This window comes from Myxine glutinosa, chromosome 2 (genome assembly GCF_964187855.1).
Source record: "Myxine glutinosa chromosome 2, kmMyxGlut1.1, whole genome shotgun sequence".
NCBI lineage: Eukaryota > Metazoa > Chordata > Myxini > Myxiniformes > Myxinidae > Myxine > Myxine glutinosa.
Genome location: NC_136262.1, coordinates 123,661,240 through 123,733,328, shown reverse-complemented (window position 1 = coordinate 123,733,328; position 72,089 = coordinate 123,661,240). Strand labels below are relative to the sequence as shown.

At 46.1% G+C, this 72,089-nt stretch overlaps 2 protein-coding genes and 1 pseudogene across 7 annotated transcripts in view; 2 read left to right on the top strand and 1 right to left on the bottom strand.

The window, feature by feature from the left end:
- LOC137421302 (DNA topoisomerase 1) overlaps positions 1-5,390 on the top strand; it is a 111,313-nt gene extending 105,923 nt beyond the window's left edge. For all 3 annotated transcript variants that reach the window (XM_078771614.1, XM_078771616.1, XM_078771615.1), the window contains 2 exons: positions 1,881-2,030; positions 4,124-5,390. In XM_078771614.1, coding sequence (XP_078627740.1) covers positions 1,881-2,030; positions 4,124-4,226 — 253 coding nt within the window. In that variant the 3' untranslated portion in view covers positions 4,227-5,390. The remainder of the gene's footprint in view (positions 1-1,880; positions 2,031-4,123) is intronic.
- A 24,922-nt stretch (positions 5,391-30,312) lies between these two features.
- LOC137421301 (charged multivesicular body protein 4c-like) lies at positions 30,313-31,904 on the top strand (annotated as a pseudogene). Its single transcript, XR_013622353.1, has 5 exons — positions 30,313-30,613; positions 30,916-31,076; positions 31,157-31,265; positions 31,453-31,570; positions 31,756-31,904. The product of XR_013622353.1 is annotated as a charged multivesicular body protein 4c-like (transcript).
- Positions 31,905-42,976: 11,072 nt separating this feature from the next.
- Positions 42,977-67,108, bottom strand: YDJC (YdjC chitooligosaccharide deacetylase homolog). Of its 3 annotated transcripts, none has more exons than XM_068107201.2 (7): positions 66,949-67,108; positions 64,754-64,992; positions 58,603-58,777; positions 56,915-57,014; positions 46,611-46,788; positions 45,631-45,758; positions 42,977-44,142 (listed from the first exon to the last, which is right to left on the bottom strand). In XM_068107201.2, the coding sequence occupies exons 2-7, from the start codon at positions 64,918-64,920 to the stop codon at positions 43,730-43,732; spliced, it is 1,161 nt and encodes a 386-aa protein (XP_067963302.2). In that variant the 5' UTR covers positions 64,921-64,992; positions 66,949-67,108; the 3' UTR covers positions 42,977-43,729. The 3 variants fall into 3 exon arrangements, with proteins under 3 accessions (XP_067963302.2, XP_078627710.1, XP_067963303.2); XM_078771584.1 differs by having other exon boundaries at positions 58,603-58,772; positions 66,949-67,093; XM_068107202.2 differs by having other exon boundaries at positions 58,603-58,772; positions 64,754-64,883; positions 66,949-67,082.
- Positions 67,109-72,089: the final 4,981 nt, after the last annotated feature.

Here is a 72,089-nt window from a genome sequence, read left to right as displayed (position 1 = left end):
GAAATATCTCGAAAAATAAGCGAAGTACCAGCTTCTAATCTGGTGTGTGGCTGTATCTAGGCACAAGGAAGAACGCTGTTTAAAATTGGGTCGCCACGTCAAATTCCAAGATGGCCGCCGCCATGTTTGTCTGAACCTTGTGAGTGAAATATCTTGGAAAATAAGCAAAGTACCAACTTATAATCTGGTGTTTGGGGTGTATCTAGGTACAAGGAAGAACGCTATTGAAAATTGGGTCGCCACGTCAAAATCCAAGATGGCCGCCGCCATGTATGTCTGAACCTTGTGAGCGGAATATCTTGAAAAATAAGCGAAGTACCAACTTCTAATCTGGTGTGTGGGTGTATCTCGGCATAAGGAAGAACGCTATTGAAAATTGGGTCGCCACGTCAAAATCCAAGATGGCCGCCTCCATGTATGTCTGAACCTGGTGAGCGAAATATCATATCATAGCATGTTTTCTGCGTCTTCCACTTTGTCAACTCACATCACTTAACCGACGGGGGACCTAGGCGTAACGCTTGTTTAAGTGATTCTTCACCATTGAGAGATATGGCCAAAAATTATATATCGCACGATATCTAAAAAAGGTTATGGACAGATTCGGATGAAACTTGGTGGACAGGTTGGGTGTGTGACAAGGAAGGATTTATTCGATTTTGGTGAAGATCCGGATCTGGATGTGACCTCCCAGACTCAGAGCGGACGTTCCAACCACAATATCAATGAGTCTGGTCAATGCCTTGTCCTCCATAAAACCATCACGCCATTTATTGTAATTCTGAGAAACAAATATGATGTTTATTCTACACCGATTTACTTATACAAGGCATCCGCCGAATTCTGGGACCGCTCCTGTCATATGATTGGACCGCTTCCATGGAATGCTGAGACAGCTCCCATGGAATGCTAAACAGCTCCCATCAAATTCTGGGACCGCTTCCATGGAATGCTGAGACCGCTCCTGCTGAATTATGGGACTGCTCCTGTCAAATTATTGGACCGCTTCCATGAAATGCTGAGACCGCTCGCGTGGAATGCTGGGGACTGCTCCTGTGAAATACTGTCTGCTCCCGTCAAATGCTGGGACTACTCCTGCCAAATATTTCCTCTTTCTTCGACTGATTTATCCCTTCCCATTTGCGGCTATGCTATTCATCATCACAGCTCTGGTACGTTGAATGCTGTGTAGAGGCAGTTGCAGTCAAGCAGCTCGCTTTCTTGTCATGGAAAGCTAACATGATTGAGGGAAGCTTTAGGGTCACACTGTAATGCTCACAAGTTTGTGTCCATCTTGAGGCCAGTCAGAAAACATCATTTTGCTAATCTCAAGATAGAACTTTATAAGAAGTCTTTTTCCTCAAAGTCCTGTTGGCACCTTTTTGAGTCTGTCTCTGCTATGTAATGCTCTCCCTCCATCTCAGACTCAGCTCAAGATAAGGCAGAAAGTCTCGAAATGATATTTCTCTCCAAATCTTCTTAACCCAGCCCGTCCTGCTCCGTCCCTCAGACGCACCGCCTTATTGTCTGTCTTTCACACCCAAGAAGGTAAGGTTCTGTCCATCCCTCAACTCTTCATCAGTGACCATTTGTTAATGCTGTTTTAGTTCCACTAAATAATTTACGCACCACCTCGATATTTATCAGTCGATTTTAAGGAATCTATGTACAAGAGAAAGTTGTTTCTCTGTGAAGTCTTTTCTTAGAACTTTTTTTTATACAATTCCTTACCCCTGGGACAATTTCCTTGAAATTTGCTGTACCACATTATTGTAACGGAAGGTGAACATCACAATAAAAAATTGCATTTATTAATCAAGTCGATGTTAAAAAAAAATCAATTTGTTTCCATTTGTTGAGATGCCGTGTGGTGCTCATAGGATAGTGGAGAACAAGCGGAAAACCTTGGAGCGACTGGAAGAACAACTGATGAAGTTGGAAGTGCAAGCGACCGACAAAGAAGAAAACAAACAGATCGCTCTTGGCACTTCCAAGCTCAACTACCTGGATCCACGCATCAGTGTCGCTTGGTGTGTACACTATATAATTTCTTGTTTTGTAGGGAGGACTTTATTCACATTTCCAACCAAGATGGTGGCGGTGTGGGCAACATGTCAATGGTTAATTGTATGCATCTCAAGCTTGCCAAAAACTAACATAAAGACCCTCTTAGCTCTTTGTAATTCAATTATGAGGAATGTAATGGAAGAATTGCAGTGACTCGCATGGAAAGATTAAAAGAAAGATGGAAATCTGGCTTCCCATAGTGCAGCATTTATCCAGAGAGGATATTTTTAGATTTTTCTTGTTTTTTTTTTCAGATTTTTATCTTACTAGCAAAGAACCGTTCTTATGGATGGGTTTGATGCCCCCATTTTAATGATGTAATACCAGCTGCCGCCATGCGGTGCAATACGATTCACATTCACATCGAGAGAATTGGTGTCCTCCCCAAGCCCCGGGGACTATGATTTGGAGGGAATATATTTTATTTTATTTTTTCACGGCAAGTCGATCTTCACGATATTAGTGATGCTCAGCATCTCTTAATATTAAATGTTAATAGTGATGGTATTAAAACATGTTTGACATGGCAGTTCCTATTTCCGGCACTATCAAAAATTTATTTAACCCCGTAAACCTTCGTGTTCATCCCGCGATTCCAACTAACATTCCAACTCATTCCGCCTTACGTTTCAAGAGTGCAACAAGTCAAACAAACAATGATGCTTCTCAAATTATATATAATATGATTGTCAAAGAAACTGACAATACATTATTTTGACTTTTATGATCCAATCAGCTGATGTTTGGTTTGATATACAGCACCTATAGAAAGACTACACCCCCTTTCAAAATGTTCACCTTTTGTTTCCTTATAAACTGGAATTAAATTGCATTAATGCAGACTTTTTCCACCTTTATTTACACATCGTAACCCACAACTTCCAAGTGAAAAACAAATTCTACAAATTTCAGAAAATTAATTGAAAATACAAAACTAGAATATCTTGGTTGGATAAGTGTCCACCCTCTTATAATAGCAATTGTAAATGAGCTCAGGTATAAACCAATCACCTTCAAAATCACACACCAAGTTATTGGTCCTCGACCTGTGTTAAATTGTAGTGATTCTGATTATTTGAGAATAAAATCGGCTGTTCCTGTAGATTTCCTCCGCTGAGTAATGCATTTCACAGGAAAGACTCGACCATGAGCACCAATGAGCTTTCAAAAGATCTCCGGGATAAAGTTGTAGAAAGGCACAGATCAGAGGATGGGTATAAAAATATTTCATAGGCCTTGAATATCCCTTGGAGCACAGTCAAGATGATCATTAACAAGTGGAAGGCCTATAAACCCAACCCAACACAGCACATCACCCAAAGAACACCATCCCTACTGTGAAGCATGGTGGTGGCAGCATCATGCTATGGGGATGTTTCTAATCAGCAGGGACTGGGGCACTTGCCGGGATAGAAGGGAAAATGGATGGAGCAAAATGCAGAAAGAAATTCCTAGAGGAAAACCTGCCCTCTACAAGAAAGCTGAAATTAGGACGGAAGTTCAACAGACTCGCAGCTGTCAAACCCATGACTTTGCTGTCAAAGGTGCTTCCACCAGGTATTAACTCAGGGGGGTGGACACTTATCCAACCAATATATTGTAGTTTTGTATTTTTAGTTAATTTTCTGAAATTTGTTGGATTTGTTTAACACTTGGAAGTTGTGGGTTATGATGTGTAAATAATTGTGGAAAAAGTCTGATTTAATGCATTTTAATTCCAGGCTACAAGGCAACAAAAGATGAATATTTTGAAAGGGGGTGTAGACTTTCTATAGGCACTGAAACTAACTCGTGGGATTTCATGTCCAGATTCAGGCTAACTGTTCCCACATCAGAACAGGAATTCAACCCTTGTCGCTCAAAATCAGCCGGACATGATGAGGGTAGTGATATTGCTGCTAAGATTTTCATCGATTGTGCATCCATTATCTCGCTTACATTCATCCCTAATAACTGATTTAGAATATCAAGCGCTTGTTCTCTCTCTTTTTTCACTCACCCTCGGAATCCACTCGCCCATTCTTCTTGCCCTCTCCCACTCCCTGACTTCTTACAGGTGCAAGAAATGGATTGTTCCAATGGAGAAGGTTTACAACAAGACTCAGAGGGACAAATTTGCCTGGGCCATTGATATGGCTGATGATGACTATGAATTTTAAATTAGCCATGAAATGGCTTTTGAAAAATGGTCCTTTTAACTTTGTCTGTGAAATTCCAGTGTTCGAGCATCGGCTGCCCCACTCCCACTTTAAAATTAACTAGCATCTTCACCTTTTACTTTGGCTACTTATTTGAAGATACTTCAGAATTCCTGTTTAACATTTGTATTTTAAGGAACAAAGTATATATTATATATATTCTGTGTTTATTTACAAGCGGAAGTTTTAAATCAGAGTGGAGAACCTTTGGACGTGACGGTGGGTGGAAACGCCCTCCAGTGGCGGTCACGAGCATGCTATCAATGGTTCAAGAATTGTAAAGGTGCGGTTTTAAGCTTGTATTTATTATTTTGTTTCTCCTCTCAGCAAGCAGAGTTGCGTCTGTAGCATAAATTAGGTTTGTGAATGAAATGGGGACATTTTTTTTTTTACGTACTGCGCATCATTTTTTCCTCTGCAATCGGTTGTCGACGGCCAGATTTTAAAACTTCAACATGTGAACTGCCAGGTTAGAGTAGGAATGATTTTGCTTGATGAAGTTATTTTTTAAAGAGAAACTTCTTTTCTTTCAGGTCTTATCATGCCAATTTTCCAGCTTTCCTGTCTCTGTACAAAGGCTTGTTGTTTAATTTATCGATCACCATCACCAGGAGGAATACGGAGTCATCTGAACACTGTTTGCGCTTTGTACGAGTCATTTTTTGTAAGTCGGAGGCCTTTTAAATGATGCTGGTGTATAGCTGCTGCAGCCACAGTGTAAAATACTTTCTATTTATACAAACTTTACAAGCTGGGCTCTCGAGGGACTATGTTGCTGTGATTATGTTCCCTGGCAGCAATGCAGAAATCCGTTCTCCAGTTTGCTCGTGTCGCAGAGCGCGGGCGGAGTGCGGCTGTCCGTTTGTTTATTAATAAAAATGCTAGCTTTGCCTGTAACGTGTACGTCGGTGCATTGCTCTTTTACTTACTTTGCAGAAATTTTAAGCATTTTTAATTGGAGCTAAGGCACCATAACCAATGCATTTCCTTTCTAGATTAGAGGTACGACTTAATAGGGTGAATACATACAGCTACAATGAGTTAATTAAATACTGTATCCTATAGTTTTTCCTTTCAAATAAACGCACTATGCTGTAAAATGAATAAACTGTTTCTTGGTTTCAAGTTTTATACTTATGTACGTACGTAGGGTCGCAACGAGGTTCCTCCATCTTGTTCTGTCTTGAGCAATTCTATCTGCACACTTTAGGGCAATTCCCCCTTTCTAATGGAACTTCATCTTCAGCAATTCTCCTCTTTCCTGCATGCTTTCTCATTATGTCTTACTCTTCACAATCTATGTTCTTTAGCCTATGCCACAATGTCTCGATTTGACCAGAAAAAATCTTTAGAATCCTTCTCAAACATCAATGTGGCAGATCTTTAGTTTGCATTCCATTTCCTTGCTCGTTTCCCATGTCTTTGTACCGTATAATAACACTGATTTGACATTGGAACAAGTTGCGACACCACTGGCATTTGTAAAGGTTACAGTGCATTCAGAAAGTATTCAGACCCCTTCACTTTTTTCACATTTTGTAATGTTGACAGCCTTATGCTGAAATCGTTTAAATTCATTTTTTCCCTCATCAATCTACACTCAATACCCCATAATGACAAAGAGAAAACAGGATTTTAGAAAGTTTTGCAAATTTATTAAAAAGAAAAAACTGAAATATCACATTGACATAAGTATTCAGACCCTTTAGGTGCTTTTTTTCAAACTCCAAGCGGGCTTTCATGTGTCTTTCACTGAGGAGAGGCTTCCGTCTGGCCACTCTGCCATAAAGCCCAGATCGGTGGAGTGTTGCAGTGATGGTTGTCCTTCTGGAAGTTTCTCCCATCTCCACACAGGATCTCTGGAGCTCAGCCAGTGACCATCGGGTTCTTGTTCACCTCTATTACCAAGGCCCTTTTCCCCCGATTGCTCAGTTTGGCGGGGCGGCCAGCTCGAGGAAGAGTCCTGGTTGTTCCAAACTTCTTCCATTTAAGAATTATGGAGGCCACTGTGCTCTTGGGAAGCTTCAATGCAGCAGAAGTTTTTTTGTAGGCTTCCACAGATCTGTGCCTCGACACAATCCTGTCTCTGAGCTCTTCAGGCAGTTCCTTCGACCTCATGGCTTGGTTTTTGCTCTGATATGCATTATCAGCTGTGAGACCTTATATAGACAGGTGTGTGCCTTTCCAAATCATGTCCAATCAATTGAATTTACCACAGGTGGACTCCAATCAAGGTGTAGAAACATCTCAAAGATGATAAAGAGAAATGGGAGGCACCTGAGCAAAATTTCAAGTGTCATAGCAAAGGGTATGAATACTTATGTCAATGTGATATTTCAGTTTTTCTTTTTAATAAATTTGCAAAACTTTCTAAAATCCTGTTTTCTCTTTGTCATTATGGGGTATTGAGTGTAGATTGGTGAGGGAAAAAATGAATTTAAACGATTTCAGCATGAGGCTGCAACATAACAAAATGTGAAAAAAGTGAAGGGGTCTGAATACTTTCTGAATTGATGAGGGATTCCCTCATCAATAAGTACTACTGCGTTTATTGCTTTAAAATGTTGGCAGTGATGTGATGATGCCCTCTTTATGCTCCTTTAAAAGCAACCTTGGTAACAGTTGAGATAACTCCTTTCTTCCGAAGCTTCATCCACACACGATGCTTGAGACCATTGAGAACCGACCGAGCTTCCTTCTTTGGCTCCAGTAAACCTCTTGTCAGCTCTTCTTCAATTGAGCCAGTTTAGTCTTGCCGATTCTTCTTCACCCCTATCAGCTTTGTGCTTGCTGAGCACGACGACAAATCTCCATCCACTACAGCTCCATAGTAGTGGGGGGGCCAATGTTTTCCCGTTGAATTCAAATGTTAATTTGTGGACACTGGTTGGGTTGTCTTTAGGGATGATAGAAGTTGTAGAAAAAATATGTCTCCATTTTTTTCAAGTTCTTTATAGCGGCCATTTTGGATTATCAAAATGGCGTTTGTTGAAAACCGAAATTGTCATTATCTTGGCTTCTAAATGACCTAGAGTGTTAATTTTGGTGTCCAAATGTACATATTTGCGGATACTTAATCCAATAAACACACATTTATACACCTACATATGATCAAAAGGGTTCTTATGGCAGCCATCTTGGATTTTCACGCACTTATGCCAACACATATATATATTTTTTTCCATCATTTTCACTTCTAAATCACATAAAGGCTGGACTTTAGTGTTCAAATGTACACTTATAATGTCTTTGTGCAATATTTTTAGTTGGCATTGTTCATTGTTACATTGAAGGATCTCCATCCTCCTCATCATCAGTGTTATCGATTCCCATGGGGCGCTCCTGACCCGTGTTACCACACACCTCTTCATCTGCCCCACACATACACATCTCAGAACAGTTGAGATGCTGAGACCTGCATGAGCAGTGAGACATGCATTGGGTCTTCTTGCAGTTACATTTGATTAGATGTGTGATGGCAGCTGGGGCTGGAGGGTCCTTGGTTGTGATGGGCACCAGCTGATCTCCTTCTGCTCTCCATCCATGTTCTGTTGGTTGTGGAAGCTGGGGGTCCGGTACATCAGCCTGATGCCACACCATGGCCTGGAAATGTGCACGAGCAATGGCTTCATGTAAAGCTCCCCGTGTTGGTGGCAGCTTCTGTGCCTCTAGCTGTTTCTTGGTAAACAGTCTCCACCTCAGCTTGCCCACATCCACAACTGTAGTACGAGGCTCATACAGCTGGCATACAAATGCCTCAATGTCACTTTCTGTGTCAGCTCTCAGCTCCTCAGAGGCCCCAAGGTCATGGAACGCAGATACCACCTCAACAGAGCACCTATTGAGGGCTTGCCAACATGTGAGCTTTCCCTTGCCGGCAAACCGACCAGTCTGGTCTGCTCCCGTGAATGCATGGAATCCTGGTAGGGCTGCAGCCTTCCTGACACCAAGTTCATGTACTATTGGTTCCAGTGAGATTTGCCTCTTCTTGTTCCCCACACCCGTGATGAAGTATGTGTCTTTGCATAGTTCATGGTACCGGTGGAGTGCTAGGATGAATACATCAGTATCAGGTGACTGAATGTACAGCTGTGTTGCACCTCTTCGGACGGCATCTAGACTGTGAAGAAAGATCCTCGTATCAGCCTCCTCCTGGGAGCTACGGAGATGCTGTACATCCATGCAGTTGGAGAAGACATCCTGCCTTGAAGTGACGATGAAGACCTTGGTAGTCCCCTCAAAGTGACACAGAGCTTTCTTTGCCAGATAGACAGTTAGCTCATCTTTGGTGTTGGTGTGCGACAGGAACTGTTTTGCTGTCAGTTTCCCAATCGGGGTGCTGTCTTGAACGTGGTTAGCAGTGGGCGGCTCGCCACCTTGGCGCCTCTCCCGTGTGGCCTCTTTCAGTGAATTTGGCAGATCATATCGGTCAAACACGAGGTGGACTTCATCATACCCGTTGGTCTTGCAGTCCAGTGTTGCATTGAAATGGCCAGCCCACTGGGCACATGTTTTGACCCATTGTGGCTTACCCATTGCTTGCACTAATGCCATGCCGTCTATGACAGTCACCTTCTTGGGAGGGGGTGGAGTATGTTCAGGATTGTCGTCGTCTGGCTGCTGACCAGTGCCAGTTGACTTCTTGGGTAGATCTTCTAGGATGGCCATGAGCTTGCTTTTGTCTGTGCATGGTAGTAGTGTCCCAGCCATTGCAAAGAGGGTTCGTGGAAGCGCGGTGAATTCATATTGACCTATGGCATCCTTCAAGTTGATCTCTGGTCGTGAGCGGGCCACGATCAGCATGCGCGCAAACAGTGACCTGTCGTCTTTCAGCTCTACAACCTTGTCTGCCAGTTTGTGCTTCACAGCTTTCCTGGCACTCTTCCACATCTTCAGTTTGACCTTTCCCATTCTGGCCCAAAGGTTGATTTCATTTGTGTTGATGCGCTCTGCAACAAACGTGTTATACGCTTTCTGACCAATCTCATCTTGGTTGCAGACATCCTTCTGTACTTCAGCTGGCATCACCACCTTGGTGATGATAGTCGTCAGGTCTTCACCCTCATGCGTCATGGGATTCATGGACTCTCTGATCACATTCTTCAGTCGACGAATGCTGTCTTCCTGCCGAGCCCAGACTGTGGTTGATAGGTCGTGGTGCTCCTTGCGTGTAGCTGATTGTGAGCCAGCCATCTGACGGGCTTCTTCAGCAAGCCTACTCAGCTCTGGTGCTGTCAGAAAGAACCTTTCGCGGGCACTGGCATTCTGGGTAATGCCCACAATACCCCCCGTCACCTTCATGATCCTGTTGATGTGCTCCAGTGCATGGTCCACACCTACAGCACAGAAGGGGATTTCATTCTTATGGACACTGAAGTTCCCATCCATGAACTCTTGGTAGATCCCTGGATCTGTCATCTTCAGGGCCTTCATCTCTGCAAGGTACCGGGGAGTCAGCCTGGCATATTTCTGTTTGTCATGTGCAAAGAAGTATATGCACATCTCATCCAGTGAAGACAGGTGAAGCTCAAATTGTCCATCACGGGTGGCACGGATGAATGTGTATATCAGCATTATCATCCGCATGTAGCGTCGCACAAACTTGAACAGTGGACTCTTGGCTTCTTTCCTCTCATCAAACTTTGCCATGGCCTCCAGGACTTCGTTTGACTCGAGGACAGCTAGCATGTTGTTCTGCGCGCTTGTCATCTCCTCTCGGTTGTGTAGATGACAGCTCTGGGCAACCTGTTGTGCTGACTGGGTACATGGGCCCCTCAGATGGGGATGCTCTTGGAAGAATTCGTCCACATAGAGGTCGAAGAGGGCTTGGACAGTGGTGATGTGGGCCTCCAAAGCCCTCTTCATGTGCTTGGCTTCCAGTATTTGTCTGGTCGTTGTTGGGCCATAGATATCAGCCTCAGACCAAGCCTCGTCAAGACCACTGTCCTCTATGGCATTCCCAGCAGCCCTCAGTGCAGCCATCACAGTGTGCATCTCCCCTAGTCGCAGTACCCACTTGCCTTTGCAGTCATCTCTGGTCATCTCCAGCTGTTTGGCTCGCTCATACAGGGCCATGTCTAAGGTGATCACTGTCTTCCTATCGGGACCCATGACCATGCAGTTGATTTGCTGTGTCTGTTTCAAGACTGTTATCAGTGTTTGCCATTCATGGGCTGGTGCTGCTACCAATGGCAGGGCGTTGACCTCTGTCAGAGGCTTCGAAGAGGAGAGCAGTGAGTTGTAGGCTGTCCAAGTTGGGATATCGTGATGCTTGATCCTACTGCCAGGTGGTTGTTTTGGATCGTGGACGAGTGACCCAACAGGGTCAGCATGCTGGGGTTCTGCAGCTTGCAGCTGGTCATCTGGTGGGATGATGTCGTCTTGTACGTCCTCAGCTTCAGCTGTTCGCATGATTGTGCGTGAAAGTAGCCACACTGTGTCCGTCGCAGAGTACGGCTTGGTGACATCTGGGTTTGACCGTGTCTTGAAGCTATACGTGGTACCTGTGGCAGATTGTTTGTTTGGTGCTTGGCAAGGAACAAAGTCTGGAGCAGTCAGAACCTTGAGTGAGCGGTGTCTGGCCTTTCGGTCATGTAGTGTCAGTGTTCTATGTTCATCTGTGGAGGTTGCATGTTCCCGTCGTTGGTAGAGTGCCCAGGCTGTAGCATGGAGTGTCCGCTTCCCATCAGGTGTGTCTTCATTGAAGTCACTGTTGTCCACTGCAAAGAAGACAAACGTCCCTATGCGCATGGTTCTTGGAAAGTATACACCCTGTTCTGTCGTAGACTCTATGACTGAGTTGGCCAGCTGTGTCTCCAACCGCAAGATCCGACTATAATCAACAGACAGACCGAACCCATGCAGGAAATCCAGAAGCTTCTTGTTTCTGGTGGACTGATGGACTACAATGGCAACGGCAAGCTGCTGTGGCCATTCTAAGCGATGGCGGAATGGTGCATCTGGCTCTTTGGGCTTGTACGTGACTTGGCGTTTTGACTTGTAGCCGTACATGATGTTCTGACTGATGGTTATAACATCTCGATGAATAGTGGCTGAGCGCATAGTCTCTGGCTCAATGCTCGTGGCTGGTCCTTCCAGTAGCCAGCGGAGGAAAGCATAGAGTACTTTGGGTACATGCTTTTCAGCATCATCAGTGTTCATTTCTCCTTCAAATTGCCATGGGTGCTTGTTCTGACAAGCAATGGCACTGCGGAGAACAGAGGCACTCTCAAACAGTTGTTCGATGTTTTTTTCATTTGTCTTCGTCATTGCATCTTCGACAGCTGCATCACGCACGGCAGTGGAGAATACACAGTCTGACTCGTTTCGACGTTTTGGTTTCATGAAGTGAACGTCATCAATGTGAGAGTTGATTTTCTCCTTCATGCCTTGGGTAGTAGGTGATGGGACATTGTGCACACCATTATTGTCAAGAATCCTGGAGTAAACCGACTTCAGGTCAGACATGTTGAGAATTTCACCAGCTTGGAGTAGAGAGCGAACAAGGCTGACAAACTCAATGTCTGCGGCTATTTTGATAACATTAGTTTCTTGCAGTATGTGTTCTTTGTCATCACTTGATGTCCCACTCTTGGGAGCACGTTGGACATTCTGCACCCAGCATGGGAGATGATACTTGACGTCGATCGCATGAGCATCATGTGCACTGATGGCAGCACTCAGCTGAACTTTCCACTTGTGGTTGCTGCCTTCTTCAACAGCTTTCTTCAGCTGTTTACCTGCGTTGAACGTGCATACAACATGTACACTTTCCTTAGTGACCTCTTGACAGAAGAAACAAAGGTCTCTGTTGAATGGAGTTGATGATGAACGTGTGAAGCGAAGAGTCTCGTCTTGCGTAGAACCTGAGGTACTTGCAGCGGCAGGTGCAGAAGAAGGACGTCCACACCTCTTATGAAGATGCTGGGTGTCGCCATGTTCGCAGGCTTTCTGGTGGCGAACTCTAGCACGCTCCAGGTGAGCAGTGTTGCATGTAGATCCATAACATGCCCGGTGCCACTTTGCTTTATTGTTCCTCAAGTCAGTGGCAGTGAAACAGCTTAATCGTTCGCTGATCTGTTTGAAGTCGGCATCACCATATCGTGCCCTCTCCTGGATGAACTGGAGAAACTTTGCATATGAGCCCAGTGCTGGCTCAGTCACTAGTGCACCTTGGGGATCCTGGCACTGAATGCAAAGTGTGAAATCAGTTTCTTTCTTGGTTTTCTTGCTTTTTGGCTCCATCATAGCTCAGGGTCACGAATCTGGAACATACAAATAACAAATAACAATTAAGATAGATGTGCATTAAGTTAGATTTTGGACACTGGTTCGGCTGTGCCATAAAAACCTATTTTTATCCCTTGTAGGTTATTAAAGAAGGTTTCATTCAATTCTCTATCCCCAAAAATGTACAACTGGACACCAGAATCGAAACTCTAGGTCATTTAGAAGCCAAGATAATGGAATTTTACGTTTTCGACATCCGCCATTTTGAAAATCCAAAATGGCCGCCATAAAGAACTTGAAACAATTGGAGACATATTTTTTCTAGAACTTATATCATCCCTAAAGACAGCCCAACCAGTGTCCAAAAATTAACAAGCAATTTCACCGGGCATTTCAATCTGCTACATTGGCCCCCCCACTATAGAGCTTCTTTTTTTAAACCTCTGCCACCTAAGGTGGATGGATGTAGGTTATGTTTCCACCCCTGTCTGTCTATCTGAACAAAATATCTTAATGTTGTGGACGGATTCGGACGAAATTTGGTAGAGAGGTTGTGTACGTGACTCGGATGAAATAGATTTTGGTGATGTTCCATATCCGGATCAGATAATTTTCTCAAGTGATTCTTCGCCATTGAGTGATGGGGCTAAAACCGATATCTCCCAATAGTGGGGCGGCTTAGCCCAAATATTCAAAAGAATTGTGCATTTTGTGATACAAGCACCACATTTGGCACAAATGTACATTAATATGTTGCGAACATTTTCAGATATTGGGCCACGAAATTCTCTCTTTATGTCCGCCATATTGGATTTCAAAATGGCCGCCACTTGAAATCTACATTTGCTATTATCTCTGGACGTAATGCAGCTATTGACTTGATTCTGGTATCTAAATGTATGTTTTTGGGGGCAAGGAATCCAATGGTACCAATTTCAACTTAATATTATCTATCACAGTCTGTTATATAATTTTATTTGGAAATTATCTAGGCAAATATTGGATTCAACACAATACTTTGAAAAGAATGTCTTAGTTCTGTAAATATAAATAAATAAAAAAAACTATACTAAATCACTAGTAACAACTCAGACAAGCTCATATATACTGGCAGTCTAAAATATAAATTCATATCCCATTAGGAAACAAAGTGACCCATTCATTTGTGTTTTTCATATGCATATTTTATGTAACATTACATTCATATTGTCAATAAATACCAAACATGCATAATCCCCTTTTCCTAGACCCTTTAAGCCATCTTTTGTGTTTCTAGAGTACAGAAATTTCTTGTATAGGCTTCCATCTGTCTTGTTTCCTTAACAATGCACTGTAGCATGTCTTTAACAATGTTTACAAACATGACTCCACTACATGTCTTTAATCACAGCCCTGACCCAAATAAAAGAGTAGAGAGGCTGCATGTGTGTTGACCCACATCAACTGTGTTCTTTGTGTGTGGCTGTGTTTAAATCACCTTGTGACTCCACATAAATGAGTTAATTACATACAATCTGGGCTCAGCTAGACAACATTGTGTGGTCAGCAATGAAGACGAGAGTCTGAATTACATGTATGCAAAAGACCTTGTGAACCAGTGAAGCAAATACACGGGTAAGCATGAATTAAATCTAGGGCATGATATAATTTCCATGATGTTTACCTCTACACTAAATGGTGGAAGGAGGTAATGTTTTGATCCCAGCTTGTCTGTATGTCTGTTTGTCTGTTAGTCCACAAAATTCCAGACAAAGCTTGTAGTAGTGGTAGTTGTAGTGGTAGTGGTGATAACAGAAATTGTTATATAGAACTGAACTTATATTATTATTATATGCAGAAAATAACTTCATTTCTATATGCCCTGCAGTGGACAGGTTAATTGGTTTATGCACTGAAGGGGTCACCCTGGTGTGCACTGCTGTGTTCTGCCTCACTGAGTTGTTCAGGTATGATGTACTCAGCACAAGCTTACCTGATACACATGTGTGCTGGCTAAAACCACTTGTCTGGTGGGCACGACAGAGGCAGGTTGTCTAATAGCCAACCTGGTCTTACTTTTTTGGGGTTTATCTGAAATTCTTACTACTAGGGCATGCCCGTACGTGGGTGCAATGCCCGTACGTGGGTACGTGGGTACGTGGGTGCGAGTACGGTGACAATCCCCCCCCCTCTATTTACATGAAATGGTTTGGTCCATGAAATGGTTTGGTCCATTCGCAACGCCAAAGCGAACGGCGAACGGCTTGCGAGTACGGTGACAATCCCCCCCCTCTATTTACATGAAATGGTTTGGTCCATTCGCAACGACCACAGAACCCCCCCCTCTATTTACATGAAATGGTTTGGTCCATTCGCAACGCCAAAGCGAACGGCGAACGGCTAAATCGCCATAGCTCGGTAACTACTTGTCCGATTAATATGAAACCTTGAAAAGGCACATCCTCGGGTCCCCAGCAATATACCTGGCAAGTTGCAAGTATATCGGACCCGTGGTTGTCGAGAAACAGCGGTCACAGACAAACAAACAAACACACACACAGACACACACACACACACACACACACACACACACAGAGATTACTGGAATTATAGATAGACTAGGGCATGCCCGTACTATATATAAGCTAGGACGTGCCCGTACGTGGGTGCCCGTTCCTTGCCAAAAAAAAAAAAAAATTTGTGTAGGGGTGTGTGTGTGTAAACATCCTAGGGCGTGCCCGTACGTGGGTGCAAAAAAACATGCGTGCAAACAACAACAACAAAAAAAAACTTTGAAACCACGTGGCAGTAACGACCACAGAACCCCCCCCCCCCTCTATTTACATGAATGGTTTGGTCCATTCGCAACGACCACAGAACCCCCCCCTCTATTTACATGCAATGGTTTGGTCCAAAGCGAACGGTTTGGTCCATTCGATGTGATTCGATGATTCGATGTGAATGGTTTGGTCCATTCGCAACGACCACAGAACCCCCCCCTCTATTTACATGAATGGTTTGGTCCATTCGCAAAGCCAAAGCGAACGACCACAGAACCCCCCCCTCTATTTACATGAATGGTTTGGTCCATTCGCAAAGCCAAAGCGAACGACCACAGAACCCCCCCCCCCCCCCCCTCTATTTACATGAATGGTTTGGTCCATTTGCAACGCCAAAGCGAACGGCGAACGGCTAAATCGCCATAGCTCGGTAAGTACTTGTCCGATTAATTTAAAACCTTGAAAAGGCACATCCTCGGGTCCCCAGCAATATACCTGGCAAGTTTCAAGTATATCGGACCGGTAGTTGTCGAGAAACAGCGGTCACAGACAAACGTACAAACGTACAGAGATTACTGGAATTATAGATAGATAAGGCTTTAAATTAGAAATGTTTTATATAAAGTAGTATTTTGAGTGAAGTGTGTATTCCACACTGACAGTTTTGACATGTTCTGAATTTAACACGAAGGCTGTAATTAACAGAACGGGGTATGTCTGGAAAATGTACTGTCCAACCTAATAAGAGTTTAGACTGATTTATATTTAAATCTTGGCTGTGTAAATATTGTAAGAATTTATGAATTCAAATGTTTTGTAAATATTCAATAAATTTGGGAATATTTTTTAACTAAAGAATCTCATGTGATTTTATTTCTCTTCTTGCCTCCGGTATGGGTGAAAATTTAATTCCGGCATAATCTCACAAAACTAATTCCCTAAGTGTGCCAAGCTAAATGCTCTACGATATAGAGGAATTATCCTCATCTCCATTAGTATGGCGGAGGAAACCCCTCTATTATATATATAACAAAATGTTAACATTATATCATTGTATCGTTGCAGATTCAGAAGACAGTTCCACCATGTCCAAGAGCTTCAGACTAGCTGATGTTGAGCGAACTTCACCATCAACATCACAGCACCTCACCACAACTGACTGGAAGTTATGCCTTATATGTCAAGAGGACAAGACGGAGACACTGACCAAACCTGACCAATCAAAGAGAAAAGACATTGGGAGTGGGTACAGTTCACTCGCAGAGAACTTGGTCAAATTCAGTGAACTTGGAGAGCTTCCAGGATCATTTCACCTGGAAAGACTCGATGATGGTCATGGCATTGAAGCTGCGATGGTTGCACATGGTGCAAAATATCATCAGACATGCAGGCTCCAGTACAACAACACCAAACTGCAGAGAGCACAAAAGAGAGCACTCAAGAAAGAATGTGAGAGCGATGAGGAACAAGCTGCATGCAAACGCACCAGGTTACATTCACGCTCATCGAGTACAGAGAAGAAGGTCCCAGAAAATTGTTTCTTCTGTGAACAACCTGCTGGGGCTGACAGTCTTCGGAAAGCTGCAACATTCCAAATGGACAAACGGGTGCGTGCCTGTGCAACCCTTCTTGGTGATACAGAACTGCTGGGCCGTCTCAGTGGTAGGGACATGATAGCGTTGGACGCCCAGTATCACCCACGGTGCTTGATAGGACTTTACAATCGCACAAGAAAGGCCCAGTCAACAGGATCACAGGACACAAAACAAGAGCGAGCAATGTCGGCAGTTGTCTTCGCTGAACTTGTCCTCTACATTGAAGAAACCAGACAAGATGAGGAGACGGCACCAGTATTCAGATTGGCTGACCTTGTTCAGCTCTATCAGTCCAGAATGGAACAGCTAGGAGTCCAGCTCGACACGAGAGTCCACTCCACACGACTGAAACAGAGACTGTTGGCTCAGTTTCCTGACATGCGGGCACACACCAAGGGGAGAGACATCCTGATGGCATTTGAAGAAGATGTCGGTGCTGCTCTTGCCAAAGCCTGCGAGCTGGACAGTGATAGTGATGCAGTCCATCTTGCCCATGCTGCACAGATTGTTCGCCGTCACATGTTTGGAGAAGCCAAGCCCTTCACAGGATTCCCTGAAGTATGTCAAGAAGAATCTGTGCCACCGTTGCTGCTTGCCCTAGTCAGTATGATCCTAGAGGGACCCAGCATCAAGGAACAGATGGCAGACACTAACCCTGCAGCAATTGCCACAGCTCAGATACTGAAGTTCAACAGCATCAAACACAAGCGAACACGTGGCACCACATCATCCACCATCATCCACCAGATGTAGCCAGGAAATTCAGGGAAAGCCACTTCACCGTTCAGAAAACACAGAGGGTGTTCTCTTCAATCCCGATTGACCAGGCACATGAGCAGAATAATGCCTGCATCAAAGGAGACGGTGGAGCAGTTGGGCTCACTGACAACCCTAGTGCCCTACGTCGCTGGATGGTTGCGGGACCAGAAGTTGCCAGGGTGATCGAAGAATTCCAGGATGGGAACCAACACTGGAGACGGCAAACAGCAGACACACGTCATCATGATCAGACGCCAAGTGTACAGGCCTCATTTGTGAAAGATGTTCGCTCTCTCGTCGGTGTCATAGAGGAGATGGGCAACCCATTCGAGGAGGAGAGTCAGGATGTAGTCAAACTGGACACAAAGGAGATCGCAGATCCTGCTGCTGTGGAGACCGTGATGAATGCCAAGAGGATTGGCCAAGAGCAGTTCGAGGCTTTCACCAGAGAGTGTCTGTTGGACAGAACAAAGGCAGTGGACGCACCCATTCCTCGTAACAAGCTGAAGGTGTTCAGCACTTCCACTCCAAGAAGCCAGAGCAAAGGTCAGCAACACCTCGCCTCCATCAAGAATGACCGTGAACTCTTCGCACGCCTGTACATTGGCTGCCAGACGAGGGATGGAAACCTTGAGGAGTTCTTTTGTCACGAGAATCAGGCATGTCCTCCTGCATTGTCTGATGGTGGAAGCCTCTGCACTGGTACCAAGAGTGATCTCCTCACATGCTTGGAAGAAGTCTCCGACGCAAAGACAGAGACTCCTGTCACGACCTGTATTGTGCTTGATGGAGCAGCCATCGTCCAGATGCTGAAGCCGGCTGCATCAAAGACCTTTGAAGAGTATGCACAACAGATCTTCATCCCATATATGTCCACGAAGCTGCAAACAGTGTCACGCCTGGATCTGGTCTGGGATACTTACCTTGCTGATTCACTGAAAGGTAGTACACGTGCAAAGCGGGGACAAGGTGTGCGGAGACGTGTGGTGGCTGCCGCAGCCATACCAGGAAACTGGCAGAACTTCCTACGAGTGGACAGCAACAAGACCGAGCTGTTCAGGTTCCTCTCAGCAGCTCTCATGGAATGGTTTGACCAGGAGGACAAGCAACTCGTCATTACTGATGGAGAGGCAGTGCTCAGCAAGCCACTACTGCCAGATCTGACCTCACTCGCCCCATGTAACCATGAAGAGGCTGACAGTCGGATGTTGCTGCATGCATCTCACGCAGTCCAGCATGGACACCATGCAATACTCATCCGGACTGTAGACACCGATGTTGTGGTGCTGGCAGTGTCCCTGGCACAGGAGTTGCAACCAGAAGACAAACTGTGGCTGGCATTCGGAACAGGCCAGAGTTTCCGATACCTAGCAGCACACGAAATAGCAGCTGGATTGGGACGAGAGAAGGCTCGTGCACTGCCAATGTTCCACGCTCTAACTGGATGCGACACTGTGTCTAGTTTTCATAGACATGGCAAGAACACTGCGTGGGCAGTCTGGACGGTACTGCCAGAACTCACTGAGGCGCTGCTGCTGCTGTCCTCTGCACCTCGTGACATACCAGACGATGCAATGCGCATCATCGAGAGGTTCGTGATCCTGTTGTATGATCGAACCAGCAAATGCACAGACATTGACAAGGCCAGGAGGAAACTCTTCGCAAGGAAGAACAATGTGCAGCTCATCCCTCCAACGAAGGCAGCTCTGGAGGAACATGTCAAGAGGGCAGTGTATCAAGGTGGACATGTGTGGGGTCAGATACTGCTGCCAGCACCAGAGCTCCCTCCACCAACCAACTGGGGTTGGTCAAGGACTGGAGAAGGACAGTACACACCTTACTGGACCAGGCTAACTGAGGCAGCTCACAGCTGCATTGAGCTGGTTTCTTGCAAGTGCAAGAAAGGGTGTGTGAGGCGCTGCAAGTGCAAAAAGGCTGCCCTTCAGTGCACAGCCCTCTGTGTGTGTGAAGGGGACTGCACATGACGATGAGTCAACAACATACATGTACTTGTGGCAATGCTGAACTTGTTAACATGACACTGTTTATGTACACGTATCTTCAGTACCGGTATATACCTAGCCTCAGATACCAGTACACCTAGCCTCAAATACTAGACCATGTAGCATGTCAGTATTATACCTAAGACATTTACAGAACTAAGACATTCTTTTCAAAGTATTGTGTTGAATCCAATATTTGCCTAGATAATTTCCAAATAAAATTATATAACAGACTGTGATAGATAATATTAAGTTGAAATTGGTACCATTGGATTCCTTGCCCCCAAAAACATACATTTAGATACCAGAATCAAGTCAATAGCTGCATTACGTCCAGAGATAATAGCAAATGTAGATTTCAAGTGGCGGCCATTTTGAAATCCAATATGGCGGACATAAAGAGAGAATTTCAAGTAGCCCAATATCTGAAAATGTTCGCAACATATTAATGTACATTTGTGCCAAATTTGGTGCTTGTATCACAAAATGCACAACAGGTTTGCTCTGCTGCTACACTACAATACAAAGTTATGGACGAATTCGTACGAGGTGAAATAGTCAGGAGTGGGCTGACAGTCATATCTTGAGGTTGTATGTAGTTCAGAAGATTTTGGGGACCATCACCTTTCACCCTCTTTAAATGGGCACATCCAGATGGGGAGAACAACACCATGAGACCTGCTGTCGTGATGCATTGTGCCAAATTTGCTTCGTATCGCCCAGTAGTTGTGGAGACTGGTTTAGTGAAAATGAGGGATTTGGGGATCTTTTCAGGGACACTTTCCAGGGCAGATATGACCATGAGGAACAAACAATGTTCGGGCACATTTTCGAAGCCTCATCCCGAGTTTGGTCTGTACCTGTATGGTAGTTTAGTTTGGTCTTTACCTGTATGGTAGTTTATAAAAAGAAGATTTTGAATAAAATACCTTCTTTCTGAGAAGAAGTCCTCACTCTTATTCTCCCAACCCCAAAGCATCCATCCCTTCCTTTTATTGTAGTATAGATAGGTTTGTGGTGTTCCTCAGATGCATGTTGGCATACATCATTGTAGAAGATTTTGATGTCGGGAGTAATTTTAAAATAGACTTAGAAAAAGAAACGTTCACGTCATGGAGAAGTTACATTTATATTTCTTCCCATGGTCACAATCAATCAACAGTGACACAAAACAGCTTCTGTGTGTTTAATCCTTCGTTATACCCATGGACAAGGGAAAGAATACACGAGACCAAAAATGCATTCCATGTGCAATGTTTTCATCAATTACCTCACCCAGTGTTCAAATACAGTTAAAAACTCCCAAATCTGAACTTCCAAAATCCGAACAAAATTCTAACTTCAAAATAAATTATTTAAAAATAAAAAAAGCGTCGTCTGCTCAATTCCGATTAATCTGCTGGCGTGATGGCCACATAAAATAAGTTCACCATCAAGAACTGTATTTGAGTAGTTGCACGTGCATGGAACTCAGTGATGCAACCAACATTCAAAAATGCATGGCTTGACATATGGCCACTTACCATGCTCGATGACACAGCAACCTGAAGACTGAGGTTTTTTTTTTTGGTTTTTTTTTTGCATACAAGATCGAGGCTCGTGAAAGAGCTAACATTAATCACACAAAGTCAAACCGACACAAAAAAAACACAAAATAAGGGGAGCGGTTGACAAGATGGGGAGAGACGGGGAAGGACAAAAACACAACATTTGAGAGCAGGGACATCGAGGGAACTGTGGGAGGGAGAAGGCTTGGGGGGAGGTGGGAGAGGTATAAAACATATGGACACTGCAAGGACTTCCAGGAAAGAAGTTGGAATTTCGAAAAAGAGTATCTGGGGTGAATTAGCGGGGGTAGAAAAGATCAAGGTTTTGGATGGGGGAAGATAAGAGATGGTAGTGAACAGCTGTTTTAAAGACCTGGAGGGAGGAGTGGGATTGAAGGGAGTGGGTGAGTTTGTTCCAGAGGTGGGAGAAAAGGGGAATGAAAGAGTGAAGGTGAGCAGAGAGCCAAGATTTTGGGCAGTTTAACCATAAGAGGGTTGCTAGCAGATCTTGTGCGACCTGTAGGAATATTTGGGGGACAGGGCACAGATAGAGCTGGGGGAGCAAGGCCGGAGAGGAGTCGGTAGAAGACAGAAAGACCACCAACCTGCCTGCGGTGAGTGAGTGAAAGGCCCTCGGAGTTAGCTTCATCGCAAGAGATTCCAATGATTCTGAAAGCTTTGGCTTCAACAGCGTGAAGCCGAGCTAGGTGTGAGGCAGGAGCACCGGCCCAGAGGGGGGAACAGTATTCCATTGAGCTGTGGATGAAAGACTTGTATGTGGTGAGGAGCTCAGGTGTGCCAAGGAAGGACTTCGCACGACGGAGGATGCCCAGTCGGCGACTGGCTTTGGAGGCCAGATTTGAAATGTGGTTTTCCCAGGAAAGATCATGGCAGATAGTGAGACCCAAAAGCTTGAGTGACATAACTTCTTGGAGAGGATTATTCAGAAAGTGGATGGGAGGGTTGTCCAGTCGGTCTTTTCGGAGAGACATCGTAAGAGTGTGAGATTTGTCAGGATTGAAAGACATGTTCCACTTGTTTGCCCAGTCTGTGATTTTGTCCAGGTCTGCAGAGAATGAGGAGGCTGCAGACTGCCGATCTGAGGGATGAGGAATGGAGCGGCAGAGAGTGGAGTCATCAGCAAAGAGATAGAGAGGATTTTCAAGAGAGTCAGAGAGATCGTTGATGAAGACCAGAAAAAGCACAGGGCACAGAACACTGCCTTGGGGAACTCCAGCCTGAACAGGAAGATGAGATTAGAGAAGCCCATTCAGGGCCACACGTTGACTACGACTAGAGAGGAAGTCCACCAGCCATGCGTGGAGATTTCCATGGATACCAAAGGAGGACAGTTTGGTGAGCAGAGCGGGGTGCCAGACCGTATCGAAGGCACGTGATATGTCAAGGGAGACAGCTCTAATTTCCTGTTTGGCATTGAGGACCTCCATCCATTGTTGAGAAAGCAGAAGCAGCATGTCCAGAGTAGAGTGACCTGGTCTGAAACCAAATTGATGATCAGAGATCAAGCCATTGGAGAAGAGGAAAGATTTCATATCCGAAGCAATGATGGATTCCATGACTTTGCTGATAATTGGGAGAAGACCGATTGGTCTGTAGTTGCTAGGATCTGTTTTTGCACATTTTTTGTGCAAAGCGGTGATGTTGGCTGATTTCCAAGCAGATGGCAGATGACCTTGAGCAAAAGAGAGGGTGAAGAAAACAGAGAGAGGGAGTGAAAGAGTGGAAGAACAAGATTTTAGGACCCGTGGGCTGATGCCGTCAGGTCCAGTTGCAGAATCAGAGTCGAGGGTTGACAGAAACTTTTCCACCTTGTCAGGAGGAAAGGACACAGAGTCCAGGAGCAGCTGGGTACGATTGGGTACGGTGGGTACAGAGAGGGATGGGTTTGGGACACAAGATTTAGAGGCAAACACAGAGTTGAGGCATTCAGCTTTTTCACGTGCGGAGTCAGCTGTGTAGCCGTTTGAGGTGAGGGAGGGGATGGAGGGGGAACAAACACCAGAAACAGATTTGACCAGACGTCACCAGGATTTGGAAGACGGAGACAGATAAGAGAGTTCAGTCTTGAGAACGGAGAGATATTGTTTCCTGGCTCTCCTGAGGGTGGACACACACTTGTTTCGGGCTTTGTGAAAGGAAATGAGATTTCCTTCCGTTGGATTTGCTTTCCAGGAGACGAAGGCAAGTTGTTTCTGGGCAACAGCCTCACCACATGATTCCGTGTACCATGGACGGGAGGAAGGGTATGACAACTGAAGACGAGATGCGATAAATCTGTGCATGAGAGAGAGCAATTTACTTTGGAATAATTCCCAGGATGAGTTGATGTCAGAGGCGGTAGAGATGGGAGACCAGTCCAGATGATTGATGGCTGCTTGAAGACCGTGCCAGTTGGCCTGAGTGAAATGCCAGACTCGTCGACGCTGAGGAGGCTCTCTGAGAATGGTCAGAGAGATGTCCACTTTAACAAGCACATGATCAGATGAGCCGATTGGAGCAGAAGAAGAGCAGCAGACATTTTCAGGGAAGTTAGTCATAACCAAGTCCAGAAGAGAAGATGCTCCGTTGACTGAGATCCGGGTCAGGAAATTGACAGATTGTGTCAGTCCCAGTGAGTCGCAGAAGTCCTTTGCTGAGGAGCCATGGCTGGTGAGAGAGGTACCCACACCCAGCCAACTGGCATGGTGACAATTGAAATCACCACATATGAGGAAGAGAGAGTTGGGATGGGTAGATAGAAGTTGGTCCATATTATCAGACAGCGAGATGTAGATGGAGTCATCACTGTTTGGTGGACGGTACAACACACATATGAACAAAAGGTGGGAGCGAAGGGGAAGCCGCAGCCAGAGGTATTCCCTGGGGGTTAGGTGGAGAGAGGGCAGTGCAGGGCGAGTGAGGAAGAGAGTTTTTGATAAAGATAGCAACCCCACCTCTAGGACGAGGCTCAGGTCTATCATACCGGAGGAGGGAGTAACCTGGGAGAGATACCAAGGAATCAGAGACATCTTGAAGGAGGAAAGTTTTTGTTAAGCAGATCACGTCTGGTTTGTCAGAAGCAACCTGTATGGAGAGATCAGTCAAGTTTGAGCGAAGGCCCCAGATGTTTGAGGTCCATACCGTTAATGAAGAGGAAGGGGGAGCATCGGATACAGAACAGGGGGGGGGGGGGGGGGAGAAGGGTAAGAAGTGTAAGAGGAGGAAGAGGTAGGGAGAGCTGTTGAAGGTGTGTCAGAGAATTCAGAATAGCTTGGAGAAAGGGAAGGATGGGTCGGACAAAAGGTTTGATGGTGATTGGGTGAGGCACAGTCAGGTGTTATTTGAGGAGGGGGAAGAGCGAGGAAGAAGGTTGGGGGAGATGAAGGTGAGAGTTGAAAGGGGGAAGAAGCGGGGAGGACGTTTTGAGGAGGAGGGGTGAGAGGGGAGGGGTGAGGGAGAGTCTAGGAGGGGAGGGGTGTGGGGGGAGATTTGAAAGGGATGGGTGATGGGAAGGATTTGGAGGGGAGGGGGAAGATTTGAAAGGGTTGGGTGATGGGGAAGATTTGGAGGGGAGGGGCAAGGGGGAAGATTTGAAAGAGATGGGTGATGGGGAAGAATTGGAGGGGAGGGGCAAGGGGGTAGATTTGGAGGGGAGGGGTGATGGGGTAGTTTTAGAGGGGAGGGGTGATGGGGAAGATTTGGAGAGGAGGGGTGAGATTGGATTTTAGAAAGTGTACGATTGATGGAAAACGAACATTTATTGCAAAATGAGTTTCTTGTGACCTTCGAGTCAAAAATACGTTTGAGGACGCCGGAGGAGGGGTGGAGTGCAGGAGAGTTTCGGGAATGTAGAAAAGAGGAACTGTAAGAGATGGAATTTTTTTTTGGAATGAATAGATTTGCTGAGCAAGTAGAAAGCATCCTTTTATAGAAGAAGAAGAAGAAAAAGGTGTTTTAAAATACGACAGAATACAGTACTTCAGGGGATAGTTTAAACATTTTTAAATTGAGCAGTGAAAACTATCTTCGGAAATGGAAATGGGGTTGAAACACGTGATCGAGGAACGAACGAACAAAGAAGAACAACGAATACACGAATAAGGTCAATGAATAAGAACAGAGAAGGAAATGTTTTTTTTGGTTTTTTTTTTTTTTGAGTTGAGATTTTAAACAAGGAAGTATGGGGTGAAAGACTGGGACAAAAACAGAGAACGAAAGTAATTGCAGCACAATCGACGGACCGCGGATAGAAAAACAAAGCCTCAAGGTAGGACACGGTAGCCAACAAGGCCTCAAAAGACACGACACTAATTAACCGACGATTTTGCATACAGGTATGAAAAATTAACACCGATAAATCTTCCTAAGGACACACTATAGGTACACACACCGAAAGATAAATACAGTTTCGACAAAAACACAATTGTGAAAATTACTTAACTTCGAAAGCGTGAGCGCATGGACAGCTGCGAAAAGACGTTGCGAGATCATGTTTCCCTTGGACTAACATGGTATGTTTCCCAAAGACTTACATGTTATTTTGTTTCTGTAAGACTAACATGATATTATGTGTCCCTAAGACTTACATGATATTATGTTTCCCTCAGACTTGCATGTTATTTTGTTTCCCTAAGACTTCCATGTTATTATGTTTCCCTAAGACTTCCATGTTATTATGTTTCCCTAAGACGTACATGTTGGTATGTTTTTTTTTTTTTGGGGATACTGAAACGAGGCTCGTGAAAGAGCTGACATTTACTTCACAAACAAATCAACCAGACAAACAAAATATATAAAAAGAGGGAGTGGAAGACAAGAGAAGGGGAAGCACACAAACACTTGAGAGCACACAACATTTAAGAGCAGGGAGATGTGTGGGAGGGAGAGGGCTTGGGGGGAGGAGGCATGGGAATGGGGGGGGGGGGGGGTGGGGTGGGAGAAGTACAAAACACAAGGACACCAAGGTCTTCCAGGACAGAAGTTGGTATTTCAAAAAAGTGGAATTGGGGTGAAATTAGCGGGGATAGAAAAGATCAAGGTTTTGGATGGGGGAAGATAAGAGATGGTGGTGAACAGCTGTTTTAAAGACCTGGAGGGTGGAGTGGGATTGAAGAGAGTGAGGGAGTTTGTTCCAGAGGTGGGAGAAAAGAGGAATGAAGGAGTGAAGGTGAGCAGACAGTCTTGATTTTGGCAGTTTAACCATAAGAGGGTTGCAGGCAGATCTTGTGCGACCTGTAGGAATATTTGCGGGACAGAGCCCAGAGAGAGTTGGGGGGGCAAGGCCAGAGAGGAGTCAGTAGAAGACGGAAAGACCACCAACCTGCCTGCGGTGAGTGAGTGAGAGGCCCTTGGAGTTAGCTTCATCGTGGGAGATTCCAATGATTCTGAATGCTTTGGTTTATTCTGAAGGTTTCTGAAGGTTTTAAGGTTTTTTTTGAAGGTTTTTTCTGAAGATTTTTGAATTCTGAAGGTTTTAAACTTTCGAGTGAGAACGTTGACGCAGTAGAATTGATATGTTATGCAAAGGGTATGTTAATATTAAGATCGGTTTTGAGGATTATAGGAAAAATCTTGGCTGGTCGACTCACTTATTTCATATAACCTCAACCTCAAACATCCGGGGCCTTCGCTCAAACTTGACTGATCTCTCCATACAGGTTGCTTCTGACAAACCAGACGTGATCTGCTTAACATAAACTTTCCTCCTTCATGATGTCTCTGATTCCTTGGTATCTCTCCCAAGTTACTCCCTCCTCCGGTGTGATAGACCTGAGCCTCGTCCTGGAGGGGGGGTTGCTATCTTTATCAAAAACTCTCTTCCTCACTCACCCTGCACTGCCCTCTCTCCACCTCACCCCCAGGAATACCTTTGGCTACGGCTTCCCCTTCGCTCCCACCTTTTGTTCATATGTGTGTTGTACCGTCCACCAAACAGTGATGACTCCATCTACATCTCGCTGTCTGATAATATGGACCAACTTCTATCTACCCATCCCAACTCTCTCTTCCTCATATGTGGTGATTTCAATTGTCACCATGCCAGTTGGCTGGGTGTGGGTACCTCTCTCACCAGCCATGGCTCTTCAGCAAAGGACTTCTGTGACTCACTGGGACTGACACAATCTGTCAATTTCCCGACCCGGATCTCAGTCAACGGAGCATCTTCTCTTCTGGACTTGGTTATGACTAACTTCCCTGAAAATGTCTGCTGCTCTTCTTCTGCTCCAATCGGCTCATCTGATCATGTGCTTGTTAAAGTGGACATCTCTCTGACCATTCTCAGAGAGCCTCCTCAGCGTCGATGAGTCTGGCATTTCACTCAGGCCAACTGGCACGGTCTTCACGCAGCCATCCATCATCTGGACTGGTCTCCCATCTCTACCGCCTCTGACATCAACTCACCCTGGGAATTCTTCCAAAGTAAATTGCTCTCTCTCATGCACAGATTTATCCCATCTCGTCTTCAGTTGTCATACCCTTCCTCCCGTCCATGGTACACGGAATCTTGTGGTGAGGCTATTGCCCAGAAACGACTTGCTTTCGTCTCCTGGAAAGCAAATCCAACGGAAGGAAATGTCATTTCCTTTCACAAAGCCCGAAACAAGTGTGTGTCCACCCTCAGGAGAGCCAGGAAACAATATCTCTCCGTTCTCAGGACAGAACTCTCTTATCTGTCTCCCTCTTGCAAATCCTGGTGGCGTCTGGTCAAATCTGTTTCTGGTGTTTGTTCCCCCTCCATCCCCTCCCTCACCTCAAACGGCCACACGGCTGACTCCGCACGTGAAAAAGCTGAATGCCTCAACTCTGTGTTTGCCTCTAAATCTTGTGTCCCAAACCCATCCCTCTCTGTACCCACCGTACCCAGCTGCTCCTGGACTCTGTGTCCTTTCCTCCTGACGAGGTGGAAAGGTTTCTTTCAACCCTCGACTCTGCTTCTGCAACTGGACCTGTCGGCATCAGCCCACGGGTCCTAAAATCCTGTGCTTCCGCTCTTTCACTCCCTCTCTCTGTTCTCTTCACCCTCTCTTTTGCTCAAGGTCATCTGCCATCTGCTTGGAAATCTGCCAACATCACCGCTTTGCACAAAAAATGTGCAAAAACAGATCCCAGCAACTACAGACCAATCAGCCTTCTCCCAATTATCAGCAAAGTCATGGAATCCATCATTGCTTCAGATATGAAATCTTTCCTCTTCTCCAATGGCTTGATCTCTGATCATCAATTTGGTTTCAGACCTGGTCACTCTACTCTGGACATTGCTTTCTCAACAATGGATGGAGGTCCTCAATGCCAAACAGGAAATTAGAGCTGTCTCCCTTGACATATCACGTGCCTTCGATACGGTCTGGCACCCCGCTTTGCTCACCAAACTCTCCTCTTTTGGTATCGTGGAAATCTCCACGCATGGCTGGCGGACTTCCTCTCTCGTCGTAGTCAACATGTGGCCCTGAATGGGTTTCTCTCATCTCCTCTTCCTGTTCAGGCTGGAGTTCTCCAAGGCAGTGTTCTGGGCCCTGTGCTTTTTCTGGTCTTCATCAATGATCTCTCTGACTCTCTTGAAAATCCTCTCTATCTCTTTGCTGATGACTCTACTCTCTGTCGCTCCATTCTTCATCCCTCAGATCGGCAGTCTGCAGCCTCCTCACTCTCTGCAGACCTGGACAAAATCACAGACTGGGCAAACAAGTGGAACATGTCTTTCAATCCTGACAAATCTCACACTCTTACGATGTCTCTCCGAAAAGACCGATTGGACAACCCTCCCATCCACTTTCTGAATAATCCTCTCCAAGAAGTTCTGTCACTCAAGCTTTTGGGTCTCACTATCTGCCATGATCTTTCCTGGGAAAACCACATTTCAAATCTGGCCTCCAAAGCCAGTCGCCGACTGGGCATCCTCCGTCGTGCGAAGTCCTTCCTTGGCACACCTGAGCTCCTCACCACATACAAGGCTTTCATCTGCAGCTCAATGGAATACTGCTCTCCCCTCTGGGCTGGTGCTCCTGCCTCACACCTAGCTCGTCTTCACGCTATTGAAACCAAAGCATTCAGAATCATTGGAATCTCCCGCGATGAAGCTAACTCCAAGGGCCTCTCACTCACTCACCGCAGGCAGGTTGGTGGTCTTTCCGTCTTCTACTGACTCCTCTCTGGCCTTGCCCCCCCCCCCAGCTCTCTCTGGGCTCTGTCCCGCAAATATTCCTACAGGTCGCACAAGATCTGCCTGCAACCCTCTTATGGTTAAACTGCCAAAATCAAGACTCTGCTCACCTTCATTCCTCTTTTCTCCCACCTCTGGAACAAACGCCCTCACTCTCTTCAATCCCACTCCACCCTCCAGGTCTTTAAAACAGCTGTTCACCACCATCTCTTATCTTCCCCCATCCAAAACCTTGATCTTTTCTACCCCCGCTAATTTCACCCCAAATCCACTTTTTTGAAATACCAACTTCTGTCCTGGAAGTCCGTGGTGTCCTTGTGTTTTCTACTTCTCCCACCCCCCCCCCCCTTCCCACGCCTCCTCCCCCCAAGCCCTTTCCCTCCCACACATCTCCCTGCTCTCAAATGTTGTGTGCTCTCAAGTGTTTGTGTGCTTCCCCTTCTCTCCCCATCTTGTCTCCCGCTCCCGCTTTTTATATATTTTGTCTGTCTGGTTGATTTGTTTGTGAAGTAAATGTTAGCTCTTTCACGAGCCTCGATTCAGTATACAAAAAAAAAAATATATATATATATATATATATATGACGGTTTAAGCTTATTATTTTCTCTTCAGTAAAAATATATTTTGTAATACTTGTTACTCATCGTCGAATAAAAGCATTTCAATGTTCCAATAAATCGTTCTATTTCCATAAATTGCTGTTGTTTTTTTATGGAAAGTTGTCAGTTGGTCCATCCTGTCAGTTGGTCATAGTATCTGAAGGATTTATTTCGCTTCTCGCAGGTACTGTTCCCTGTAATGAAATTGTGTCTGTTTGAACCCAGGTGTTATGCGGCTTCTGTCCACTGCGCGGCGGTTATAAGAACTCAGACAGACAGCGCTACGATCATCCCTGTGACATTTATTGTGTGTAATGTTGTGCATTAGATGGTGCGTATTATTCCTCTGTTCCAGGCTTGCTTGTGCTGGTTTGCAAATCCATGACTGATTCCTATGAATGTTGATATGTTGGTTTTCTTACAGGTATTGCGAGAGATCGATTTAGAATTAAACTCACAATCTGAGACAATGTTAACTCTGGTTTTTACAACATTCCCTATACACAGTGGGCGTTATGAGCTTGTTTAAAAAGATCTTGGGTGCCAAAGGCAAGAAACAAAGCTCGGCATCAGTGGAAGAAGCCATACAGCGATTACGCAAGAGCGAAGAGCTGGTGGAAGAAAAGCAGCTCTTCCTAGAAGAGAAGATTCGTGTTGAATTAGATATTGCTCGTCGGAACATCAAGAACAAGCGAGGTGATTTTTTTTATTTTGTATACAGCATCGAGGCTCATAAAAGAGCAAACATTTATCACACACAAAAAAAAATCAAGCAGACACACGAAGTATATAATAAGGGGAGCGGTAGACAAGATGGGGAGAGAAGGGGAAGCACACAAACACAACATTTGAGAGCAGGGACAATGGGACATCGGGAGAACTGTGGGAGGGAACGCGCTTAGCGCGACGTGCAGGCAAGTCACCACGACGACGCGGCCTCGCACACACTCCAAAAACAAACGAACAAACTTATTTTGTTTTGTTTTTCTCTCTTGCAGTCGCTTTGCTTGCGTTGAAGAGGAAGAAGTGCTGGGAAAATTGACCAGCAAATTGATGGGGCCCTTACAAAAATGGAATTCAAACGGGTGTCCTTACAGAATGCGGCGCTTCGCTCCATGGAGTTTGCTCCGAAGGCGTTGGAAAATGTCCACAAGGATATGTGCGTATGGAAATGGATATGTTTTGGCGTTATGGAGGAAAAACACACACGGATTTTATTATCTTTTTGCTCTCATGCAGGGACATTAATAAAGTCCATGATGTACAAGTACAAGAACAGCAGGAATTGGGGCCAGAAATTTCTGATGCCATCTCTCGGTCAGTTGGCGTTGCACAAGCGATTGATAAGGTGTGGCAGTGTCCAACTTTCACCTTTTGTGTATTAATTCTGACATGTTTTATTAGTTATTACCTGAGAGTGTGGAGAGGACTTATGATATTGGTATGTATGTTGCATATTGATGATTCCTATTCTGAAAACTCATGTTGCTCTCAGAGGGAAGCACGCCTTTGACTGAAGTGTTGTGTATTACCAGGATGAACTTCCAGCTGAGCTAGTGGAGATACAAGAACAATTTCTTATACAAGAACTCCTGGCTGGTGCAAAACCTGAGATGCCCAGCGTCTCAACGACCATCCCTGCAGAAGATCCAGGTACTAATGGTCTGAATTGTAGTGGCCATCCCTTATATACGTGGATTTCTTTTTATTTTTGGTTCCAGTGGAGGGGAGGGGGTGGGAGGAAGGATGTTGTGTGGTGCTGCTCACCTGTGTCATGTAACGTAAAACCAAGCAACCTTTTTTTTTTTCCTTCGCTTTGCACCACCTCACCTGAGCAGGAATACCAAGATGAAGATGAAAATTTGAGAGAGCCTGAACGCTGGGCTTCAGATTGCGTCTTCAAATAAAATTGACGATGTTAAACCCATACGCAGTTTTCTGTTTTTGTTTTTTTTTGTTTGTTTTTTTCAATACAAGATCGAGGCTCATGAAAGAGCTAACATTAATCACACAAACCGACACATCAAACACAAAATAAGGGGAGCGGTAGACAAGATGGGGAGAGAGAGGGAAGGACACAAACACAACATTTGAGAGCAGGGACATCGGGAGAAATGTGGGAGGGGGAGGGCTTGGGGGAATGAGCCATGGGAAGGGGGGGGGGGGTGAGAGAGGTATAAAACACATGGACACTGCTAGGACTTCCAGGAAAGAAACAGGGAATTTGAAGGAAGTAGATTTGGGATGTATTAACTGGGGTAGAAAATATTGTTGCGGATCTCCGACGTCGGCTCTCCCCTTATCAAGAGGGGGTTAATCCCCTTGTCTTTTTATCTGGCCGACGCGATCCAAAGTTATCACGTTCCTTCCGGTCGGTGGTAAATAGGGTTGTTGGTCGAATTTTAGTCCCATTACCTAATTACTACCACCAACCGTAAAGCAAGGGAATAACTCCCACTCGAATCACGGATATTGATTGAATATGCCGAGCGGATAGCAATCCGCAACCTGAGCTATTAACAATGACTAACCCGATTATAGCCGTTCCGAATCGTGCCGCGTTTACCCAATGGAGAAAAGACTAGGACGATCGGATTAAGAGGAAACCAGGAAAATAGGAAGAACAGATTGGTTTATTAATTATGTACAAATAAGAAGAGGAAATGAAAGAATGTACAAGAAAGAAAGAGGAAGGAAAAGTACACAGGGCAGTCTTAACTACAGGCTTAACTTATTCCCTGGACTCGGGCCCGCTCGCTCTCAGATTCGGTCTCAGACTTCCGACTCACACGGGGATGCAGATGGTAGGGTGGAAGGTCCGGCGATGGTGTCCGGGCTCCGGTCCGGCTCCGGTCCTTGATCCGTACCAGCAGATGAAACCCGGCAGGCAGCTCTCCACATAGCGTAGCGCGAGCGGACAATTATCTTGAAGGGGAAAGGTAAGCTTGGGCTATCGGCGTACGTAATTTGTGTACCGGCGCTTTTGTACTCGCGCTACCGGTCTTACTCGCTCCAAGCGCCCCTCCCCAATGTCCTGCATGCTGCAGTTCTCAGCAATGCGTGCCGCGCGCTTGCCCAGTCAGCCCTCTCGTGAAGCGCAATTCCTTCCAGACCTTTCAATACCAATCTTGGCTTCAGTCCTTTCGCAATGAGTGCTGCTCCGTAAGTTCTTATCACACTGCACCTTCCTCACGAGTCCTTTGTAATCGCATCGGTCCTTCCAAGTCCTTTCAACCACGATAAGTCCTCTTGAGGGCTTTGCGTGCGCGCTTTTATAACCAAGCCAGTGAATGCTCTCGGAGCCCAAAACCACGCCCTGTCAGGCGACCTCACCTCAGCCCTGGTTGGCTGGTGTTGGCTTACTGGCCCCACCTTGATGGCTGGTTGATGTGGCCGCACCTCCATCCTGGCGCTCCGCCCCCTTTTCGGGCCTTACCTCATGGGTTTCTGGGCTGGTTTGAGCGGAAGCCCAGCGAGGTTGCGAACGCTGCTGGCAAAGGCACGTAACAAATTGGGAGGGCCATGGGGCACAGACTGGGGAGCGCTTAGTGGCGTCGCGTGGAAGGGAGGCTGCCAAAATGAACGGATGGGGACCTACTCATTTGTTTGACGCAACGCAGATGCGACTATTGGGAATGGCCTTATCTAAACACATACTAAGAAATAACTGACGTCCTATGGTGACCTACGTGTTGCTTGTAGCCTATCTATGGGGTGCTACCTTTAACCTTTAATGATGTGATATTTACAAGTGTGGGTTCTCAAAACCGCAACACTGCACCCCTCCTTTTGCCAGGCTCGGCCCGAGCCGATCCGATACCTGGGCCAGGACTACTTTTACAACTACATGTGACACTTAGGTGGTTTCCCTCTACTTTTAACCTCACCCTGAGTGCGACAGTTTTAACACTAGATATGTCCCACCTGCTGCGTTGTGTCCTACCTAACTGACTCACGCCCACAATTAACCGAATTACGGAATTATTCTCAAGCTAAACATTTAAGCCGGTGGGGAGCATGTTATTTACAAGACACTACTATTAATTATTTACAACTATAACCAAGGACCTGTCTTTTGTGGGAAAAAGAAAAAGAAATTTTGAAAAGAGGAAATACCATTGCCATGCACTGCACCAATACACCATACACCCATATGTACCACAAAATGCACCATAATAAAAAAATGCATGAAAAGCACCATCACCCAACATGCACAAAAACAAACATTTCAGAAATAATAAATGATGACTTGTGCTTGTCTTGACTGCTGGGCCAATGGATCTTGGCTGTATCTTCTTCTTACTTGATGTTAATTAATAAAAAAGGGCACAACCCACGTCCGCTTTTTTTATTTATGGCCAGCAGGGCCAGCGTAGGTGGTCCGCCTGCATGGCATTGATGCCACTTAAAACACAGTGGTCCTCAAGCAAGATGCTGCTGGCAGCAATGGTCTGTCCCAGCAAAGGTGCCAGGCCACAGAACGTGTGGTCCATATGGTGCATCAGTGCAGGCAGCCAGGCAGGCAGCAGGGTGCAGGCAGCAAGAGTGTGGCCGCACCGCTCAGGGCACCTGCACACTCCCCTCGCACAAAAGACCATCTTTTGTGCGACCCACTCCTTTTGTCGCACTCCTTTTGTGCGACACATCCCACTCCTGACACCAATTGTTGCGGATCTCCAACATCGGCTCTACCCTTATCAAGGGGGGGGGTTAATAAACTTGTCTTTTTATCTGGCCGGCGCGATCCGAAGTTATCACGTTCCTTCCGGTCGGTGGTAAATAGGGTTGTTGGTCGAATTTTACTCCTATTACCTAATTACTACCACCGACCGTAAAGCAAGGGAATAACTCCTGCTCGAATCATGGATATTGATTGAATATGCCGAGCGGATATAAATCCGCGACCCAAGCTGTTAACAATGACGAACCCGATTATAGCGGTTCCGAATCGTGCCGCGTTTACCCAATGGAGAAAAGACGAGGACGATCGGAATAAGAGGAAACCAGGAAAATAGGAAGAACAGATTGGTTTATTAATTATGTACAAATAAGAAGAGGAAACGAAAGAATGTACAAGAAAGAAAGAGGAAGGAAAAGTACACAGGGCAGTCTTAACTACAGTCAACTTATTCCCTGGACTCGGGCCCACTCGCTCTCAGATTCGGTCTCAGACTTCAGACTCACATGGGGATGCAGATGGTAGGGTGGAAGGTCCGGCGATGGTGTCCAGGTTCCGGTCCGGCTCCGGTCCTCGATCCGTACCAGCAGAGGAAACCCGGCAGGCAGCTCTCCGCGTAGCGTAGCACAAGCAGACAATTATCGTGACGGGGAAAGGTTAGCTTGGGCTATCGGCGTACTTAATTTGTGTACCGGCGCTTTTGTACTCGCGCTACCGGTCTTACTCGCTCCAAGCGCCCCCTCCCCAATGTCCTGCACGCTGCAGTTGTCAGTAATGCGTGCCGCGCGCTCGCCCAGTCAGCCCTCACGTGAAGCGCAATTCCTTCCAGACCTTTCAATACCAATCTTGGCTTCAGTCCTTTCGCAATGAGTGCTGCTCCGTAAGTTCTCATCACACTGCACCTTCCTCACGAGTCCTTTGTAATCGCATCGGTCCTTCCAAATCCTTTCAACCACGATAAGTCCTGTTGAGGGCTTTGCGTGCGCACTTTTATAACCAAGCCAGCGAACGCTCTCGGAGCCCAAAACCACGCCCTGTCAGGCGACCTCACCTCAGCCCTGGTTGGCTGGTGTTGGCTTACTGGCCCCGCCTTGATGGCTGGTTGACGTGGCCGCACCTCCATCCTGGCGCTCCGCCCCCTTTTCGGGCCTTACCTCGTGGGTTTCTGGGCCGATGGATCTTGGCTGTATCTTCTTACTTGCTGTTAATTAATAAAAAAAGGGCACAACCCGCGTCCGCTTTTTTATTTATGGCCAGCAGGGCCAGCGTAGGTGGTCCGCCTGCATGGCATGTGCGCCACTGAAGAACAGTGGTCCACAAGCCAGATACTGTTCGCAGCAATGGTCTGCCCCAGCAAAGGTGCCAGGCCACAGAACGTGTGGTCCATATGGTGTATCAGTGCAGGCAGGCAGGCAGGCAGCAGGGTGCAGGCAGCAAGAGTGCGGCCGCACCGTTCAGGTCACCTGCACACTCCCCTCACACAAAAGACCATAGGTCCATGAGTGGGGAAGGAAGACAAAGCAGAGGTTAGCGGGGTGCAAGGGCGCAAGGGTACACATCATACAAGGTAATGCGACATGAGGGGCGCTGGAGAGCGAGCTGAGAAAGCTCGTCCATACTCGTACGTCACCCCCCATGTCAACCTACACTACCCTTGCCCTTCCCCGTATTTACACAATTTACAAATCCGTCTCTACTGTCTCGTCCCCCATATCTCCCCTAATGCCAAATTCGTTCCCAATCCCTCCCAAGAAGGAAGGGATGGAATAACACACAATGTCTCACCCACGTCAAGATGCGTCTTACATTCCAAATATTTGCCAAAACCTGGTGTGGAGACCTGTCACCTCGGTGAGTGGATGCGGATGGTGCAAAGAGATTTTCTCCTAACTATACTCTAATTGACGTTAACACTAACTACCCAGGGTCTTGCCCTGCCAATCCATTGGCCATCATTACACTATGTGGTTCTAAAAACCAATTCCCATTGCCCATACTGTGGTGCTCTCCCAATTTTGGGGTCTCACTCCCCCCCATTTTTCCATCTGTGCCCTCGCACAATTTCGGGGCTGGGTCGTGTGGCTCTCCCAGCAGGTCTACCTACCTGCGCATCTCCACCACTGAAGTCGCCACCCGAGCTTGCCTCGAGCTCCTTACTACCGTAACCTGGGGAAGGCCCTCCCTGGCACTTACCCCCTCTGGCATTGGGCTACCCGGGTCCTCTCCTCGGATTCTCGGGCCCCGCTGAACTCTACTTGAACTCTGCCTGGCTCCCAGAGCCTACCTGCGGCCTCACCTGGCCGACAGACTACCAGTGGCGGAGTGCTCAATAACCACACGCACTAACAGGCTCACACGCCCAGCCATTCCACTTCACTTATGTACCCCTCTAAGCACTTCATTGCTACTACATGCACCACAGATGTCAATATCCAACCAATTTACCTACTCCCTCTACCTAACTTTAAACTACCATCCCCGGGTATTCATGAAGGGGTCCATCCTTCCCCCATTCACTCTTTCGCACCATGCACTCCACCCCAATCATTCCAGACTACTCACTCCACACACCATTTACTCACTTGCACACTCTTGTGCTCACACACCTGTTTTCCACTTGCACCCTATGCAAGGCAATCACTCAATACACAATTACACACATCCTCAATACTCCACTCATACACTTTCACACACACACGTCATTCTCGAGCATTGCCTCATTTCATCACCAGCACTACCAAGACTCTCATTCCAATTTCTCATTTGTGCATAAAGCACATCCTTCAGCTCACACACACAGCATTGTTTAGCTAACTCCTTCCCCTAATACTAGTGCTTTCCCTGTCATCCCTTATACTAAGCACATCCCCGTCATTATTATCCATCTAATCTCTCTACGTCCCCTCTACTTGTACAATGTCTCTACTTACATCTCATGTCTCCTAAAGTCATTTCTAGGTCCCTAACCATTATCCTAACCCACCCTCGGCGAGCTTACACTGCCAAACCCCATAAACCTATCGCTCCTCTGCCCCAAAAATGAATGGTACAACTACCATTCGCTATCATCACTGCTACTAGTCCACTACTCTGAGCCTCTCGGGGTGGAAATACATTTTTACAGCTCGGCTTCGAAAAACCGAGCCATGTATACGGGTGGTTGGTCTACTGTAGGTTGGGTCCGGCCGGCATTTTCGATTCTGGGGAGGAGGCATACTCGGGCCGAGGTTCCAGGGTCCATCCCTGCGCGGAGCCTTGCGGTCTCCGGCCCGATGACCCAACCTCCCCCGGTCGGAACACCGCGCCCGCTCGGGGGCAAAGGTCCGACCTGGCCTTTCTCCCCCAGAATCGTGCCGATCGCCTTGCCCGCAAAGGCGCGGCACCGACCATACAGGGCGGAGCCCGGCCCGAATCGTGCACGGCGCTCCTTGCAAGAGCGCCGCGGCAACGATCCCCGCCGGCCCCCGCAGCACACAAAGAACACCACGCCCCGAGAGCTCGCGTCGGCTATACGTCGGCCTAAGCGCTGCCCCGGTCAGCGTCGATGCTCGAGTCGCATTCTCACATCCACACCTCGCAACCCATTCTACACTCACAGATCGATGCGTCTCCATACACTCCCTTATCACACACTCCTCTGTTGCACACCTTTCTTCCACGCACTCCTCCCGTGCACTCTCCCCCGTTACGTACTCCGTAACCACCACAGGTGTGCACTCTTGCATCCACCCACTCAGCGCACACCTACCCATGGGTGTGCAATCTCCTGTCGCACACCCAATCACGCGCTCTGGTGTGCATCCCCGCACACTCTCTCCATCCATCTCACTCTCTGTATCACGCTCACTCTCACACATACACTCCATTGTGCATTCTCCCTCGCTCTCGGTTTCATACTCATGCTCCGACGCCGTTCGCATACGCGCACCATTCTCTTTCATGCAGCGCACCACGGACCTTCCACAAGCGCCCGGGTGACGCTGGGATCCCAAGTGCGCGAAAAATCCTTTCGCGCCAAACCTCTTCGTGCCATATACAATCCGGCTTACCTTTGGGATCCTTTTCTCCACACGCAGCTGCAAACTTTCATTGGGGTTAGGAAGTACGGCATCATGATGCGAGCACGGACTTTGCACATTTTCCATCTCTTCCTTCCGCGATTGCTTTTCTAAGTCTGCCGTTTTTCAACCCCAATTTCCACTATAATGATTTAATTCTCTTTTTCCTCGATGACCGCCGGCGCTAATGGAATTTTCCCTTCTACTTCGGCGGTCGTCGGCTTTCCCATACCCCGTGTCGCGATTTCTACCCCGGTCCACCCGGCCGTGTTTTTCCCCCCCCCTCGCTTGACCGCGCTCCTCAAGCCGCGCTACCCCGTCGCATACCGATGTGCCTTTCCCGTTCGACCTGCGGTCAATGTCCTTCCCATATTCTTTTATGTGGCCACCCATTCTGTTTTCAAACCCCGTTAACCCCTCGTTTATTTCTCTGGCTCGGCCATTCACGTCCTTCAACTGGCCCCCTAATTTGCTTTCTACTCCCCCAATTTGCTTTCTAATCCCCCAATTTGGCTTCCCAATTGCTCCCCCATTCTACCCATTTTTGCATCCAGTTGGGTCTGGAATAATCTAAGGTCAAACCCGATTTGCACAGCGGCCCCAGCTGCCACTGCGGGCTAGGCTCCCGCCGCCATTTTGCTCGCCTGCAACCCCTACTGCTGCATCCTCTCCAACTCCCTCTTCCATTCCTCCCAATTGTTCCACTTCTTCCCGGGGGTCCTGGATTGACTCTAATTCCTCCTCATCTACCCCCACCGGCATCCGATTGCCTTGGCTATCCATGGCACGATTTAATTTGGTTTTCTAATAAAATTTCGGCCGCTCGTAATTTTGACCAAATTTGTCAATAAAAAATTTGGTTCGGGTTCCAAATCCCACTCCTGACACCAATTGTTGTGGATCTCCGACGTCGGCTCTCCCCTTATCAAGAGGGGGTTAATCCCCTTGTCTTTTTATCTGGCCGACGCGATCCGAAGTTATCACGTTCCTTCCGGTCGGTGGTAAATAGGGTTGTTGGTCGAATTTTAGTCCTATTACCTAATTACTACCACCGACCGTAAAGCAAGGGAATAACTCCCGCTCAAATCACGGATATTGATTGAATATGCTGAGCGGATAGCAATCCGCGACCCGAGCTGTTAACAATGACTAACCCGATTATAGCGGTTCCGAATCGTGCCGCGTTTACCCAATGGAGAAAAGACTAGGACGATCGGATTAAGAGGAAACCAGGAAAATAGGAAGATCAGATTGGTTTATTAATTATGTACAAATAAGAAGAGGAAACGAAAGAATGTACAAGAAAGAAAGAGTAAGGAAAGGTACACAGGGCAGTCTTAACTACAGGCTTAACTTATTCCCTGGACTCGGGCCCGCTCGCTCCCAGATTCGGTCTCAAACTTCCGACTCACACGGGGATGCAGATGGTAGGGTGGAAGATCCGGCGATGGTGTCCGGCTCCGGTCCTCAATCCGTACCAGCAGATGAAACCCGGCAGGCAGCTCTCTGCGTAGCGTAGCGCGAGCGGACAATTATCGTGACGGGAAAGGTAAGCTTGGGCTATCGGCGTATGTAATTTGTGTACCGGCGCTTTTGAACTCCCGCTACCGGTCTTACTCGCTCCAAGCGCCCCTCCCCAATGTCCTGCACGCTGCAGTTCTCAGCAATGCGTGCCGCGCGCTCGCCCAGTCAGCCCTCTCGTGAAGCGCAATTCCTTCCAGACCTTTCAATACCAATCTTGGCTTCAGTCCTTTCGCAATGAGTGCTGCTCCGTAAGTTCTTATCACACTGCACTTTCCTCACGAGTCCTTTGTAATCGCATCGGTCCTTCCAAGTCCTTTCAACCACGATAAGTCCTGTTGAGGGCTTTGCGTGCGCACCTTTATAACCAAGCCAGCGAACGCTCTCGGAGCCCAAAACCACGCCCTGTCAGGCGACCTCACCTCAGCCCTGGTTGGCTGGTGTTGGCTTACTGGCCCCGCCTTGATGGCTGGTTGACGTGGCCACACCTCCATCCTGGCGCTCCGCCCCCTTTTTGGCCCTTACCTCGTGGGTTTCTGGGCTGGTTTTAGCGGAAGCCCAGCGAGGTTGCGAACGCTGCTGGCAACGGTGCGTAACAAATTGGGAGGGCCATGGGGCACAGACTGGGGAGCGCTTAATGGCGTCGCTTGGAAGGGAGGCTGCTAAAATGAACGGATGGGGACCTACTCTTATTTGTTTGACGCAACGCAGATGCGATTATTGGGAATGGCCTTATCTAAACACATACTAAGAAATAACTGACGTCCTATGGTGACATACGTGTTGCTTGTGGCCTATCTATGGGGTGCTACCTTTAACCTTTAATGATGTGATATTTACAAGTGTGGGTTCTCAAAACCACAACAATATCAAGGTTTTGGATGAGGGAGGATAAGAGATGGTGGTGAACAGCTGTTTTAAAGACATGGAGGAAGGAGAGGGATGGTCTCACGACCGAAGGGCCGCAGGGTTAAAACTGTGAACCACATTTTTTTTGTTCAAAAACCTATCAGCATAATTTTATAACTTTGCCTTTTGGACATCTTTGTGGCCTGATTTACGAGGCTTTCCTTTTTCAATATCCCAATGAAAGCTTTTGTTTCCCATGAAGCTTGTAAACCGTTTCTACAGCTGTGCGATACACACTCCTTACTTTCAGTGACAGGTCAAATCCTCCGACGTGAATAACCTGACGGGACACCCCATGCCTAGAGACCCCCGAGTTTACGTGCCAGGTTTGGTCATGATCGGTTCAAAGCCGTAGGACGTATGGATTGGGGGACAAGGCAATAAAACAGACTCTTCACACTTTATGGAACATTTAGACATTTTAGTGTTTTTGTCCACATACTAGTACACCCACAGACTCCGGGAGTGGCAGGAAGGGTCATTCCTCTTTGGGGTATATAGATTACAGTCGATCTATGGTCGGGTCTCAAGAACGTTGGGTGTTTCTTCATTTACCAAGTTTCTTGTGAAGAGATCGCCAAGTGGTTTAAACATTTGAGCAAGCACTCCATTCAAAACCGTTAAGTAACGGCTGGCTTGGCAAGCGCTAGCTAGCTGCTTGGTGAAGGAGCACAACCCGAGCTTCTCCCTTTCAGTTTTGTATCAAACAGCAGGAGCGAGGTTCAAAAGTACAACGAAATGCATCAGCCCATGGGTCCTAAAATCCTGCTCTGCCGCTCTATCTCACCCTCTCTCTGTTCTCTTCACCCTCTCTTTTGCTCAAGGTCATCTGCCATCTGCTTGGAAATCAGCCAACATCACCACTTAACATAAAAAAGGTGCAAAAACAGATCCTTGCAAGACGACAACATTAACTACAGACAAATCAGCCTTGTCCCAATTATCAGCAAAATCATGGAATCATCATTGCTTCGGATATCAAATCCTTCCTCTTCTCCAATGGCTTGATCTCTGATCATCAATTTGGATTCAGACCAGGTCATTCTACTCTGGACATGCTGCTTCTGCTGTCTCAACCATGGATGGAGGTACTCATTGTCAAACAGGAAATCAGAGCCGTCTCCCTTGACATATCACGTGCCTTCGATACGGTCTGGCACCCCGCTCTGCTCACCAAACTCTCCTCCGAAGGTATCCATGGAAATCTCCACGCATGGCTTGTGGACTTCTTCTCTCGTCACAGTCAACGTGTGGCCCTGAATGGGTTTCTCTCATCTCCTCTTCCTGTTCAGGCTGGAGTTCCCCAAGGCAGTGTTCTGGGCCCTGTGCTTTGGTCTTTTCCTTTTTTTGTGCTTTTTTTGTGAGGTGGGGTGATGTGGGTGGGTGTGGAGTGATGTGGGTGGGTGTGGAGTGATGTGGGTGGGGTGGAGTGGATGGCTTTTTCCTTTTGTGCCTTTTGCAGTGCTTTTTCTGGTCTTCATCAATGATCTCTCTGACACTCTTGAAAATCCTCGCTATCTCTTTGCTGATGTCTCCACTCTCTGCCGCTCCATTCCTCATCCCTCAGATCAGCAGTCTACAGCCTCCTCACTCTCTGCAGACCTGGACAAAATCACACACTGGTCAAACAAGTGGAACATGTCTTTCAATCCTGACAAATCTCACACTCTTACCATGTCTCTCCGAAAAGACCATATGGACAACCCTCCCATCTACTTTCTGAACAATCCTCTCCAAGAAGTTCCGTCACTCAAGCTTTTGGGTCTCACTATCTGCCGCTTGGTCTCGTCAGCGATGAATTGTGCATCAGGGCGCGAATATCGCCGAGACTTCACAGTTATAGGGCGACATCACCAATATTACAAATAAATTACAAAAAACAAATATCACCAATATTACAAATACATTTTACAAAATAAATGTTTGTATATATTGATTAGTGTAAATGATGACGACACATCAACTCATGCAAAGTCATTATCCTCAGTTAAAACAAGCCTGTGCCTCTGTAGCGACATGTGGTGAGGCAAGCACAGTGAACCGATCTATGCTAGTCTATAATTATACAAAAACCAAAAAACACGGTCCATCCGTGAAGCCATGTGACTATATGTCTATTAATTACATACAGTTTGAACGTTTGTTGCATCCAGTCTATTAATTACCCATCGATCCTTTAGACTGCTGAGACATCTTCGACCTTTGAAGACTACCCCAAGACCCTGAAGACACCTAAATACTTCTAAGACCCCAAACATCCTTAAGACCCAAAATACTTGGTACGCAATAATAATAAATTAATAATATCACCAATATTACAAATAAATTTGTACAAAAGAAATTTTGTATTATGATTGGTGTAAGTCATGACAACACAGTAACTCACATATAGTCATTATCCTCAGTTTAAACAAGCCGATCTGTAAACATTATCTGTGCCTCTGTAGTGGCGTATGGTGAGGCGAATGTAGCAAGGCAATCCATGGTAGGTGCATGCAAACGTCAGAGTTCATGTTCTTCAGCCTTGAAGTAAAGAAACAGCTAACGGGCTTTGTGGACCAAGGAGGGGCAGACAAACGGAAAAAAAAAAATAGGTCGACCGTTAAACATTTCTGTCTCTATTTAAATTTCCTTATTTTCCCATCTTCAACATTCCACATGCATAATCTTCAAACCCAGCTTTTCCAAGAGGTTCCGGAAGTCCGACGACATGAGCACATGAAGCTCAAACTCACGTTCTGGAGAACAGCAGAAACCATCGTACAAAGCGCCAGCCATGTTTTCGGCTGAACACTTTATCTGGTTCACCGAATGTTCACCTTCAGTATGTGAACGAGCAAGACCAGGGTGGACCATCAGTTCCAGACGTAAAGCACGACTTGTCTCACAGTCTTCCATCCTGATGATGCTCAATTGGGTGTCAACCCCACGTGGAGTCATTTCTTGCATCCGATTGCTTTCACTCGTTCGACGACAACGATCGTGCCTCGTCTTGGTACCAATGGGTGCTGAGATCTCCTCACAGCGGGTGGTTGTTTCTTTTCCACAGCATCCTTTATCTGACAAAGGTACGATTTCATTTTGGTTCAACTATTGTACAATGATTCACTTTAAGATAAAAGCAGCACAAATGGAATATGACCTGGTATAGGCCCATTTGTTAAGCTAACATTGCAATCTCAATCTCTGATGATTTAAAAAAAAAATTTTGGATACAAGATCGAGGCTCGTGAAAGAGCTAACATTAATGACACAAAAAGTCAAACCAACACATAAAACATATAATAAGGGGAGCGGTAGACAAGATGGGGAGAGGTGGAAGGACACAAACAGAACATTTGAGAGCAGGGACATGAGAGATCTGTGGGAGGGAGAGGGCTTGTGGGGAGGTGGGAGAGGTATAAAACATATGGACACTGCAAGGACTTCCAGGAAAGAAGTTGTAATTTCAAAAAAAGTGGATCTGGGGTGAATTAGCGGGGGTAGAAAAGATCAAGGTTTTGGATGGGGGAAGATAAGAGAGATGGTGGTGAACAGCTGTTTTAACCCTTTGAGTATGGGATTTTTTGGGGGGATAAAAATACCCCCGGTACGGGATTAATTTGGCATTACGGGAATGCAACCACTTACTGACGATCTATTTATAGGTATAGTCGATGACGTGTAGTAACATCATCCGTACACTAAACTTTTTCACGGGTTGCGGCACTGGACGTCATCCGTACTCAAAGGGTTAAAGACATGGAGGGAGGAGTGGGATTGAAGGGAGGGGGGGAGTTTGTTCCCGAGGCGGGAGAAAAGAGGAATGAAGGAGTGAAGGTGAGCAGAGAGTCTTGATTTTGGTAGTTTAACCATAAGAGGGTTGCAGGCAGATCTTGTGCGACCTGTAGGAATATTTGGGGGACAGAGCACAGAGAGAGCTGGGGGAGCAAGGCCGGAGAGGGGTCAGTAGAAGACAGAAAGACCACCAACCTGCCTGCGGTGAGTAAGTGAAAGGCCCTCGGAGTTCGCTTCATCGCGGGAGATTCCAATGATTCTGAAAGCTTTGGTTTCAACAGCGTGAAGCCGAGCTAGGTGTGAGGCAGGAGCACCGGCCCAGAGGGGAGAGCAGTATTCCATTGAGCTGCGGATGAAAGCCTTGTATGTGGTGAGGAGCTCAGGTGTGCCAAGGAAGGACTTCGCACGACGGAGGATGCCCAGTCGGCGACTGGCTTTTGAGGCCAGATTGGAAATGTGGTTTTCCCAGGAAAGGTCATGGCAGATAGTGAGACCCAAAAGCTTGAGTGACAGAACTTCTTGGAGAGGATTGTTGAGAAAGTAGATGGGAGGGTTGTCCAGTCGGTCTTTTCGGAGAGACGTCGTGAGAGTGTGAGATTTGTCAGGATTGAAAGACGTGTTCCACTTGTTTGACCAGTCTGTGATTTTGTCGAGGTCTGCAGAGAGTGAGGAGGCTGCAGACTGCAAACAATCATAGTATGTTATTGTTGTATTCCATGATTTTACTGCTCCAAGTACAGTTTGCTATTTTTATCAATATTACCATTTACCATGCAACTTGCTACTGGGTATGTTTCCATCCTTAGCGGCTGTCAACGCAGTGCGCAGAATGGGGCCCAGCAAGTCAACATCCATTCCAGCACCCGTGGTGCTTAATCCAACAAAGGCGTCCGCCCATCTATCAATGGGAGTGTGTGCACGTATGGTGTGGTTAGATGGTGAGCGAGATATTAAAGCCGATATTAAAGCCAGAGGTTCTTCTATCAGTATAGGCTTCGAAATCGGAGGAAACACTCAGACAACAAAACACTTAAACAAAATGTGTAAACACGACTAACAATGGAAAAATAAAGGTGAAACGAGAAAGCATCTAAAAATGCAAAGCCCGTCCACGTTTGATTTGTATTCAGACTTCTTCTTCCATATGCTAAACATGATGAAAACAGCTAAAAGAAATTGCAAAACATTGACGATTTTAGGCGATCTTGACCTTTTGACCTCAAAAGCAAAACCTGCTCAAATTTAAAATCAATCGGATGAAAAGTGAAGATTTCATGCAACATTGACCTTTGAACTTTTGATCTAAAAATGTTCAGCTTCTAGCTTTTGATTGGTGAACCAATATGCCAATTCTTAAAATTTCAGGTCAATCAGATGAAAATTGATGATTTTATGCAACTTTGACCTTTTGTTAAATAAAAAAAATAAAAAAAATCGGCTTCTAGCTTTTTGTGATTGGTGAACCAATTCAGTGAGTGACCCAATATGCAAATTCTCTAAATTTCAAGTCAATCAGATGAAAATTGACGATTTTATGATGCTGACCTTTGACCAAATTATATATTTGTCTTCTCTATATTCTGATAATAAAACTTTGTTGAAGATTTGATGACAAAGCTCAATGGGTAAAAAAAATTATGGCCCGGACACACACGGACACACACACAAGATTGCAAAATCCCATCTGCAGCTGAGCGGGGTACAGGCTAATAAATAAAATAATGGAACCAAGAGTAAAATGTGCAAATACCGTAGTCCATATTCTTTGAAAATTGGAGCAGAAACAATGGCTTGGGCAGAGACCTGCGTGAAGAACTTCTTCCGTGTAACATCCAGCCATAAGCAGCTATTGACATCCACCTCAACAGGAAGTCGTGTACGCAGTATTCCATGGTCATGCAGCACACATGCAAACACGCTATTGACACCTGAAAGGCAAGCAAGGCTCTGTTACGCCATGCAATGTTTACATGTGAGACTACAACAGCACTCGGTACAGTGCATACCTCTGCCAGGCTCAACAATTTACACTTTGTATCCCACTGCTACCAACCTGTCCACGGAGGTTCATCCGAATCCATCGATAACGTTTACACATCATGCTATATCTATAAACCCTATTTGTGAACGTCTGTGTGTTCGGTTGTGCCTCATGGACAGCCTAAGGAAATGACTTAGAGAGGGAAGCGAGGATCTATGGGGGTAACTTTTCACGATTAAAAACATGGGTGCATCACATTTAGACTAGGGACGTGGCTTCCTTTGACTATAAAAAGCCCACTACACACACGTGACTGACTATTTATTTTCCAGGCAACGCCGGGTAACTCTGCTCATATATATATATATATATATACATATATATATATATATATATATACATATATATATATATATATATTTAAGAAACAGGAAGTAAATTCCTGCATGGGGCTCGTGTGAAAAAATTCTGACAACCCGGGAAAATCTTATTACGTGTGATGTGCCGCAGTTCTAAAAGAGCTCTGTGCGGTTGTTGGTGCTGTGGTTGTGGTTCTTGTTGCGGGTCAATTTTTTTAATGTACACCAATAGGTCGGACAGCAGTCAGACCCCACCTATATATTTCCCTCGACTCCAGTCACCATGACACCCAGCCAAAATAATATGGCCGCCATCTTGTTTTTTTCAGGTGGGCCGAAGACATCAGGCCAGTCGGGCTCCGCTGATTATACGCTGCCCAAGTGTGTTGCGTCAGATTTCCATTGGCTTTGTTTGGGTCCAGTGTTACTCACAATGAAGGATCTGGAAAAATCGAATCAATATATATAAAAATAATAACCACCTTTAGAGGCCATTTTTCCCCGCAAAGCGGGGGTTGGCCTTTTTCGGGAACCGCGGTTGTTTTTGTTTTTCGGTCCCCTTTTTGAAGCAATGTTTTACGGCCGGATGCCCTTCCTGACGCCAACCCTTTTTGCCGCCTTTAACGACAAACAGGGAATTACCAGTGAACTGGTACTCAATTAGCCGACCTTGGAAGGATGACAGGCTGAGTCAACCCCCCTGGCGTTAATTCAGCAATCGACCGGGATTCGAACCCAGGATCCTTGGATCCTAAGCTGGCACCCTAGCCGCTAGCCCAACACCAGGGTCGAATAAAAATGATTGGTAAGGTTTAATCAAGCCCGTCAGCACGGCCGGCGTAATTATTTACGGCGAAATTTTTGAACGGCCCCATATTGGGTTAAAAGAATCCATGGCCATGTGACGAAACAGCTCGTTCTGATACAACCATGGCTGAAATGGATGAGAGGTGTCGAGTTCATCTTTTAATAGCGAATTAAATATGCGTTTCCCAATCGGCCCGTTACAGGATTTTGTTGCAGGTTGTGGCTACAGTGCGGTCATTATTATTGGCCCTATCACTCAATGAAGAATCACTTAAAAAATTGTCGTATCTGAATCTTGTCAAGGTGGCTTGCTGGAGATCTTAAGGTCTTGAGATTGAGCCCCTGTCGTGCCGTTGAATTAACACCAGGTGGATTGTCTCAGCATGTCATCCTTCCGAGGTAAAGGTAACCAGCTGATTGGTAATGGGGGGAATTGCATCAGCGACACAGTCGTGTCTCCAGGGAACGTGTCTCCACAGGCTGAATACGATGCACCACCACCATCCTACCTTGCGAGACACCATGACAGTATAGCTGGGCCAAGATTTGTACCCAGAATAGACAGCTTAGAAGCGGGTGTATGTGCATACCTCAAAGTCATCATGACATCAAGTGCCAGCCCCTTCGCACAGATTCCATAGATCATCGTGCTCACCATCACTTAAAGTGGGTATTGCCTGTTGTCATGCAAGTCTACGGTTGTAACAACGCCACAAATTTGCCAGAATTTTGCTACAGATTAAAATTACTGGGTTGAGATGAAATTATTCAATACCGTCCAAGCGGCTAAGATTGAATTAGTTGGCATCATGAAACGGCATGGTGGTGGATCACGTAATGACTGTTATGATCATTGCTGCACACTGTATCCTGCACACAAAATAATGCGCACTGTATCCTGCACACAAAATAATGCGCACTGTATCCTGCACACAAAATAATAACCCCATGTACATGAAGCAAAAACATGCGTACAGCTTATGTGCATATATAATACATCGTGGTTATATACCTGGGATCATTCTAATTGCACTGGGCCATGGACTAACATAACACCCAGGCATAAGGCCAGCTGATCTGTGCTGCTTCATTGAATGGTGGCACATGATATCAATTGGGGTGGAGTCAGGCCGGCTGCCCAGCCAATGTGTATAAAGCAGTGGGATGGAGTCAGGCCACCTGTTCAGCCAATGTGTGTAAGGCAGTGGGATGGAGTCAGGCCACCTGTTCAGCCAATGTGTGTAAGGCAGTGGGGGTGGAGTCAGGCCACCTGTTCAGCCAATGTGTGTAAGGCAGTGGGGGTGGAGTCAGGCCACCTGTTCAGCCAATGTGTGTAAGGCAGTGGGATGGAGTCAGGCCACCTGTTCAGCCAATGTGTGTAATGCAGTGGGATGGAGTCAGGCCACCTGTTCAGCCAATGTGTGTAAGGCAGTGTAACCATGTGATTGCACACACACGTGTCAGGCCACCTGTTCAGCCAATGTGTGTAAAGCAGTGGGGTGAAGTCAGGCCGGCTGTCCAGCCAATGGGTATAAAGCAGTGGGGTGCAGTCAGGCCACCTGTTCAGCCAATGTGTGTATGGCAGTGGGGTGGAGTCAGGCCACCTGTTCAGCCAATGTGTGGAAAGCAGTGGGGTGGAGTCAACCCAGCTGTCCAGTCAATGGGTGTAAAGCAGTGGGGTGGAGTCAGGCCACCTGTCCAGCCAATGGATGTAAAGCAGTGGGGTGGAGTCAGAGCAGCTGAACACGGATCCATGTATAATGTGATATTTTCCAAGTCCAAAAAGACCATAACTCCATTAAAAAAATGGGAAACGCCCCAAGACTCAAACTTGTTCTGTAACTTATCAAAATAAAGCCATGTACCAACTTTCAATCTTATATGTTAAAAGGTAAGGGGGGAGAAAGTCTAGAAAACCACAGGTGGGACGGACAGACGGAGGGCAAAGATATAGTCCCCTCCGGGTAGGAGACCAATAACAGTAATCAAAAGTTTAGCATCTCAGCCAATCAAGAAGAAGCACAATGTGATGATGGTTTTGTCAGTGCTCATTTTCAAAGCATTGTACAGTTACTCGAATGCATGCAAGAATGTTACTTTTTCACTTTGCAAAAGCAGAATATATATATATATATATATATATATATATATATATATATATATATATATATATATATATATAATATATATATACAAGGAATGAGGCTAGTGGAGGAGCTGCAACAATATGCACACACATGCAGACAAATACATGAGACACCAAATTTGCCTTAAAAAAAAAAAACACAGGCAATGAGCTTTTTTGAGAAAGCAACAGAACTTCCCAAAGCATTTTGATTACCCACAGCACCATTTCTGTGATGTTCGGTTTTATCTCTCCACACTCAGTGGGACAATTAAAAACAAATTTTCACCTCTCATGAATGCCGACCAATGGGGTTTATCCGAGCTCTATCCTCCAAATGCTGAGAGCCAAGCAGGGAAGTAGCACATACTGTACCGTGCCGAAAGGATTCGGTGCGACTCGACCTGGGTCAGAATCAAACTACCGACCTCCCCGAGTCAGAATGGGTGCTCTAACCATTGTGCCACCTAGTCTGGCGGTGAACACACCAGTAACTAGTTATACTTCATCTCGCGAGATCTTTGTCGGCGAGGTCACGTTTTTTCGAAGCTGTCCACGCTCTCACGCTTTCGAAGTTAAGTAATTGTTCACAATTGTGTTTTTGTCGAAATTGTATTTATCTTTCGGTGTGTGTACCTATAGTGTGTCCCTCGGTAGATTCTCGGTGTTAATCTTTCATATCTGTATAGAAAATCGTCAGTTAATTCATGTCGCGTCTTTTGAGGCCTTGTACCATGTCCTACCTTGAGGCTTTGTTTTTCTCTCAGCGGTCCGTCGATTGTGCTCCAATTACTTTAGTTCTCTCAGTTTTCCCAGTCTTTTCACCCCATACTTCCTTGTTTAAAATCTCAACTTAAAAAAAACAACCAAAAAAACATTTCCTTCTCTGTTCTTATTTGTTGTTCTTATTAGTTTATTCGTTGTTCTTATTCGTTCGTTCGTTCTTCGACCACGTGTTTCACCCCCATTTCCCCAGATAGTTTTCACTGTTAAATTTAAAAATGTTTAAACTTTCCCCTGAAGTACTGTATTCTGTCGTATATTATAACAACTTTTTCTTCTTCTTCTTTAAAAGATTGCTTTCGATTTGCTCACCAAATATATTCATTCCAAAAAAAAATTCCATCTCGTACAGTTTTTCATACATTCCCTAAACTCACCTGCACTCCACACCCCCCACTCCCCCCCCCCACCCCCCTCCAGTGTCCTTAAACGTATTTTTGACTCGAAGGTCACAAGAAACACATTTTGCAATAAATGTTCGTTTCCCATTAATCGTACATTTTCTAAAATCCAAACTCACCCCTCCCCTCCAAATCTTCCCCATCACCCCTCCCCTCCAAAACTTCCCCATCACGCCTCCCCTCCAAATCTTCCCCCTTGCCCCTCCCCTCCAAATCTTCCCCATCACCCATCTCTTTCAAATCTTCCCCCTTGCCCCTCCCCTCCAAATCTTCCCCATCACCCATCCCTTTCAAATCTTCCCTCTTTCCCCTCCCCTCCAAATCCTCCCCATCACCCATCCCATTCAAATCTCCCCCCTTGTCCCTTCCCTCCTAGACTCCCCCTCACCCCTCCTCTCCTAGACTCCCCCCTCACCCCTCCCCTCCACATCTCCCCCATCTCCCATCCCTTTCAAATCCCCCCCCCCCTTGTCCCTTCCCTCCTAAACGCCCCCCTAACCCCTCCCCTCATAAACTCCCCCCTCCCCTTCAAATCTCCCAAATCTCCCCACCCTCATTTCTTCTCCATTTCCCCCCTCTCACCCCTCCTCCTCAAAGAGGCCTCCCCGCTTCTTCCCCCTTCCAACTCTCACCTCCATCTCCCCCAACCTTCTACCTCGCTCTTCCCCCTCCTCAAATAACACCTCACTGTGCCTCACCCAATCACCATCAAACCTTTTGTCCGCCCCATCCTTCCCTTTCTCCGAGCTATTCTGAAATCTCTGACACACCTTCAACAGCTCTCCTTACCTCTTCCTCCTCTTCCACATCTTACCCTACCCCTCCCCCCCCCCCCCCCCACTGTTCTGTATCCGATGCTCCCCCTTCCTCTTCATTAACGGTATGGGCCTCAAACATCCGGGGCCTTCGCTCAAACTTGACTGATCTCTCCATACAGGTTGCTTCTGACAAACCAGACGTGATCTGCTTAACAGAAACTTTCCTCCTTCATGATGTCTCTGATTCCTTAGTATCTCTCCCGGGTTAATCCCTCCTCCGGTATGATAGACCTGAGCCTCGTCCTGGAGGTGGGGTTGCTATCTTTATCAAAAACTCTCTTCCTCACTCGCCCTGCACTGCCCTCTCTCCACCTCACCCCCAGAAATACCTCTGGCTATGGCTTCCCCTTCGCTCCCACCTTTTGTTCATATGTGTGTTGTACCGTCCTCCGTACAGTGATGACTCCATCTGCATCTCATTGTCTGATAATATGGACCAACTTCTATCTACTCATCCCAACTCTCTCTTCCTCATACGTAGTGTGTTCAAAAAGTATCCGACCTTTGTTCATAAAAGATACTCGCATCCAGATAAAAAAATTTTTATAATAATCTCGTTCAAAGTAGTCCCCTTGGGCTACCACACACTTCTCCCAACGGTTCTGCCACTGTCGGAAGCAGCGCTGGAACACCTCTTTTGGGATGGCGCGCAGCTGGTCCGTCGCATTCCGCATGATGTCTTCTCTGGAGTCGAAGAAGACGGTCAGCATGACTTTGACATTGCTGTGGACCTGCCTTGCTTTTTTTGGCCTCGGGGATGTTGGATGCTTCCATTGCGATGACTGCAACTTGGTTTCTGGGTCGTACCCATAAACCCAGGACTCATCGCCAGTGATCACTGTGTTGAGGAAGCTGGGATCGGTGTTCACAGTCTCCAGCATGTCCTGTGCGATCTCCAAACGGAGTTGCTTCTGCTCAATCGTGAGCAGCTTTGGTACGAACTTCGCTGAGATTCTCCTGAAGCCCAAATCCTCCTTCATAATGGAATGAACGGTGTTGAAACTTGCGGATCGTTTCCACTTGGGAATCGCCAAGCTTTACACAAAATTTGATGCAGTAGCGTTGTTCAAGTTTTTCCGTCATTTTGTCAAAAACGAAAATCCGATGGCGCTCACTTACATGTCCTCACTCATTGGCGGTCTGCCGTCGAATGACAGCTTCTGCAGGTGGGAAAAAATTCACGCGTGCGCATTAGGATCGCCTACATACGTGCACCAATCAACGCCTCCCTAGCTTCTTTTTTTTTACGCACGAAAAATAAAGGTCTGATACTTTTTGAACATGTGGTGATTATGTGGTGATTTCAATTGTCACCATGCGAGTTGGCTGGGTGTGGGTACCTCTCTCACCAGCCATGGCTCCTCAGCAAGACTTCTGCGACTCACTGGGACTGACACAATCTGTCAATTTCCCGACCCGGATCTCAGTCAACGGAGCATCTTCTCTTCTGGACTTGGTTATGACTAACTTCCTGAAAATGTCTGCTGCTCTTCTTCTGCTCCAATCGGCTCATCTGATCATGTGCTTGTTAAAGTGGACATCTCTCTGACCATTCTCAGAGAGCCTCCTCAGTGTCGACGAGTCTGGCATTTCACTCAGGCCAACTGGCACGGTCTTCAAGCAGCCATCAATCATCTGGACTGGTCTCCCATCTCCACCGCCTCTGACATCAACTCATCCTGGGAATTCTTCCAAAGTAAATTGCTCTCTCATGCACAGATTTATCCCATCTCGTCTTCAGTTGTCATACCCTTCCTCCCGTCCATGGTACACGGAATCTTGTGGTGAGGCTGTTGCCCAGAAACAACTTGCCTTCGTCTCCTGGAAAGCAAATCCAACGGAAGGAAATCTCATTTCCTTTCACAAAGCCCGAAACAAGTGTGTGTCCACACTCAGGAGAGCCAGGAAACAATATCTCTCCGTTCTCAAGACCAAACTCTCTTATCTGTCTCCCTCTTCCAAATCCTGGTGGCGTCTGGTCAAATCTGTTTCTGGTGTTTGTTCCCCCTCCATCCCCTCCCTTACCTCAAACGGCTACACAGCTGACTCCGCACGTGAAAAAGCTGAATTCCTCAACTCTGTGTTTGCCTCTAAATCTTGTGTCCCCAACCCATCCCTCTCTGTACCCACCATACCCAGTCGTACCCAGCTGCTCCTGGACTCTGTGTCCTTTCCTCCTGACAAGGTGTAAAAGTTTCTGTCAACCCTCGACTCTGATTCTGCAACTGGACCTGACGGCATCAGCCCACGGGTCCTAAAATCCTGTTCTTCCGCTCTTTCACTCCCTCTCTCTGTTCTCTTCACCCTCTCTTTTGCTCAAGGTCATCTGCCATCTGCTTGGAAATCAGCCAACATCACCGCTTTACACAAAAAAGGTGCAAAAACACATCCGAGCAACTACAGACCAATCAGCCTTCTCCCAATTATCAGCAAAGTCATGGAATCCATCATTGCTTTGGATATGAAATCTTTCCTCTTCTCCAATGGCTTGATCTCTGATCATCAATTTGGTTTCAGACCAGGTCACTCTACTCTGGACATGCTGCTTCTGCTGTCTCAACAATGCATGGAGGTCCTCAATGCCAAACAGGAAATTAGAGCTGTCTCCCTTAACATATCACGTGCCTTCGATACAGTCTGGCATCCCACTCTGCTCACCAAACTCTCCTCCTTTGGTATCCATGGAAATCTCCACGCATGGCTGGCGGACTTCCTCTCTAGCTGTAGTCAATGTGTGGCCCTAAATGGGTTTCTCTCATCTCTTCTTCCCGTTCAGGCTGGAGTTCCCCAAGGCAGTGTTCTGGGCCCTGTGCTTTTTCTGGTCTTCATCAATGATCTCTCTGACTCTCTTGAAAATCCTCTCTATCTCTTTGCTGATGACTCCACTCTCTGCCGCTCCATTCCTCATTCCTGAGATCGGCAGTCTGCAGCCTCCTCACTCTCTGCAGACCTGGACAAAATCACAGACTGGGCAAACAAGTGGAACATGTCTTTCAATCCTGACAAATCTCACACACTTACGATGTCTCTCCGAAAAGACCGACTGGACAACCCTCCCACCCACTTTCCGAATAATCCTCTCCAAGAAGTTCTGTCACTCAAGCTTTTGGGTCTCACTATCTGCCATGATCTTTTCTGGGAAAACCACATTTCAAATCTGGCCTCCAAAGTCAGTCACCGACTGGGCATCCTCCATCGTGCGAAGTCCTTCCTTGGCACACCTGAGCTCCTCACCACATACAAGGCTTTCATCCGCAGCTCAATGGAATACTGCTCTCCCCTCTGGGCTGGTGCTCCTGCCTCACACCGATCTCGACTTCACGCTGTTGAAACCAAAGCGTTCAGAATCATTGGAATCTCCCGCGATGAAGCTATCTCCGAGGGCCTTTCACTTACTCACCGCAGGCAGGTTGGTGGTCTTTCCGTCTTCTACCGACTCCTCTCCGGCCTTGCTCCCCCAGCTCTCTCTGGGCTCTGTCCCCGAAATATTCCTACAGGTCGCACAAGATCTGCCTGCAACCCTCTTTTGGTTAAACTGCCAAAATCAAGACTCTCTGCTCACCTTCACTCCTTCATTCCTCTTTTCTCCCACCACTGGAACAAACTCCCTCACTCTCTTCAATCCCACTCCTCCCTCCAGGTCTTTAAAACAGCTGTTCACCACCATCTCTTATCTTCCCCCATCCAAAACCTTGATCTTTTCTACCCCTGCTAATTTCACCCCAAATCCACTTTTTTGAAATACCAACCTCTTTCCTGGAAGTCCTTGGTGTCCTTGTGTTTTATACTTCTATCCCCCCCCTTCCCTTCCCACGCCTCCTCCCCCCAAGCCCTCTCCCTCCCACACATCTCCCGATGTCCCTGCTCTCAAATGTTGTGTTTATGTGCTTCCCCTTCTCTCCCCATCTTGTCTACCGCTCCCCTTTTTATATAATTTGTGTGTCTGTTTGATTTTTTTTTTTGTGATAAATGTTAGCTCTTTCACGAACCTCGATTCTGTATACAATAAAAAATAAAATACTTGTGGTAAAACAAATGCAAAGGTCATTATTTCTGCCACTTCCATCAAACTTCCTGATTACAAATTTCCATAATCAAAGTTGACAGCACACCTCAACTCTTGTGTTCATCGCTTCTCCCGTATGTAGATCTCTCCCTTCCTGAGAATGTGCTATCTCACCCTTCCCTGCAGGATCAAAGCAGGCGGGTGCACCGCCACCTTAAGTCGGCCCCATCCTCACCCAAAATCTTTGTTACCTCCATTAACCTTTCCTAACCCAACACTTTTATTTGCAGTTTCTTAGCCTCCTCTTTTCCTGTTTTTTCCCCACATTTTTTATTTTTTAATACAGGATCGAGGCTCGTGAAAGAGCTTATTCCCTTGAAATTCCCTTCTTGAAATTCCTTATTCCCTTATTCTTCTTATTTCCCTTGAAAGAGCATTCATTCTCTTGCTTATTGCATCCAAGAATGGCCATGATGCCCCACACATTGTCAGTTAATGCCCTCTGTCACCTCATTCTTCCATGAACTTCAGTCTTGGATAGGAATAAAAACTTTTTGCCCAGTCTCTCACCATCATCCGCGTCTCTCTGCAACATGCGTATCGGTCTGTTCCGTCATAACGGCAAAAAGTGGTGACCACGTTACCAGCGGTATACAACTTAACGCAATGCTGACATTTTGCAAAGATTCACGCTTGGCTTAGATATCCAAAGATTATTACATCCCTACACATCTCGCTGAGCTGGAAATGCTTCCCAATTAAAGACGGGAATACCTGGAAGTACGTGGAAGTGTTGGTGACCATCAGCATGCTTTGGATGACTCCCGACCAAGAGCACAAAACGCAAAATTTGAGCTCTGATCTCTTTCTCTACCTGGGGCCATGGAGAATGAGGGTACGCAGGTATGCATCAAGTATTATAATACGGTACTGTATGTATTTTATTATTGTTTATTTTCATTTGATATCAAGTTAGGGAGGTTGGCATCATCCATTATTCAAACTAAAGAAGAAAAACAGTCAACCGACAACTTGTATCCCTCAATTTTGTAACAACCAGGAAATAGTTAGCTTGACCTAAGCCCGAAAACAATATTTAATCCTTAACCAACGGTCTACCTTAAGCCTCAGTATCACGAGCACATGACTTGTTTCTAATTAGTCCCCTACCTATTTCACCAGAGGGACTATAGCTTTGCTCTCCGTCCGTGTTTCTGTCTATCTGTATGTCCGTCTATCTATCTCAAATATGGTTTTCTGCACTTTTTCCCCATACCCTTTAACATATTCAACTGAAACTTGGTAGGGGACATGTTCAGTATTGCAAAGCAATTGTCCCTCTTGTTCCTTTTGCAACCGTATTCCGGTTGATAACAGTGCAAGGAATCAAACGATTTAAACCTTAAGCACGCCATGATCAATATTCTGCTCAAGCTGGGTTTGTACTTGGCATGATCTTGTGTTTAATTAATAGGCATGAGCTCATCTGGGTTAAAAACAATTTTCTTTTACTTCCCGGGGACGTGGTTGAGGCATGTTGGCAAACTGGTCGTGTCATTTTTCCGAGTGAGCATGCATGGTTTGCATATGTACATGTGTGGCATTATTGTGCAGCACGGTTGAAATACTGGGCTGGTGCACCTGCCTCACACCTAGCTCGGCTTCACGCTGTTGAAACCAAAGCTTTCAAAATCATTGGAATCTCCCACGATGAAGCTAACTCTGAGGGCCTTTCACTCGCTCACTGCAGGCAGGTTGGTGGTCTTTCTGTCTTCTACAGACTCCTCTCTGGCCTCGCCCCCCCCCCCCCCCCAGCCCTGTCTGTGCTCTGTCCCCCAAATATTCCTGCAGCACACACAAGATCTGTCAGCAATCCCCTTATGGTTAAACTGCCAAAATCAAGACTCTCTGCTCACCTTCACTCTATCATTCCTCTTTTTCCCACATCTGGAACAAACTCCCACACTCTCTTCAATCCCACTCCGCCCTCCAGGTCTTTAAAACAGTTGTTCACCACCATCTCTTATCTTCCCACTTCCAAAACCTTGATCTTTTCTACCCCCATTAATTCACCACAGATCCACTTTTTTAAAATACCGACTTCTTTCCTGGAAGTCCTAGCTGTGTCCATGTGGTTTTTACCTCTCCCACCCCTCCCCCCCTTCCCACGCCCGATCCCCCCCCCCACACCCCCTCCCCCCCCCCCACCCCAAGTCCTCTCCCTCCCACAGATCTCCCGATGTCCCTGCTCTCAAATGTTGTACTTGTGTGCTTCCCCCTCTCTCCCCATCTTATCTGCCGCTCCCTTTATTATATCTTTTGTGTGTCCGTTTGTTTTTTTGTGATTAATGTTAGCTCTTACACGAGCCTCGATCTTGAAACAAAAAAAATAAAAAATAAAAATAAAAGGGTGAACAACACATACCCCAAAGACGAGGGACAAATCAAATTTTAAATCTTACCTCATCAAGGTCCATGCCACCTTCCTCAAGCCTTTGTCGGAAACCATGTTTCCCACAGAAGGTTCCATCAGGACCAAGTAGGGACGGAACTCTGCTGTCATGCTCGAGTTGGTCAAGGTCAGCCACCGGCTTACCTTCTGTGATGTTTACATGAAGACCAAGTGGCAATCCTATCCTACAGAGAAAGAGTAATGGAGGAAATAAGAGAGTGATGGAGGTAAAGTATCTGGAGATGTACACTCCATGGCCAAAAGTATGTGGACACCCGAACATCACACCCGTAAGCGCTCGTCAAACATCTCCTTCCAAAATCATGGGCATTAATATGGAGTTGGTCCTCCCCCCCACCCCCCTTTGCTGCTATAACAGCCTCCACTCTTCTGGGAAGGCTTTCCACGAGATGTTGGAACATTGCTGTGGGGATTTGCTTTCATTCAGCCACAAGAGCATTAGTGAGGTCGGGCACTGATGTTGGGTGATTAGGCCTGGCTCACAGTCGGCATTCCAATTCATCCCAAAGGTGTTCGATGGGGTTGAGGTCAGGGCTCTGTGCAGGCCAGTCAAGTTCTTCCACACCAATCTCGACAAACCATTTCTGTATGGACTTCGCTTTGTGCACGGGGGCATTGTCATACTGAAACAGGAAAGGGCCTTCCCCAAACTGTTGCCACAAAGTTGGAAGCACACAATCATCTAGAATGTCATTGTATGCTGTAGCGTTAAGATTTCCCTTCACTGGAACTAAGGAGCCTAGCCCGAACCATGAGAAACAGCCCCAGACCATTATTCCTCCTCCACCAAACTTTACAGTTGGCACTATGCATTCGGGCAGGTAGCATTCTCCTGGCATTCCCTAAACCCAGATTTGTCCGTCGGACTGCCAGATGGTGAAGCGTGACCATCACTCCAGAGAAACGCGTTTCCACTGCTGAGTCCAATGGCGGCGCGCTTCACACCACTCCAGCCGACGCTTGGCATCGCGCATGATGATCTTAGGCTTGAGGGCGGTTGATCAGCCATGGAAACCCATTTCATGAAGCTCCCGACGACCAGTTGTTGTGCTGACGTTGCTTCCAGAGGCGGTTTGGAACTCGGTAGTGAGTGGTACAACCGAGGACAGACAATTTTTACGCGCTTCAGCACTCGGCGATCCCATTCTGTGAGCTTGCGTGGCCTACCACTTCGTGGCTGAGTTGTTGTTGCTCCGAGATGTTTCCACTTCACAATAACAGCACTTACAGTTGACCGGGGCAGCTCTAGCAGGGCAGAAATTTGACGAACTGACTTGTTGGATTATAATATATCCCACGTATATCCACGAAACATTGTTTACCTGTGAACGGCGGAATATCACGTGAAGCTATTCACAGCGTGAATTGGCGGGATGTCCCGCAAAAGTAATGAAAGTGCGAAACACACGGCTGCGAACCTAGGAGCAGGTCATGCTCGTGGCTCGTAGAAGATGTTTCTTTGCGTATGTCCAGCTGCTTTATGCATGGCTGGTGAAAGATGGGTTTTATAAATGTGTCAAGCTCGCGGTTTGCGCCCTGAAAAAACACGAATTTGTGGAACACGGCCGAAAATAGAAAGAAAAAAAAACGCGAATTCGCAGCACACTTTTCCACGAATAGAGAAACAGGTCGCATTTAATCAACCCCGAATACGCGGAACCCGCAAATAGCAGAACCGTGAATAGTGGGATCCGACTGTATACACATAAAAACACTTTATATCTTCAGCAAATTGTTATATACATGATAAACTGAGAACCCCCCCCCCCCCTCCCCACTTTGGTTCACTCAGCCAATTAACATCCATTGTGCAACCTCAGTCACAGTTCTGCATCGACTTCAATCATCTTACAAGTATCGTAAACTGACACTGGGCACGAGGATCTGACCAAAGGTAAGTGTTGTATCCGTCGTGTCTATAGAAAGACCACGAACACCGTCGACAACACTGACAGCTGACTGGTCTTCATGCCCAAAGTCGGTTTACAGCATCTGTGAGATGAATGAAGCAGATGGGGGGAGCGTGCTCTCGACTACGTGGTAGATACTTAATTTGCCGTGTCTTATACTTAGGCAGTTAAGACCGCAAAATAGGGCGTATCGTTCATTTTTTCAGGAAAGCACCAAATTTGGCACAGATGTAGTATGGACCTATACAATTGTTTTCCTGAGGGGCGCCCAAAAATTCAGAACCCCTGGTGGCCGCCATATTGAATTTCAACATGACCGCCCTCTGTGACCTATTTCCCTCAATAACTTCTATACTATGAGCGATAACACCACAGTTCCAGTGTCTTACCCCATGTTTTCATGGTCTCTGAATCCAATGGGATCAATTGCATAAAGATTGGCATCCATCATCTTTAATTTCAAGATGGCCGCCATGGTGTTTCCATTTTCCTTGAATCTCTCATAGTATTTTAGGTAAAATTTCAATTCCAAGTGATACACATTGTTTTATTGGTCTCTGATAACAATGGAATGGTATTAATTAATCAAAGTTACACACAGTTGCAGTTTTAACTTAAAATATTGTGGGCACTTGAAAGGTGGAGGCTCTCGCACAGACGCGTAGTACTACAAGTACTGTCCATCCCAGTCACACAGTGATGTGCAGGGCAGATTTGCCCTGGAGCATTTATAGTTGCCTTTACAGGCCGACTTACAATGGCAGCTTGTAAGCTCTGAACATGCCTCCTGTATCAGTGGTATTGTGGTCCAAATTGGTGTCCAAGAAGTCCCTGTCTTCATCCAGCCCCAATCAGCTGGTGATGGAAGTTCTGGGTAGGGCACAAGTGCCTGACTCCATACGTGTCCAGCCTGAAAACATGCACGTTTTAGGTGTTGTTCGAAGGTGTCTGCTGTTGGGGGAATGTGATCAATTGTTCTTGCCCTCTTCGTGAACAAGTGTCGGCGCATGTCATTCACTGTCTTTATCTCGGTTGTCCGGTCATAGAAGATGGCAACATATCTTTCTATGCTCTGTCGTTCCATAGTAATAGCGTCCACAGATGGCCTATAAGCGAGAGCAGGAAAGGTCTGCGTGATGCTGGGGTATGCCTCCCAAGCCTTCCAGGCTGTCTTTTTCCCAATTTGGGCAAAAAATGACACTGTGTCGCAGCCAGTGAAGGCATGAAATAATGGCAAAGACTCGGACTTCCTGCGGCCAAGGCCGGTGGCAATTTTATGGATGGCAAGGTAGCGGTAGCTTTTACCAGTGCCAATGGCAATCCATAGTTCCTCCACACCGTGTGACTGGTAGGTAAAGTAGTGTGCTATTGCCAAGACCACAATATCAGAATCTACAGTTCGAATCAATACCCGTTTTCTCCCCTTTTTCACGGCATCCAGGACATGTAAAAGGACTCTTGTATCCGCTTCTTCTTGTGTACATGGGCTCAGGTTCTTGATGTCGGCATCTGGTTGCGATGTTAGCACGCCGTCACCAATAGTTGCATAGATCTCCTTTCCTTTCAAACCATCCACCACCATATGCGATAAGAATCTGAACAACTCCTCCTTGTTTTCATCATTCCGCAAGAAACTTTTCCAGTTCCCTGGTATCTTCGTTGCAAGTAGAATGCGATGGCACGATCCGGACCCCATCTCTTGACGTGTGGCAGATTTTAGGCTGTCTGGATGATAGGTGTCCCATACAATGTCTACACGGCTGGTGTCTCGCAGTTGACCTTCAAAGTATGGGATGAAAATGTTCTGGCCATATTCACAGAAGTTTTTTGCTGAGTCCCCTGGCAGACCAATAAAACAATGTGTATCACTTGGAATTGAAATTTTACCTAAAATACTATGAGAGATTCAAGGAAAATGGAAACACCATGGCGGCGATCTTGAAATTAAAGATGATGGATGCCAATCTTTATGCAATTGATCCCATTGGATTCAGAGACCATGAAAACATTGGGTAAGACACTGGAACTGTGGTGTTATCGCTCATAGTATAGAAGTTATTGAGGGAAATAGGTCACAGAGGGCGGTCATGTTGAAATTAAATATGGCGGCCACCAGGGGTTCTGAATTTTTGGGCGCCCCTCAGGAAAACAATTGTATAGGTCCATACTACATCTGTGCCAAATTTGGTGCTTTCCTGAAAAAATGAACGATGCTTCCTCTTAACTGGCTAACTATTACCAAACAGGCGTTATGGTCCCTGTGAAAGTGTGAGTGGGGAAACAAAGCGAGTGGAGAAGTGTAAGGTGTTGAGGAATGAATGAAGGGCAAAGTGGAATGAAAGTCGAAGCTAGTGGAAGGGCAAACTTTGTACACATCAGCGGAGTGCGCGGATAAACTGTTTAGACAAACAAAGTTAGGCGCAATCATGAACGGACCCAGCCGAAAGATGAAACACACATACGAGGGTCGGTACAAAAGTAATGCCTCTTCTTTTAGTCAGGGCCCTTAGGGATATTTTGGTTCAAATTCTTCCAAAAGCATCAAATTTGGCACAGATGTTGCCCATGCCATACTCTTTCGATTTTTGACGGGCGCCAAGGGCGGTATGATCCGGGGACCATACCGCTCCATCCCGCCATGTTACCTGACCTATGACGTCATATTTATGACATGTATACAATCATGTATACATGAACCCGGATCATGATCGCACAAAAATTAAACACAAGGATATGGCATACAGTTCATAAAACATCAAAATCCGTACCTTTGTAATTAGACTGATGAACTGCATATGCCTGAAAATTAGGAAATAGACATGTAAATATTTCCTGTAATTGTCAAAAATAAGGTCAGAGTTCGATTACCCAACCCAGAAACATAAAATGGTGAACCTCACGTAAATCTTGACAAAAAACTCAAAAACCGACGTGTTTGACTCAAAAATGACCTTTAAGATGGCCTTGAGGGTTGACCTTGACCTCGAATCATCAAAATAACATCATAATTGGATTCCTCGACCTCGAAAACCCCTGAAAAGTGGTATCATACATGATTCCAACCCTTTTGGTTATTTAACTGATTTTCCTCTGATCAGGGTGGCGGCCATTTAGTATTTCGCCAATATGGGGACCGCGGGGGGGGGGGGGGGGGGGCGCCCGTCAAAAATCGAAAGAGTATGGCATGGGCAACATCTGGGCCAAATTTGGTGCTTTTGGAAGAATTTGAACCAAACGGCCCCAAAATATCCCTAAGGGCCCTGACTATTTTTCAGTTCGTAACCAAAGCGTCGTAGGAAATCTACGTGAGTATCACAATGAAAGGTTTGTATCTCCCGCCCATTTTAAATGGAGCTGCACTATGATCGGTCACGTGACAACATCAAACCACACTTTCAAAAGGTCTGCCCCGCGAGATGCACACACAAAGCGGAGAAAAGTTTCAGGAATATGTACAGTGACGTTGTACGTTGGGCGAGCATTTCAAGAGCAGGGAAACCGATATCGATGACAAGCCCCAAAGTTGTCGGCCTGCATCCACAGTGACACCAGGAAACGAGAGGCAAATTGATGTGCTCATTAAAGTACATTGCAGTTGATGGAGACTATGTGGATACAACTTCCTATTTGCCACTTATGTATGCATATTCGGTGTAATTTTCATTTCCCCACGCTTTTTGTAAAAAAAAACAAAAAAAACGGGGGGGGTGGGGGGGGCGGATATTATACTCGGCCCTGTCTGTCTGTCACACTATCTCCTAAACCTAAACGGTTGTGCAGAAATTTACCAAACTTGGTAGTTATGATCACCTCATGGCAAGAAGGTGCGAGAGCAGTATCATTTTGGTCCCGCCCACACAACTTTTTGAGATATCGTGCTACATATAGTTTTTGGCCCTAACTTGGAATAGTGAAAAATCACTTTAAAAATACAAAGATTCACATCCAGATCTGGATCTTCACCAAAATCGAATCTATTCATCCTTGTCACACACCCAACCTGTCCACCAAATTTCTTCTTAACTTTTTGAGATATCCTGCTCACAAACTAAACAGACAAACAGACAGGGCTGAAAACACAACCTTCAGTGGTGAGGTAAATATACGAGAATTGTCCAAAAGTGAAAAAGACCTACATATGAGCAAGATCGTCACCATTTCCCACCCAATCCAGCTGTTGAAAAGTAAGGGGAAGAGGAAGAAGCTGCACATAAACTTTCTGCTACTCACCGGCGAGCTTTGCAAACAGCATCTGGAGCCCTGGGACTGGTCACCAGTAGTGATGCTGTGCTAAGGCGGCCAGCCTGGAATGCTTGCAGCAAACCCTGGTCGCGATGCACACAGTAGCCATAGTCGTCACCTGTAATGATCAGCCAAGTCCGATTATCTCCCATCATGACCACCTCGCAATCATGTAGATAGACCTAACACAGACTTCATTCTTAGATGGTGGTGAGGTGTCCGAACACCTGTAACAAAGCACATATCAACTCCATCAGTCGAGATCCCTCAGTTATCAACACATTATCAAGACCCCAGGCACATCACATGTCAAATTCACATTATCAAGACCCCAGGCACATCACATGTCAAACTCACATTATCAAGACCCCAGGCACATCACATGTCAAATTCACATTATCAAGACCCCAGGCACGTTACATGGCAAATTCACATTATCAAGACCCCAGGCACGTTACATGGCAAATTCACATTATCAAGACCCCAGGCACGTTACATGGCAAATTCACATTATCAAGACCCCAGGCACGTTACATGGCAAATTCACATTATCAAGACCCCAGGCACATCACATGTCAAATTCACATTATCAAGACCCCAGGCACGTTACATGGCAAATTCACATTATCAAGACCCCAGGCACATCACATGTCAAATTCACATTATCAAGACCCCAGGCACATCACATGTCAAATTCACATTATCAAGACCCCAGGCACGTCACATGTCAAATTCACATTATCAAGACCCCAGGCATGTTACATGGCAAATTCACATTATCAAGACCCCAGGCACGTTACATGGCAAATTCACATTATCAAGACCCCAGGCACATCACATGTCAAATTCACATTATCAAGACCCCAGGCACGTTACATGGCAAATTCACATTATCAAGACCCCAGGCACGTTACATGGCAAATTCACATTATCAAGACCCCAGGCACATCACATGTCAAATTCACATTATCAAGACCCCAGGCACGTCACATGTCAAATTCACATTATCAAGACCCCAGGCACGTCACATGTCAAATTCACATTATCAAGACCCCAGGCACGTTACATGGCAAATTCACATTATCAAGACCCCAGGCACGTTACATGGCAAATTCACATTATCAAGACCCCAGGCACGTCACATGTCAAATTCACATTATCAAGACCCCAGGCACGTCACATGTCAAATTCACATTATCAAGACCCCAGGCACGTTACATGGCAAATTCACATTATCAAGACCCCAGGCACGTGACATGGCAAATTCACATTATCAAGACCCCAGGCACGTCACATGTCAAATTCACATTATCAAGACCCCAGGCACGTCACATGTCAAATTCACATTATCAAGACCCCAGGCACGTCACATGTCAAATTCACATTATCAAGACCCCAGGCACGTCACATGTCAAATTCACATTATCAAGACCCCAGGCACGTCACATGTCAAATTCACATTATCAAGACCCCAGGCACGTTACATGGCAAATTCACATTATCAAGACCCCAGGCACGTGACATGGCAAATTCACATTATCAAGACCCCAGGCACGTTACATGGCAAATTCATATTATCAAGACCCCAGGCACGTTACATGGCAAATTCACATTATCAAGACCCCAGGCACGTTACATGGAAGAGTCAGTCTGTACCCAGACAGTACCACTTAAACTTAGAACGACACTCTTCTACGTCACAACGTCGCTCGATATGCTCCGCCCACATTATCACATCATTATACACACTTCTACCAAATTTTATTTACATCCGTTCAGCTGTTCTCATGTTATCACATTTTTTACCTGACATTACCTTTGACGCTGAAATATAATAATCTTTGCATCATATTATATACTTGTAATAAGTTTGGTCAAAATCCCATCACTGGTTCACAAGTTTGCTGTCACAGAATTTTTACCGAACAGAATCTCTGACCTTTGACCTCGTGACCCCTTAATTTCATCGTTAGGTTTAGGGAAGTGATTTGGGAACCCACAAGAAAAATAGGGGGGAAAAAAGTAAATTTAATTCCTTCAAATTGCCAACAGGGTTGGAACAGGAACCCGTGTTAGTTAATTTACCATAAACCAAACACCGAGGCAAAGGGTCAAAGTCATTTCCGAATGTATGACAGAGATGACCTCTGACCCATGACAGCACAACATCAGGATAAACCCACCTGCTGAGAATTCATTCGAATGTAGAAAACAAGGCAAATAGCGTCGCAGTTTTAAAGGGAGTCAGCAGGACCAAGCAGAAAAATGTGATAACACGTCATTCTCTTCTCAACTCATCCATTGTCAAGCAATCTCATTCACTTGAGTGAAGGCGGAAGTGGTGAGGTAAAAGGGGAGGGACATATGTACGTCAGAGGGGCATTTCATCCAATGGTGAGTTGAGCTGGAATCTGGACTGTTCCATTCAAATAGAGAGGAAGGATACAGGGGGTGTGCATTAGTCCACGTTTTTCGAAGCAATGGGCAGAGGAGGAAGGGCTTTTTGAATACAAATTCGAGGCTCGTGGAGATGCTAGAACTTATTAGTGGGGTGGCTAAAGTCCAAATTTAAGTGATATCGTGACACACTGGCCCAAAGGACCAAATTTGGCACAGTCTACTTTAGGACCATACAAAACTTTTGAGAGGGGGCTGCCCGATTTTAGAGGCCCAGGTCAAGGTCAGGTCAAGGTCAAAGGTCAAATTATGTGTCTGTCATGTTTTTGCAATATCCAGCTTATATATAACCTAAAAAACTTGGTCTTAGTCACATAACCAACATATTTAGTCAATGAATCCATTACTATTATGGGAAGTTCCACCAGGTGACGGCCATATAGGCAGTGGCGGCGCCAGGCTGTCCCCGACCAGGGGGGGGGGTGGGGGCTAACATCCCCGACGAGAGGGCAAAAATCGCTAAAATCAGTGGAATTAATCCATATTCATTCACAAAAATTTGATATAGGATTAGAAGATGGCCGACCTACAAAAATCAATGTTTTCTTTGGCTTTCAGTAGGGGTGACCGGAGGTTCTGTGCATAGAACTGCTGATACGTTTGATTTATTTTGTTGGTGGTGGCTCAATATTAATGTTCGTTTTTTTTATTTCAGGAGGACGATAACAGCGTGACTGAGCTACAATAACAGTGAGGCAGCGATCGACAAACAAGGGAGATATTTGAAGACTAATAGACAACATGGACTGGGCAAACTGTATCATATGTGGAAAGGATGACGGCACATTAAAATGTCCTGCGACCAGACAAGATGGTAAAGGTCTACAATCATATGAGGCCTTTATCCGAAATGTCGACTCTTTCAGAGAACTACATTCAATGCCTGTTGACAATATGTTTTCCAGATCATGTTAATGCAAATGACTTGCTCAACAACCATGCAAAGTGGCACCGTAAGTGTCAGCTTAAATTTGCCAATACAAAACTGCAAAGAACACAAGAGAGACACCAGAGAAAGAGGAACACTGGACAGTGCGGTGATGATACGGGACAGAGAAAATCAAAACGCTCAAGCCTTTCCGAGGAGTCAAAATGTATAAATATGTGCATTTTCTGTAAGAAAGCAGAGGGTGTACTTCATATGTGTACTACATTAGAATTAGACACATCGCTCAGAGAACAGGCCAAAGAAATGCAGGACACAGATTTGCTTGCCACAATAGCAGGTGGGGACTTGGTTGCCATTGAGGCGAAATACCACGAGCATTGCATGGACGTGTTTAGAACTCGGTACAGAAGTATGCAAAGCGCTCGGGCATCACACACAGGGTGTACTGATGAGAAAATGACTGAATCAAGAGCATTTGCTGAAATGGTATCCTTCATTGAAAGCAGTGTGGAAGAGGGTGTTTATATATTCCGATTAGCAGACTTGCACAACATGTATGAACATCGTCTTGCAGAATTAGGGCATGAGAAAGCAATAAACAAGACACGGCTCAAAAACAAACTTCTCGTGCACTACCCAGATGAGTGTCAGGAACAATCAGATGGTAAAAGTACTCTTCTCGTCTTTAGTGAAGGTCTACAAAAATTACTGAAAGAAGCACTAGAGTCACGCAATTTCGAGAAAGATGCTCTCTCAATGGCGCATGTAGCTAAAGTTATACGGAAAGAAATGTTCGATGCAGAATTTTCCCAATTCTCCGGTAGTTTTAATCACGATTGCCAGGACAGTGCAGTACCTAATTCTCTCAAAGTCTTGGTATCGATGCTGTTATATGGATCAAATATCAAGAATCAAAATTCTGCAAACACACAGGCATGTCTCACTGTATGTCAACTAATCAGGTTCAACTCTAAGGAGAAGGCAAAGGTAGCAGAGCAGCCACGTCACCGAAAGGATAAAGAGCCCCCACTGCCATTATATATAGGTCTGAATGTGCATACCCAAACACGGAGCAAAAAAATGGTGACTCAACTTCAAGAACTTGGTATCAGTGTCAGCTACGAACGTGTTTTGGAAGTGGAAGACTGGCTCACCAATGCAGTATGTCAGCGGTTTATTGAAGAGGATTCAGTATGTCCTGCACAAATTCGCGATGGACTGTACACAGCAGGAGCGCTGGATAACCTAGACCACAACCCTACATCACAAACAGCTGCAGGGTCTTTCCATGGGACCAGCATGAGTTTGTTCCAGTTCCCTACGAAGACAAATCCAGGAACAATCAGACAACCCATCACAGTTCCACCGCCTGTGTGTACCAGAAACCCTTCCCTCCCGGACAGCTACCGCATAGTCCCAGCTGTTGCTTGCAACACCAACATTATAATGGTTCCAGAGACGGCTGTTATGCAGGATACCGTGGACAGTTTACACGAAGCAACAGAAGAAGAAAATCAGTGGCTACAACAGAAAATGCAACTTCTCAAAAAAGACAACCTTGAGAAAGGCGACTTCATAACATGGGCTGCTCATCACGCTGATCGTCAACCAGATGTCACAGACCCACCTGGGATAAGTGCTCTCTTGCCCCTCTTCTATGAGAAGGCCGCAACGATGGCCATGGTGAAACATGGGATGGAAGTCCTGAAACTAATGATACAGACACGCAATCCCGGACAAATACCAGTGATGGTTGGGGATCAACCCATTTTTGCTTTAGCAAAATATGCACAGTGGAATTGGCCACAAACTCTTGGTGAGTCGTGATATATAATCATTCTGGGGGGTCTACATACGGAAATGGCACTATGGAGGATGGTTGCAGACCTCCTGGAGGGATCCGGATGGTGTGCAGCTCTGAGTGAGGCTGGTGTTGCGACTGCTGGAACTGCAGACTCCTTCCTGAAGGTCGCACACCTAACAAGGACACGTCACGCACATCAGGTGACTGCAATGTCCCTGGCAAAACTGCAACGTGATGCGTTCAACACAATGTGCAATACACACGAGGAAAAAACGTTTGAAGACTGGAAAGAAAAAATGATACGAAACAGTCCAACTTTTGAATTCTGGGATAAAATCTTGCAGCTTGAACTGTTGGTACTCATCTTTATCCGATCACACAGAGAAAGGAACTTCGCCCTCTACATAGATGTGCTGGAAGCACTAGCGCCCTGGTTTTTCATGCTAGATCATACCAACTATGCCCGCTGACTCCCGGTCCACATCAGGGATATGAAGGCCCTGCCAAATGAGATCAGAGATGAGTTAAAACAGAACTGGGTGTTCATGAAGACTAGCCGAAAATTCTCGAGCATGCCCCTCGACCAGGCACATGAACAAAATAACGAAACAGTGAAGGGATCAGGTGGAGCCATCGGTCTCACTGAAAATCCAGCTGCCCTGAAACGATGGATGGTGGCAGGTCCTGAGCGAGCCAGAATCCTCACAGAGTTTCACGAATTATATCACTCGTCAGAGCAACCCTCCCAAAGTCACATCCAGGGACATTCGATTCAGAAAACGTTCCAGAAACAGGTTAACGATATGTGCGATGCCATAGTGACAATGGGGAATCCAATCATGGAGACATCAAAGGAACTCATGACCCTGGACAAACATGATTGTGTGGATGATATGGTTGTCCAAGCACTGCACACGATGGAAACTTTGGGTAATGACCAGTATTCCAAGTACGTCAAGGCAGTGCTGGTTGAAAGACATGAATCAATTTACGTGGCCATCAAGAAAAACCAACTTCCTCTATTTAAACGTCCACATTCCACTACCATGAAATCAAAAGCGAAAAAGCAATTCGAGGAAATAAAGAGTGACTGCAATCTGTTCAGTCAGCTGTTCGTCGCTGCCCAAGTCCGTAATACCAAACTGGAGGTGTTCTTTAAACATGAAAACCACCCGTGGCCACCAGCACTGTCTTTGCATGGGAGACTCCGACTACCAAGCAATAAATCAGAGCTATTGCATTGCATTGATGCAAGTGTCCAGCCAGAAACACCCACTTATTTTGACGCCAAAGTGGTTGATGGTGCTGCCATTGTACACGCCCTGCCACAAGAAAACACTTCTACGTTCGGCAAATACAGTGACAATATCTTCATCCCCCTGGATAGAAAGGCAACTTCAAGGCTGTTCCAGGATGGACATCGTTTGGGACACTTACCGACCCGACAGCCTCAAAGCCACAACTCGAGAGAAACGAGGGAAAGGATTACGTAGAAAGGTATCCCGCAATACGAAGTTACCAAGTAACTTCGCTGGCTTTCTACAGGGTCCTACCAACAAGGAGGAGCTTTTCGCACTGCTGACGGAGGACGTAGTCAAACACGACTATCCGCTTACCAAACAGGTTTACATTACATCTGGTCCACGAGTCCAATCAAATCAGGCTAACATCACAATGGGAGAGAGTGATCACGAAGAAGCAGACAGTAGAATATGTCTTCATGTAAACGATGCCCTAAGGGAAGGGGCGACTACTGTTCTCATCAGAACCGTAGACACAGACGTGATTGTGATTCTGGTGGGAGTGTTTCATGATCTTGTGCAGCACCATCCAGGTGTGCAACTATGGGTTGGCTTTGGTACTGGTAAACACTTCTGCTATTACCATGTCAACTCAATTTGCCAGGAACTTGGGGAAGACAAAGCTCGTGCTCTGCCGTTTTTCCATGCATTCTCTGGCTCTGATGTAACATCCCAATTCAGTGGTAAAGGCAAAAAGTCAGCTTGGAAGGCATGGGAAGCTTACCCGACAGCCACAGAAGGATTCACCATTACGTCCCTGACTGCGTTTGTTCCACAGGTGATTACATCTCCAGCATTCAATGTGATCGAGCGGTTTACCTGTATCATGTACGACAACACAACCCCACATGTCAATGTGAATGACGTTCGACA

Coding starts and splice junctions, on each gene's coding strand:
- YDJC (XM_068107201.2), bottom strand. CDS start 64,920: ATGATGGGAGATAATCGGACTTGGCTGATCATTACAGGTGACGACTAT. Junction 58,778..64,753: donor GCTGTTTGCAAAGCTCGCCG/GTGAGTAGCAGA, acceptor CTTTCTCTGTAG/GATAGGATTGCCACTTGGTC. Junction 44,143..45,630: donor ACCCAGTAGCAAGTTGCATG/GTAAATGGTAAT, acceptor TACCTTTGTCAG/ATAAAGGATGCTGTGGAAAA.